This window comes from Enoplosus armatus, chromosome 9, assembly GCF_043641665.1.
Source record: "Enoplosus armatus isolate fEnoArm2 chromosome 9, fEnoArm2.hap1, whole genome shotgun sequence".
NCBI classification, from domain to species: Eukaryota; Metazoa; Chordata; class Actinopteri; order Centrarchiformes; family Enoplosidae; genus Enoplosus; species Enoplosus armatus.
The window spans coordinates 11,520,362-11,581,673 of record NC_092188.1 but is presented as its reverse complement, the minus strand read 5'-3'; the positions used below and the strand labels follow the sequence as shown (position 1 = coordinate 11,581,673).

General features: G+C 42.3%; 7 protein-coding genes across 11 annotated transcripts; 1 reads left to right on the top strand and 6 right to left on the bottom strand.

Annotated features, from left to right (window-relative positions):
- Positions 1 to 1,777: 1,777 nt before the first annotated feature.
- On the bottom strand, positions 1,778 to 3,635 carry s100t (S100 calcium binding protein T). Its single transcript, XM_070911567.1, has 3 exons — positions 3,538 to 3,635; positions 2,355 to 2,517; positions 1,778 to 2,260 (listed from the first exon to the last, which is right to left on the bottom strand). The coding sequence occupies exons 1-3, from the start codon at positions 3,633 to 3,635 to the stop codon at positions 2,096 to 2,098; spliced, it is 426 nt and encodes a 141-aa protein (XP_070767668.1). The 3' UTR covers positions 1,778 to 2,095.
- Positions 3,636 to 5,142: 1,507 nt separating this feature from the next.
- LOC139290396 (protein S100-A13) lies at positions 5,143 to 11,102 on the bottom strand. The gene is made up of 3 exons (XM_070912166.1): positions 10,947 to 11,102; positions 5,796 to 5,917; positions 5,143 to 5,633 (listed from the first exon to the last, which is right to left on the bottom strand). Exons 2-3 carry the CDS (start codon positions 5,913 to 5,915, stop codon positions 5,478 to 5,480), a joined length of 276 nt encoding a protein of 91 aa, XP_070768267.1. The 5' UTR covers positions 5,916 to 5,917; positions 10,947 to 11,102; the 3' UTR covers positions 5,143 to 5,477.
- An 880-nt stretch (positions 11,103 to 11,982) lies between these two features.
- LOC139290733 (protein S100-A11-like) lies at positions 11,983 to 14,232 on the bottom strand. The gene is made up of 3 exons (XM_070912585.1): positions 14,143 to 14,232; positions 13,800 to 13,934; positions 11,983 to 12,117 (listed from the first exon to the last, which is right to left on the bottom strand). Exons 2-3 carry the CDS (start codon positions 13,926 to 13,928, stop codon positions 11,983 to 11,985), a joined length of 264 nt encoding a protein of 87 aa, XP_070768686.1. The 5' UTR covers positions 13,929 to 13,934; positions 14,143 to 14,232.
- A 1,829-nt stretch (positions 14,233 to 16,061) lies between these two features.
- On the bottom strand, positions 16,062 to 26,041 carry pbxip1b (pre-B-cell leukemia homeobox interacting protein 1b). Of its 5 annotated transcripts, none has more exons than XM_070912377.1 (11): positions 25,972 to 26,041; positions 23,874 to 23,951; positions 23,483 to 23,558; positions 23,077 to 23,144; positions 21,669 to 22,080; positions 20,433 to 20,669; positions 20,308 to 20,331; positions 19,678 to 19,730; positions 19,228 to 19,341; positions 18,876 to 19,110; positions 16,062 to 18,689 (listed from the first exon to the last, which is right to left on the bottom strand). In XM_070912377.1, the coding sequence occupies exons 2-11, from the start codon at positions 23,922 to 23,924 to the stop codon at positions 17,131 to 17,133; spliced, it is 2,829 nt and encodes a 942-aa protein (XP_070768478.1). In that variant the 5' UTR covers positions 23,925 to 23,951; positions 25,972 to 26,041; the 3' UTR covers positions 16,062 to 17,130. The 5 variants fall into 5 exon arrangements, with proteins under 5 accessions (XP_070768478.1, XP_070768479.1, XP_070768482.1 ...); XM_070912378.1 differs by having other exon boundaries at positions 16,062 to 18,686; XM_070912381.1 differs by having other exon boundaries at positions 19,020 to 19,110.
- A 1,137-nt stretch (positions 26,042 to 27,178) lies between these two features.
- On the bottom strand, positions 27,179 to 27,373 carry lenep (lens epithelial protein). The gene has a single exon (XM_070912721.1). The coding sequence runs from the start codon at positions 27,371 to 27,373 to the stop codon at positions 27,179 to 27,181; it is 195 nt and encodes a 64-aa protein (XP_070768822.1).
- Positions 27,374 to 27,974: 601 nt separating this feature from the next.
- shc1 (SHC (Src homology 2 domain containing) transforming protein 1) lies at positions 27,975 to 38,050 on the bottom strand. The gene is made up of 12 exons (XM_070911636.1): positions 37,457 to 38,050; positions 37,182 to 37,252; positions 36,610 to 36,673; positions 35,481 to 35,600; positions 34,206 to 34,259; positions 33,795 to 33,846; positions 32,878 to 33,004; positions 32,618 to 32,765; positions 32,231 to 32,288; positions 31,894 to 32,010; positions 31,046 to 31,302; positions 27,975 to 30,889 (listed from the first exon to the last, which is right to left on the bottom strand). Exons 1-12 carry the CDS (start codon positions 38,048 to 38,050, stop codon positions 30,761 to 30,763), a joined length of 1,791 nt encoding a protein of 596 aa, XP_070767737.1. The 3' UTR covers positions 27,975 to 30,760.
- Positions 38,051 to 51,004: 12,954 nt separating this feature from the next.
- On the top strand, positions 51,005 to 57,957 carry flad1 (flavin adenine dinucleotide synthetase 1). The gene is made up of 11 exons (XM_070912162.1): positions 51,005 to 51,089; positions 52,095 to 52,188; positions 52,499 to 52,667; positions 53,309 to 53,686; positions 54,801 to 54,914; positions 55,007 to 55,274; positions 55,613 to 55,760; positions 56,123 to 56,221; positions 56,435 to 56,624; positions 57,518 to 57,591; positions 57,683 to 57,957. The coding sequence occupies exons 2-11, from the start codon at positions 52,181 to 52,183 to the stop codon at positions 57,816 to 57,818; spliced, it is 1,584 nt and encodes a 527-aa protein (XP_070768263.1). The 5' UTR covers positions 51,005 to 51,089; positions 52,095 to 52,180; the 3' UTR covers positions 57,819 to 57,957.
- The last annotated feature ends 3,355 nt before the right edge of the window (positions 57,958 to 61,312 follow it).

Below are 61,312 nucleotides of genomic sequence, written 5' to 3'. Positions count from 1 at the left end.
ATTATGTGTATTAATATGTAATTTCATATTTCAGTATGTAATGTTCAGAGCATATGTATACATGTATGCGTGTGTGTGTGTGTGTGTGTGTGTGTGTGTGTGTATGTGTGTGTGTGTGTGTGTGTGTATGTGTGTGTGCGTGCCCCATACCCCAATGCATTATCACATCTGTCAGATACAATGTTCAGAAGAGTGTACTGTATGTGTGTCTCCCCCTCCTTTCTATTAATCTGTGGCAACCTCTCTCCAACTCTCTCCCCTTTATCTGGTCTTCCATGGACAAACACATTTCTGACATTTAGTCCAATTAGAATAATGATTACCTACATTCTCTAAACATCCATTCATTTCGGCAGTTTTCCTTTTCATCACGGGCTGGCTGATCTGTACTATCTCCACAATTTTCCCTGAAGAAAAAAGGCCTCTTGTGGCACACAGGGAGTGAAGGATGAATTAGACTTTCAATAAGAAAGAGGGAAATTACAAAAAGGTATAGGGCGATACATGAGAGCTGATAGTACAGATGTTTTGAACTTTATTATTATGTTGCAGCTGAGGAACAACAGACTGAAAATAAAACAGGATCATCTGACCACAGCAAGCACAATCCAGATAGTGAGGAGGAATAAAAGCAGAGACAAAAGACTGTTAGTGTTGTTACTGCATAGGGAAGCCACTATAAAACTCTAATCCTCAGTCACTGTAACTCGCTGTGAGTTTTCCCGGCTTTTTTTTTTTTGGTCTTGTGGCCAAGTCTGCAGCTCAGTTCTGGACTGGGAGCTGCCTCTCTCTCTCTCTCTCTCTCTCTCTCTCTCTCTCTGTCTCTGGAGGATGGGATTACCCGGGGGGATCCCCAGCAGATCCCGAACAAGTGTGAAAAGCCTAACAGAGACCTGTGAAAACTGTAGGCTGCACGGCTCCACACGGAACAAAGTGCTGCTGTCCACTCTTTTTCTCCCTCTTTGACCTTTCCACTCTCCTTCCTTTCTTCTCACTTCCTCCCTTATTACCCCCCCCTTTCACCTTCGCCTTCCTGACTCTCAAATCTGCTCCTGTGCACACCTTAACCAGTCCAAATAAAGGTTGTAGGTTCAGATTAATCAAAGTATGTGTCTGCGTGGCATGTTTTTCCTCTCACACTCACACACACGTAACCTATAGTCTGTACGTAACTCTATTACCCAAACCTCCCATTAATCTTACACCACAGGATAGAATGAAAGAAAGAAATGTTTCCTGGCTTTCTAATATTGAGGCTGGTAACTTCCTTTTTATATACTCACAAGGACACACACATACCTACGCACTTTTTTTCCTCTAGGAAGCCGGGCTTTTAAACAATCATGGGTGTAGGGCCCAGCCAAAGTCATCTCAAGTTTTCATTATTCTCCTGTAAAAACAGGAATGTAGGCAGAGTCTGTACCTGATCATATACACCTTATGCATGTTTAGGTGCAGAGGAACAGTAGGATGAATTCACACCACAACAGAGGTAACTGTCACTCATATCAAAGACTACAACCTATTGTACTGTATATTTCATTAATATAGATATCTCTTTACCATCCGACCACTGCTGGAATAAAGTGGTGTACCAGCGCGTGTGAAGCAGATTAAAGGTAATGCGATAATCCTCTGTCAGAACTACTGGATTCGATCGAGGGCCACTTGCTGCCACCTAGTGCCCATCATGTGTTCTTACTCGTCTTCTCTGCTATAATAAAGTACAACCAACATTGCATTGTTTGAGTAAATGTCACATTTATTCTTTCCAGGGAGAAATTCCTTTACTTGAATGTGTTACGAAATACATGAAAAGGAAAAGGAAGGGAGATATATTCACATATTCAACGATGACAAGTGTTGACTACAGTTTGAAATGGATTGATGGGACATTTCAGAGAAATACACACCCAGCATTTACTGCTGAAGTTACAAGTAGATGTGTGTGTGTGTGTGTGTGTGTGTGTGTGTGTGTGTGTGCACGTGAAGTCCATGACAGGATGTCCTTCGCGGGTCTTCTCTCCTGTCTTGACTGCTCCCTCCCTGGAGTGTGTGGGTTTGCAGAGTGGACGTCTTTGGGCCGAGGGCGTGTTCACTTCTTCTTCTCTGGCTTGTCGTTGTACTCCAGGAAGAAGTCGTTACAGGCCACAGTAAGAGCTCCAACCAGTATGATGAACTCTGTGAAATCTACCTCCCCGTCGTTGTTGGAATCCAGGTCTCCCATCACCTTATCCACCGCCTCCCTGTCCTGGGCATTCTGCGTGTGCGAGGACATAAAACACAAATGTAGGCTGGATCTATTTTATACACTTGTGTGTGCATCTTGTACCCCTAAGAATGTATCTCCTTACCCCCAGGTAGTTGCCAAGCTCTGTGGTGAGCATCTCTTTGAGCTCAGCCCTGCTCAGTGTATATTTGTCCCCCTCATTTCCAGAGTACTTATGGAAGGTCTGGATCATGAGCTGCATGGCGTTCTCCAGGGTGGAGGCATTCTCTGAGTTGGGCAAAGACATTCTGAAGAAGGATAGAAAAAGAGGAAGGGTGGGAGGAAGAGGAGAAAGCAGGAGAAGAGCAGTCCATGTCAGTACTCCTGCCTGCTAAAATCTGCTCTCTGGTGCATGGAGGACAAGTCTGCTGCAAATCAATACAGATTAAAGCCTCTCTGTGTTGCTCTCTCACGCACTCTTTCTCACTTTTTTCTCTGCCAGACAGATAGATGCATGGACAAACACACATCGAACACTGAATCATAGGCTGCAATGCAATCACTGAGATAGATGCAAACTGATCTTCTATTAAGTGTCTAAGCATATCTATCTAGTGACAGGAGAGGTATTTGGCAGAGTCGGAAACCCTGCTCAACCCCGGAGTCAAGTTTACTCTAACTGTTTCCTCATCAGGAGTGTTTCCTCCCTGCCAGTGATCCTGATAAGATGTTGCTACAGATAAATGGATCTTCAATCTGTTTGTTGCTCTGCCCCGGCAAGAGGACCTCTGGGAGTCAGGACATAGTCAGCAGCCGGACATGTGAGCCAGCTGATAAGAGTGAAACCCAAAGCTGGTAAAATAGCCGAACCAGAGGAGGAGATGTAACCAGGACACACAGAGGCAACCTGATCTGGCTTTTACTTTCGCTCCACCGAATGGCAGAAAACACCGGAGACAGGTGTAAGTCTTTGCCTTTCTTGAACCTACATCACCTCTGAACTGTGAAGACTTTTCCTAACTTTTCTTACACCAGTCACACCAGTGTCCTCATCAACACAATGTTCCAATTTCTCAGGAATCAGTGGCATGAAAAATGATCGGAAAGACATTTTTGGCAAGCTCTGTCGGATCAGATAAATTAATGTTCCATAACTTCTCAGTGAATAAACAGAAAGCTCTTCCTGCCTTTGTTGTTGATTCGCGCTTGTGCACTAGCTGCACCCCTAAAAATGTACTGTTAAAAGTAAAAATAGTCAGAAACAACCTCTGAGAACTGCAGAGACACAGCTGTCAGTGTTGAAGCCTGTCCTCTACATCATTTCTTACCTGAGTGGAGGATGAGCGCTGGGCTGCTGGTCAGGTGCAGAGAGGAAAGGCAAAAGCGACTGATGAGGAGGATGAGGAGGACAGCGTCTTAAATACATCCCTCACTCCACCCATCCCACTTATCCCTTCCTCCCCCCCCCCCCCCCCCCCCATCCTCTCTTCCTTCTCTGTTTACGCATCAGACACCTGCTGTCTGCTGAATGGACACACCTAAGATCCACCTGCCCCCATCGTTCAGAGATGACATATCCACAAAAAACACTAATGGTACTGTAACTACAGCAAAGCATTAAGTAAATTGAAGTACCCATAATATGACCACAAGCCAAACCACAAATGCACTTGTATACTTTAAATGTGGTCTTGTGATTCTCGGATGTCAGTCTGCACGGAAGTTAAGTAACTCAGGATATACCAAGTGTAAATAGTGAGTATGAATTTGTCTGCAACATTCATACTTGAGCTCAACACATGAAAACAACAGCATTTCCTGAGCGCAATGATTTGTACTGAGGCAACGATGAGATATCACAGTTTTGCCACAGGGTAGAAGGATTATCCTACTACCCTGTTGTGCAACCATTTTGGACTTCATGTCAAAACAAAGGAGAGGATTAGAAGGAGTGCTAAAATAAATACTGTACCGAGACAAAGATGAATAACTTGATAACTCTCCAAATGTGTCTGGTTTTAAACAGCAAAGAGTGTTGAAGTACGTGTGGGGCTTGGATGTTTACCGGAGGAAAGGGGGGTCATGCCTGATACAGGATCCGAAGGATTAGTGTAGCACCGATGAATGGAGCCATCACACCTGGCAGCCATGCAGAGAAATCCCCATACAAAGACTTTGCAAAACACACACAAAGGCAAACATGCTGATGCAATGACACACACACACACACACATGCACACTTTCACAAACACATTCACACCTCAAGCTCCAAAACACCCAACATGCATGCACAAAACAGATAGATAGAAAAAGGATCAACTACAGGCGCATAGGCTAACATGCTTTAAATAGTTTGGGTTATGTATCCATCAGACTTGAAGCAGTATAATGGATACTGTGAGTGAATGAAGAGCATGAATAACTGACAGAAACACATATAATCTTGCACCCTTGAATGGATGATCTAGAAGATCACTCTTGTGAAAGCGAACAACATCAACATTAATTCACAAGCACCATCAGTGGAAGATGTCATGAAATGTATGTTTGATCTACCATCCTGGTAAGTGCATCTTCTTGTTTATGTGTTGCTGCAGTGTATTGTGTCAGTGAGTGGGGTAGCGCAGCGTGTGTGCACCATATGTGTGTATGTATAGTGTTGCAGCGTGGAGGACGGTGCACAATAGGAAGCGTATACTGTATGTCAGGATCTGGTTGCAATAGTTGATGCATATAAAGGCTGCTGAGTTTGACTAGTCAGGGACGTCACAGCTATATTTAGCAAGTGTTGCTTGTATCATTGCAGCGGTGCCTGTGGGACAATGTCAAACCATATCAGGGAAACCACTGTACACATTTTAATGTAAGTTAATGGGTAACGTCAGCAATTAGACACAAATTAATTCGTCACAAAGGAAAAAGGACACACAGTATATTATTATATAAAGCTTTTATTTTGAAAATACATTAAGTATCCTTTGTATAATGGTATAAAAAAAAGACACTCCCAGCCCAGAGTCCTTCAATGTGTCCTTGACAGTGGAGATCAATATGGAGTGAACAGAAAAATGGTTGATCTGGACAGACATTAAGCTGTAGTTCAGGGCATTATAGAACTGACTGATTAACTGTACGAAAATGACAATGGACTGTTGTGATAGAATGTATACATGATGTTTGGAACATTTCGAAATGAGAAAAGTTAAAAAGCACAAACAAAACGGCTGTTAATTTGTTGATCCACCAAACACTGTGGCTTCACAAGCATCTATGATGCATCTGCGTTGCTTCCAGTCTTGCTCTGACTGAGGGAGCAGGCCACGTAGCCAATCAGAGTGAGGTATTCCTGGAAGCTGACCTTTCCATCGTTGTTCTCATCCAGTCCTCGCTGCATCTCCTTAATGGCAGAGGAGCTGTTTGTATCCTGAACACAAAGGGTTAGAAAGAGGCAGACGGGAAATACTGTTAGTGTAAATATGGTAGCTCCTTATGAGAAATAAAGAAAAAAATGTTCCAATAAACTGATGGATTATTTGTGTACAGCGAAGGGTGATGGAGAACAGCAAAAAGTTATATAGTTCCTTACCTCCATGATGCCACCAAGCTTCTTATTTACCAGTTTCTGGAAGGCACTCCCGTTCAGGTTGTCCTTCCCCTTGGCAGAACCAATAAATGTGGTCACCACTGTTTTAATGGCTGCCTCCATATCTAGAGAGAGAGAGACAGGGACAAAAAGCAAAGCAGGAGAATTGAGTGTAGGAAGTGGCAAGAGGAGGAGAGATATGGCCATATCTTAGACACTCAGACATCATGCCGTTGGGTACAGTTCCCATGAGTTTTATTAATATGAAAATATATTGACGGTGGGTCTTGGGTGGATGAAAGGCTTTTTTCAGTTACTGAGTGCATCATTGCAGAAGAGCATCGTGACCTTGGAATACTTGTGCTCAGCTGACTGATCAAGAGTAGGGATTCATAATTAACTCTGGGCATTCATATTACATGCCATAATATATTAGTTATATTACAACATTCCACTTCACTTAGCATGTGTGATATGATTGGAAACATGCTGACATAAAATGCAATAAGTTCAGTTAAAAACTAATAACTGCAAAATAATAGTTATATTGATTAGCAAAGTCTGAATAGCCATTGAAGCCATGAATGCGCAGCACTGAAGATGAGACAAATATAATTCTCTGGTGATAACTGGATCACATCTTAAAATTGTATGTGAATTGGATATGTGTGGATATGTCCTCTGAACATAAACATGTGAGAAAGGTGAGACACACAAGTGATGTCAGCATAGAAGAAGAGGAGGAGAGGGGGGAAGAAGGGACAGAGCCTGGAGGCTTTTCCGAGGTAAACAGAGCGAGAGAGAGGGAGTGATGGAAGGTTGAAGAGGAGGGGAGTCTCTGAGGTAAACACAATGGAAGCTGTGATCTCTGACGGTGGACATCTGATCCCCAGAAGCCAGTGGGAGGCCACAGGTTCAGATTACTGCCTGCTGCCCATCTGCTGCAGCTCACATCCCCTCACACCGTTGGAATACACTGCATGCTGTGCTCAAGTATGAACAGTCAAACATCACATGGAGCCAATAGATTAAAGAAGCCTGAAACATCTAATGCTGCTGCTGCTGCTGACAGAATCTCAGAGTCACGTGAAGCTAAATCCTCAGATGAATAGTTTTAAGTTTTGGTTCATTTTACTCACCCCTATTGCTAGGTGGACCTTGCAGGAAGGACAGAAACAAGATGGAAACACATTTATGATTTCATTGGATGTCAAATCTAGTATCAAAACTATAGCTACGTCCCAATTCCATACTACATGCCAATACTACACACATTTTGATTATGTCGTACACACTGTAAAAGTGACAAACAGCCAGTTTGCATACTAACTCCACTTATTAAGTTTTTGAGCGTGCTGTTGATGAACACTATAGGTCTTTTCACTGCTACCATTTTGACATGTGACAGTAGGAAAACAAAGGTGTAAATAATAAAATGAATGATGGCTGAATTCCATTCAGTTTCATGGTCCTGGTATTGTGCATGCAGGCTCACTGTCACACTGTCATGGCTTACTGGGACACTTGAACAGAACAGTGCCATCGGTAAATGTTATTAGTAACACCTGTGCTTTTCCTACTATAACAAGTCAAGATGTCTGCTGTGAAAAAGGTCTGTTGTCTCACAACACAACACACAAATGAAAAAGAAGAGCCACTCACAGCTGCAGAAACTTAAAGTCACGATACATTATTTTTATTTAGAGAGTGCTCCAAAAAACAAACAAAAGATTTATCAAATCTTCTCCTTGTAAAGTTCATGTGACAGTGACTTCAGGCCAAAGACACAAGCTGTGTCCCAATTCCAAACTACATAATAAATCTATACAGGTTTTGAGTTTGTAGAGTTTAAGTTTGTCGTCTGTGGAAAAGTGACAAAATGAAGTTAAATAAAAACAGTTAGCATGCATACTAAAAAAAAACATGATTTTTTGGGTGTGCTGATGTACACTAGTACACTATTCTCCCCATAATGCAATTCAGGAAGTAAACGGAGGAGCTGCTAGTGCTAACAGCTGCAAAAGATTTAGAGTAATTGTGGATGGTGATAAAACAGGTCCAAGAAAACGTCAGAAAACAAATAATAACTAATAAAACCTACATGTTGAAGTTTGACTGTCATCAATGCACATATTGTATAATTTCCTGTTAGTATAAAACGATCAAGAAGGTTGCAAAAACAGTATATTGTGACAATTTGTCTGTAGTATATGTACTGTATACAATTAGTATGTCTTATGGAATTGGGACACACAGCTACGGTTTGATTGCCATCCATCATCCATTGCATCATTTCCTGTTGGTACAAAGAAATGTATGTTGATTTCTTGTGAACCAACTTCAAAAACACAACACTATGACAATTAGTAATTTGCATATATTGTACATTCTTGGTATGTGCGGAACAATAACTGCAAAAACAGTAGACTATGAAAATATTGTATGGAACTGGGTCATATAATGTTATGTGCCTGTGCAGCCTAATGTATCCAGACATATTTCAGCCAGCAGAGGGGTCTCTCAGGGTTTCTCCTCCCATTAAACTTTCTGTTGTCTCCACAAACAAGATTTCCAAGGCAACTGCTCACAGAAAATAAAAGGCCTGAATGAATGCTGCAGATACTCGAGTGGAGTTTGGTGTGAGGCCTTGCTGCAGGATTTCCAGTGTATTTTGGAAACTACCAGGAGGAAGCGGTGGCCACAGGATGGGTAATGATGATGGGTGCCTGTGGCGATGTTGTTGGAGTAACTGTAGAAGCTGGTAAATCTCCCATCTGACACAGATGTCACACCTCAATGCTTTCACTATGCACCCACACTGGCCGACACACAAAGACATACAGCTAGACAGACAGAAAGATAGAAAGACACACACACACACACACACACACACACACATACATATCTAAAGACGGACAACACAAATTAGGACTTCTGTTGCATTAACCTAATTACTGGGTGAGCGAGAGCAGGCACCCAAACCCTGGATTGTGTTTCATGTCTCCCTGCCATGCCAGCACACACACATGCACACAGAGGTGGACACACAACTCTTTCCTACATACAAGTGAGCATCTGTCATCAGCATGCTGTTCATTATTATTTAATAGGTTACTATAATTGTCCCAACACCTTCCTAACACCATCTACAAGACGAACAGCAGCACGGGAGCAGGCAGGCCAGCGTCTGTGTGTGTGTGCTTGTAGGCCATATATCAAAATGCCTGACAGGCCACCATCCATTAGAGTCTCTTCCGAGTGTAATGAGATGAACATGAAACCAAGTAGGCTTCGGTCAGAACTGGAGACATCGGGGCCACAGAATTACAAATGGATAGAAAGGAACATGTGGTAGGGTTTGTCTGATAAGAGCAAGAGGTGGCCTGACTGGGAGTGAGCGCTGAGTGCACATGAAGCTCGCCTGCAGCCTCTCAGCACATGTGCTCCATTCAGATTCAGAGCGTGGAGATAGCGATTACGATGACTCAATGCCTGTGTGAGGCCCAGTGCATAGTTTCATTTGCACTGATGGTCCTTCTTGTGGCATTTTACACCCAACCTTTTAAAATAAAGCAGTCTACTTGAGACCCATCGTCTCCAGCTGCACATATCTATGGATTATAACCAGGTTAACCAAAGAGTGCTATATTTTCCCCTTTTTTGAAGAGACCTAAAGTTGTTTACAAGTGACAAGGATTAGAGGAACATCTGATTTTATTTTATTTTTCTACTTACCTATTCTGTTTCTTACAATCCCTCAGACATATCTCGTCACCCCTGAAAGGGATCCTGATCACAGAGTGGAAAGTAAGGCACTGGCTGGTTTTGAATTTGATTAAATACATGTTTTGTGTTAACATGGTAAAAAAGTTATGTAATGTCAAATTAGGGAATCTAATATCTCTGGCAGAATTCAAGACCACTAAATGACCCCTTTGTCGTCTCTATAGCTTATTTTGGCCTACTTTATTGTTATTTATCTGTTTTCCTCAACTTTTTATGCTGCAATCTTGCAGGTCTTTTTTTCCCAAAAGAGGTTTCCAACCTCAATAAGACTTAAACAAAGAATAAATACATACAAATAGATATGTGTGTTGTACCACTTTGTACTATGTATTATGTCATTAGTGTTTAATTGTGGCATGAAGGTACTGCAGATGAAAATCAGGCTCTCAGTTAACACGTATGTATCATAGTGTATATGCATAGTACCTCCCACATAAACCAAACAAAGCATGACTTACGTGCAGACGTTGGTGAGTTTCGGGTATACTAAGTGTTGCAACTAGTTTTAAGGCTTGACAAGTACAAACCAGTTCACAGGTAAGTCAGAGAGGCCCACCCAGCCCAACCAGTCCACAACTCACCACCAAAAGGTCGGTGTATCTTTCATATCTCAATCAGTTTTGAATAGGCTGACCACAGAGCACACACATTATTCTGGCCGGGCACATGATAGTTCATGAGAAATGAATAATCCCAGTGGCCAGTCTGCTCCACCCTGGTCGAGTTGTTTGCCTTAGGTGTGACTGACTCACTTCCTCCGTGAGCATGTTACCTGTCATCGCCCAGGTAGCTGTTTCTCCTCCGCGTCATTAACAACACCAGGCCGACGCCATTCGACTCTCGCTACCGGAGTCTTATCATAACGTTAATAATTCAGCCTGATAAGAGCCAAATCTGACCGCCGTTACAACGATCACAGTATGACTGTTTAGCGGGGCGAAAACGGCCCCGGCGCATACGCCAAAACCAGTCAGCGCCGTGCGTAACGGAGATGTCAGGGGCTTGCCCGGGTCCCCACGTTTAGATTTAGCCCTAACTAATCCTGACAATTTGTAGGGCGGCCAGAGGCAGGACTGACACACAGCAAATAAATAAGTAAACGTGACTCGAGACTCCAGTTTCTCTGGAAGTGTAAAGGGATTGGAGTTAGATTACCAAGAAGGAGAACCTGAGCCTTGCGGCCACCAAGATGGGCAATGACAATAGAGACGCTCGCTAATTATGCAAAAGTCACGACACAGTAGAGGAAATAAGCTAAACTGATGATTTTTTTTGCCAAGAAAACCGTTCGGATGCATTAGCACAATAATGTCCAGTCACTAGAGAGGTTCAGCGCATAAATCCAGGATCAGAATAAAGCAGACTCACCGTTAGGACAGGAAAACAAAAGGCAAGAAACTGTTTCACTGGTAGCTGCTCTCGTTCTCTCTCACAGATCCTCCTCCTCAGACTTCAGCAAGATTAACCAGCAACACATATCTTTTCCGTGATTTAACTTCTCACTCGGGCCAACTCTTTTTTTTTTTTTTCTCATTGTCATAGGGCGTGTGCCTGGGAGAGGAGGAATGTGGAAAGAGGCGCAGCTTGAGCAACACTGCAGTTTTTCCAACATTTCCGTTGTTCAAGAAAACACTGCAAGTCTCTATAATTCAGTTTTTTTGTATGCTTGCACATTTATCTCTGCATTCTTTTTTTCTGGCACACTGTCTCTCAACATGTAGGAACAAGCGCGCGCTCAAATCGAAGCGCGCGCGTGTTGAAAAGCTTTCCAAAGACAGATGCATTCAAGCCACACCCTGAAACTTTACTCACTTGTGTAAAGAATGGAAAGATAGTGTTGACTAGAAAGGAAACTCGAGACACACTAACAAATGAAGGCCCGAGCAGCAGGAAACACACTCGTATTTACATTTTATTTAGATTTTTATTCCCAGCTTTAAACACCACTCCTGTTTGTGTCCTGGAGGGAGATGATAAACACCACAAAATGCGTTTTCCAAGAATTAGACAAGCCTAGAATACAAAGTGCTAAATCTCAGTTTTCAGAGAAAGCATTCCCATTCTGCAGCTCCCTCAGCAGACCTGTAAGCACAAGCAGCTGTGTGTGTGTGTGTGTGTGTGTGTGTGTGTGTGTGTGTGCTGGGAAACAGCTTGGAGGACTGGTTCTAATATTGCTGAAATCGTTCAATAGTATTTTGTGACAGAGTCTGTGCCAGTTTGGCAGTCGCTGGTGAGAGGTCGGGGTGAGAAGAAATGCAGACTGCAGATAAAAACACAGCCTTATGCAGTTGAAACAGACTTTAGGGTGTTTTCCATTTGGCTGTTTTCCCATTTTGTCAAACTGTATGGCACACAGACAAGTCAGTAACACACATGCAACTGTAACAGAGTATCTGAGGACACTCTATTGGCTGAACCCCCCCTGTTTGCTTGCAAGATGCCCAATCAGCTGCCAGAACTCCGGGAAGTTGACCTCTCCATCATTGTTCTTGTCCAATGAACTCATAAGATGGTCAACGGCAGCGGGGTCACCAGCATTCTGCAGGAAAACAGGAAGATACCACATCAAATGCTAAAAAAACAAAAGATGTGAGTCAGTGTGGACCAACTATGATGTTATTGGTTGTGTGTGTGGGGCGATGAGGCAGAGGCAAGCTGACACCACTGGCACGTACACCAGTTAAATAATTCATGCAACATCAGCAGAGGTGGTTTGGCACAAGGATCTATGGCTCTGTCACCATCTAGTGGCCAGGGGGATCATTTCTGTTCATGCTGGCAGAATCATATGGAATTTTCCACACTTGGAAAAGGCAGCCCTGTATTTTTGTGTTGGGCCTCAGGAACTACTACTCTCTGCCATTGTGCTCTGGTTAAACATGCAGAGTGCAGGCAACACAACCTCAACTAGAGTGAAACTTCGAAGTCTCTGAAGGGCGGCAACTTATGAGAAACTCATTGTTTTTATGGAATGCAGGGAAACATTAAATGTAGCGTTATATCCTGTGTCCCAACAGGAGATACTCCTCATTCCTGCTAAAGTTCACAGGCAGGAGTGGAAAGAGTAACATGTTCTGAAATTATCTTTTCAAATACTGTTATTTGACTTAGAAGTACAGTAAGACATGCGTTAAGAACTGCCCACGTAGAAGAACAGAAGTAGCCTTTTGAAGACAAGTATGACTAACAGCTAATTATACGGTCAGAGCTAAAAGGGCCAATGTGGCATCCAGATGATACCCATTTCAATATCAAGCCGCCCTTAGGAGAAAGCTTTTTCGACTGGCAAACAAAGAGATTCAGAACTAACTTAGAATATCTTCCTGACTGTCCTGTATCGGTTTGACTGCAGGTGACTCTTGTCTTCCAAACAGGTAGCTGAGTACAGTACTTCATCACAAATCTACAGATAAGGCTGGTGATATTCTATGTTTTCATTATTGTCAACCACTCCCATGAAAAGACAAAAACAACAAGGCGCTGTCCGTCTCTAAATACTTCCAGAAGTCCCCAGTCTGTCTGTGGCTCTCAGCCACAAATCCATTTGTTCCAACTAAAGATGAAGATCTTTAGCCCCAAATACTTTTACTCTTAAAAAAGGCGTGACAGTGAAGTGATTCACTAAAACAGCTCAGCACTGTAGCTTTTAGCAAATGTTACTCCAAAAGGAGTAAATAGTACATTTGTTGGGGACTATTAGATTAATACACATTTATTGCACTGCAAAATTTATGGCAGCAGGACGATGTAATCACCAGTGCCCACGTTCATGAAAATGAAAGACCATGTCACTCTGTGTGGCTGACTAATGTGATTTTAAAAGATTTTGGACAACAATGGAGCTCTACGGCACCGATGAATAAGCTATGTTAGGCTTTGGAAACACTTTGATCAAATCATTGTTGGTTTTGTTTTTTTCATGGGACTTGTTGACAAGAGTAAAAATATGGAATATCACATTATTCTTCTTGAGTAAAATAACTACCAGTTTAGAATAAACTCAAAAGAGAACAAGTATATTATATGCTTTTAGTTACTTATTTTCCATCTGTGCAGCACTTTGAAGCAAAAACATACAAAACTAAAAGCAACTGCTAAATATTTCAATGGGTGTCATAGATACTGTTACATTTTAGACCAATAAGTAAACTACACAAATACAAGTACACCACACTAGTGCTTCACTGCAGTGTTGCTGTTTGTTAAACCTACAATCCTTACCTTGACAAAGTTAGGGAGCTCTGATGTGACCAGTCTGTGGAACTCATCTCTGCTCAGTGTGTCACAGGAACCATCACTGCCAGCGTACGCCTTGAACTGGGACACCAGCACATCAATAGCAGACTCCATCACAAGCTGAGAGGAACATAGGGAGGATATTCGGCCAGTATTTCAGGAAAGATACAAATGCTGTTCATAATAATAAATAAATAAATAAATAATAATAATGACTTTCCAAAATACAGTTAATTTATGGTATAGATTAGGTTCAAGCTAGAATAGAAGAGCAACAACAACAGCACCTTTAACTAGAATTTGATCTGGCAACACAAATCATACTCACCTAGTCAGGTATGTGTGTGGGGCAAGTCTTCCTGGTCTTTTTCTAGGCTACCTCTCCTGGTGAAGAAGATAAATCATCCACTAATTTCTCTCTATATATTTACAGCTTGTGTTTTCTGTGTTTTCATTGCAACAAGTAAAACATTAATTAAACCATGTTTCCCAAACACCACTGACCTTTTTCCATGACGTGGTTGCATTCTCGGATGCAATTTCAGCGTGTAACTAGTCTCTGGCAGGAGTTACGGATTACTGGATGACTCACCTCCTTCAGGAAAACCCAAGGAGTTGGGACTGGTTAAATATATTACAATGTGTGTGCACAAATAATGTTTTGCTCAGTTCATGCATGGACAATAGTCTCACATTTTTCCTTTGCTTTGTATGAGTTCTAAACTGTGGGCGAAATGCTGTAGAGAGCAAAAAGAAAGCAGTAAATCAGGTATAATTATACAGTCTGTGTTGCAAAAACTTTTGAGAATGAGGCACTTGGGTTTCAGCTCAGAAAAGTTAAGCCAAAGCTCTGACAGGATGTGCACAATTGGCATATTAGGGAGGCAGTTAGCGCTAACAAGCACAATGGCTTTATCATCCAAATATCCCCACACCTAGTTTTCTCGTCTCAGCTGCATGACACACACACACAAACACACACACATCTATATCCCCATGCACCTGAAACAGCAGTCTACAGCTCTTCTCCTTCCATTCCCTCGGCCATCATTGAGGAAGGAGAGTGCAGCTACTAACACAAAATAAATGGCTTACAGAGAGGACTGAGAGATCATATACTGTGGTATTAAAGCATCAGGGTTTTCCATGGGGCGACGCTGCTAGTTGCCTTATGATTAATGTCTCGCGATTGATGCTTAGCTGTAGGTGTATCTGCGTCTAAGGATTTGTTGGTATATATTTCAAAACATAATTGATACTTCTTGAATTCCTTGATTGCCTGCTGCACCCACTCATCCAGCATTTGGCCTTGAGAGCAGTTTCATGCAAAAAGAAAGTGTGGGAAAAACTCAGAAGTCCTTAAAGTAATACACATATATAGCAGTGCTGATTTACAGTGTGTCCACAGACTTCATTAGGTAGTTTACAGTACAGATAAGTGTGTGGTAGGGAATGTTAACCTGCATGAAATGTTGCTGTTGCCACAGAGGCAGCAGTACAGATTCCACATGTTTCTGTTTGTGTGACATTACTGCTTGAGCTACACTATAGCAGTTTCATCACATTATGAGGAGGAATCAAAGGTGGAACGTCACCTCACATGCAGATCTTAGTTATGTATATGTAACATATCTATACCGATAAACAGTATTCATGTACCAGGCTGGTACTCCAGGTTCTAGTCTCGAACATGCACAATAATTGACAAAACAGACTCAGTGACTGAATGATGCGAAGTTACAAAGTCATCAACCTCACCCTCTCCCTTCTTCTTTTCCTCTGCTACCATCAGCCATGTTGTTGTTCCACCCATCCAGATACAGGGAATATAAAAAGGAAGGGACGGCAGAAAAAGTATCCCAGAGGACAGAAAGAGGATGATGTTAACATCAGTCTGGCAAAAGCAATCCACGGTCCATGGATAGGCGTAGATTCCTCTGCAATGGCACACACAGTAATACATCACTCATGCTGTATTAACCTGTCAGCAAATAAGTAACAACTGTTTACAGATTTCACTGTAAGTTTCAACAGAACTTGGTGGGAAAAATGTGCAAACAACCATAAACTTAATATTCCATAAAACCAAAGACCTCACCTTCTTTCTAAGCTTGAAAATCCAACCGGATCAAATTCAGAAAAAGCATGACGACCTGAAATCACTGGGTCTAATAAAATGAGCAGATGTTTGCAGGTGGCATTCTTTGAAGATAACATTTTAAACAAGTGAGTGAAAAGAAGACAAAATCAAGTTATTTCATCACAAGGATGCACAAAATTTATTATTCTGCTCTTATGACAGTAACAGGGGCCAATATGAACATCCTAACATACAAAGCTCTCTATGCTACTACAAAGCCCACTCAGTATGTGGTTCTGATACCCTCTGAAAAACAGTCTCTAAGTGGCTACAGGCCCTCGAATCAGCAACATTTCGCAAGTTAGCGTGTACACAGACAAAGAAAACAAGCTTTTTTTGGGAAACTATTTGATCGAACTAATCAATAAAAACAAATGCTACATTCATGATAAAACAACAATGAAAGACATTTTAGTGCACAAGTTCTGTACCTGAAAAGAAATATTCGTGCTCAACACGTTGATATCTTATGTGCCAACCAATTAATTAATTTAATCTATATTATGCCATCCTCTATAAATTAAGTTAATTATATATTTCTGCATTTCAGCATAGTTCTTTTAACACATTTAATGCAATATGTACATTCAAAAACAAAATCAATGCAGACTTCTCTAATTCCACTAAGGTTTTTTTCAGCAGTTCATGTTCACTCCACCTGTTATAAAAACTGTTAATGATTTAAAGATAATCTGACATTAAGTGTCAGGCTAAATCAATTAAAACATAAAAATGGCATACTGTAGATACAGTACATACTGTAGATCAGTGAATAGGTAGATTTCAACAGTGCATATTGCTGTTTGCAGAGGAAGAGGTGTAGTGTGTGAATAAGACTATACAGCGTCTATTCTTGGAGTCAAAGCAGAGTAACATCCCACTCAATCTAACAGGTTTAACCTCCCCTATGCAAAGGGTGTACTAATGTACTAATGTGTGTGCATGTGCATTGGTGAAATACAAAACGACCCAACACAGTGACATTAAATTAGAAGTTGAACTTCTTGCACAACAGATGGAAGGGGAAAATAGGATCCTGTGAAAAGGACGACAGGATGATAAATGTCTACTTGTAAGCATTTGTGGTCCGATATAAAATGTTCCCTTTGAATAACACCTCATCCGTCATGACTGCTCTTAGCTACTCTTAACAGATCCTTCAATTCCATCACTTCATCAGCCACGTCCTCGTCCGCTCTCCTTCCTCCATTCCCCTTTGGATCGCTCCTCTTTCTCTCCAGCTCCTGGCACTGAAAACTTTTTCATGACTTCTCTTTCAAACCCCTCCATTTCTTCCTCTATGGCGCTATCCTCCTCCTCCTCCTCTTCCCTGTTCTCATCCCCTTCCACCATGTCTTCCAAAATATCTCCCAAATCCTCGGCGAACTCCTGAAAGCTCATCTGGTCATGAACAAAGACTCCCTCCTTGAAGAATTCAGTGGCCAGCTTTTTGAGCTCTTCTCTTTTGGATTCATCCACTCCGGCCTCCTCTGCCTTGGCCAGGTATGTTTGCAGGACGGCCTCAAACTCAGGAAAGGGGACAGGGAGCAGCCCCTCGGCCTGAGCACAGGTGTCCAATGAGTTGCACTGCTGTGGTGGTTTGAGGTTGTGCTGCAGGCGGTCTCTTTGTTGGACCCAGTACTCGGGCTGTTCCAGGGAGGGTTGGCGGTGTGTGTGAGGAGGCTTCCTGTCTCCCCACGGATGCTCTTCATCGTGGCCGTGATTACGGGTAAATTTATGCTCATCTTTGTGTTTCTGGGAGCTTGATCTGTCCTTTTTCCAGTCTCCGTTGTGTTGTTTTTCTTTCTGTCCTCCTCTCTTCCACTGCTCTTCTTTCTTTTCCCACTGTTTCCTCTCATCAGTCCTCTTCCATTCCTTATCATCTTTACCATTTTTACTCTTCCACTCGTTCTCGTTCCACTGTTTCCTCTCATCCCTCCCCCTCCTGTCTTTACCTTGGTTTTTGCTCTCTTCCCACTGTTTCCTTTCACCCTTTCCTTTCCTTTCTTTACTCTTCCAGTCATTGTCTTTCTTCCACTCTTTCTTCTCCCCTTTCTCTTTCCAATCTTTTGTCTCCCATTTCTCTTTGCCACGTTCCTTGAAGCCCTCTTTTCCTTTCTTCCATTCCTTCTCTCCCTTCCATTCCTCCTTGCCCTTGCACTTCTCTCCATGGTCTTTTCCTACTTTCCAATCCTTCTTCTCCTCCTTACCCCTCCATTGTTTACCCTCATTCATTTTCTCCTGCTTTGCCTTTTTCCATTCTTTGTCCTCCTTCAATTCTTTTCTCTTACTCTTTTCTGTCCGGTCTGTCTTCCCTTCCCTATCCTTCCATGGCTTTCCTTCATCACCTCTGCTAGCCTTTTCTTTCTTCCAGTCTTTCTCTTTCCACTGTTTTGTCTCATCACTGTGCTTATTTTGCTTTCCTTTCTTATCTTTCTCCTTGTCAAACTTTCCTTGCTCATGCTTTCCCTTCTTCCATTCTGTTTTACCTCCATCTTTGCGCTCCTTTTTCTCTCCTTCCTTCCATTCAGATTTTTCTCTCTCTTTCCACTCCTTCCTCTCGCCCATGTCATTTTTATCCTTCTTCATATCTTTCTTTTTCTCTCTCTGGTCATCCAATGGCTTCCTAGGCTGTCTCTCTGTAGATCCAGCTGTTCCCCGCGTGTTGTCCTCTGGCTGGCCACTGGAGGGCGCTGCAGCGGGCTTCATAGCTGCTTGAGCTGCTTCACTGACTGCTAAAGGAAACACAAGAAGTCACTACAGCTAGAAAGATGAATGAGCATTCAAGTGAGAATAACAGAAAAGAGGAAAAAGGAAGAAACATACTGCACTTTCCCTAGCTGTGTTATAACTATCATCCTTCTACATCGTCTACCCTCCTCCACGCCCCCTCCCTACCTCCACCCTCTGGCCCTTTGTACCTGAGGAGAGTTTTAATTCAGTCACAGTGGATCTCAGAGTTTCTACTTCTTTCTGTAGGGCCGGGACAGACTCCAGCTCTCTCTTCATCCTCTCGTTCTCTTTCTGAAGGACAGGGAGAGATGCCATTTCTTTCTTCAACCTACTGTTTTCCTTCTCCACCTCATCCCACCGCAGCTGCCCCGTTGCTCCCTCTGCTGCCTGTCCCTTGGCTACTTTTAGCTCTTCTTTCTGAGCCTGTTTGGGAAAAAAGAACAGGAGAAAAGGGTCCTGTGAGAATATTACACACTCAGTGACACGTTTATGCACAGACACACAGTCATGTATATAGAGAGAGACAGAATGGAGTCACACCTGAAGTTGGGCTTGTAGCACAGAAATCTGCTGGTTCCCTTTGGCTAACTTATTTAGAAGCTCTGTACTGTCAGCATCTACTGGGGGTGGAGGAACCTCTGGATTAAGCCACTCCTGTCAACAAATTGCACACACAGTACAAAACAACGGCAAGATTTTAGATGACTTCTCAGAATTAGCATTGCCAGGCAGAGCAGTCGAGAAGTGAGAGAACAGTACGTGTTGATGAGACGGGAAAGAACAAAAGTCCAGAGTAGCACAGTTGGCAGACAATAGCAGTAATGCTGCCAGTGTTGTGGGTGGTCTCCTACTGAGCATATCACACTAAAAATCCACATGGTGGTACTTGATGTACTGTACAATGGTGTTATAAAATAAAAGTTAGAACAGAGAGAACACAGACAGAATAGAAGGAGAAAAAAAGAAGTGACAAACTGACACTGAACTGACCTGTTTTCCTGGTAACTCTGCATCTTTCAGCTCCCTTGTACCATAGTCACTCTCTGCAAATGTATGAAGCAAAGCTAAATGTTGTGTGAATAATACATGGTCAAAGAATATCAGCAAAAGCTTTATACTCCATTGCATATCATTGAAAAAAATGGCACCTACCCAAACAACAATCAGGGTTTTTATAATAAAATGTGTACTCCTCAGCTGAGTATGGACAAATATATATACTATATAATATCATTAAAAATCAAAATGAAAGGTTATGGACAATATATCTATTGCTGGTTGAAAACCATGTATCTCCTTTTATTTATCCTCTATGTTCTTGCAAAGGATTTACACGAATCATGCTCAGGAAAATTCATACAAACCTAAAGAAATGATTGGTTTACAATGTGGTGATGTGGTACAAGGTTTTCATTTAACAACAGCAAATAAGCCTTGTTGCAAAAGTGAATTAAGCAATCTGACTCTCTCTCTCTTGCATGCTTAAAAGCATGCAGTGCTTTTAAAAAGTGTCATATGCAAAACAGTTTTTTCTGCATGCACATTCACACATACAAACACATGCTGTGGGCAAGAAAGCACTCATTCACTCACTCACACACGTGTACACACACAACCTACCCTCATCCAGGTCCATGAAGACACCTGCAGGTATAATACACCTCAGTCTCAGTACCATTAACACAGTCGCAGGCAAAACAAAATGGGATATTTACCTCCTCAACAGGTCATATGGGGATTCCTACCTGAGAAAAAGATGGTGCCGAGGCCGACCAGAATGACAGCACCCAGGATGCACTTGTTCACAGAGAACCCGCTGTCTTCGTCTCGCTGTGGCAGCTGGAACTCTTCCTCTCCTTCCTCTTCCTCCTCTGTTCTTCCGATTCGCTCCAGAGCTGCTAAGAGAGACCTCCTTCTCCTCACCTCTGGCTCTCCCCCCTCTCCCGTCCTCTCCTCACCCACCTCTGAATCTACAGGGGAGTCTGGAGCAGTGGAAGGGAAGAGTATGAAGCTATTGTTAAAGTATATAAAGTATATACATATATTACTTTCCAAATTACAGGTTTAATCTATTTTATGGGCACCCCCCAAGGCGTAAATATTCAAAAAGCAGATCATTTAATGTGTAGGGATCCATTAGACTTTTTTATTTTCTGCCATCTTTATTATTGTAAACAAAGCTGTTGCACATTTACTCTTGCACTTACATAGTTGATGTTAGATAGCACAGCAGCTATGGCGCTGTAACTGGTCTGATGCTGCAGTATGAGACAAAACTCCTCGTGGGAGGTACGACTTGCTTCTTTATTCGCTCTGCTGTGCATGGCACGCTGGTTAATTAGCTCCATTGCCATTCCTTATTTTCCTTTAAACTGCTTAAATCTTGAATGTATTGGCTGGAAAGAGATTCAAATGCCTCATTTTGGAACTTCTGGCACCTTGAAACAACAGTGTTAAAAGTTTCCAAACTATTTGCATCACATTTTATTGTTAATGGAGTGATGGTACTATAAATGGGCACTGTAACAAACTCACTGACACTGAACTCTAGTTGGTAAACAAAAAGTGTATGAAAGAAATGCACAACAGAGCAAAAGAAGACTCATTTTTTAATGCTGTAGTGAGGAAAAGCGCTGCAGACCAAAAAACACCACACTGCAAAAAACTTTAGAGGTCTCAGTCCCTCTGAAGCCAATTTACTTCTGCAGGGTGTCATGCAACTAAAAGTTTCTGTCACATCATGCTCCCAGCCTCATACCAACCACAGCCTCTCCAGACAACCTCCTGGCCCAGATACTGAACAATTCCATTACCAGCTGGTCCACCAAGTACACTTCAAACACAAATAGTACATACCACTTAGTCTCCACAAAATAAAGGTAAGGATACCAGGTGATGATCTTTGCCTTGTACACATGATAAAAAGTGATGCTTATAATAATAATGTAATAATGACATGACTAAAGTCTTGTTGTTCATACCTGCCTGTTTCCCTACGTCAGTCGTCCTCAGAGACAGGTCTGACTCCTCCCCTTCCTGTTGTAGCCCTTCACCATTTAGTGGATGCAGTGTTCCTTCCTGTTCGAGCCTCTCTTCCTCCTGTGTGAACTCCACCCCTCCCAGAGTCTCTGTGCTCGGCTGTGAGGCTGGGAGCTCATCAGGGGAGGGGGTTATGTGGGTGTAGGAGTCAGAAAATGAATCGGGGTCTGGGCTGGACTGTGCCAGGCCCTCAGGTAGGCCCTCTGACTGGCTGAGTGCATCACTGCCAGGGACAAAGCTGCCGGAGACTTCCAAAGAGGTGGGAACAGGGGCATCAGTGACGGTGGTGGGTGAGGAGGTGTGTTGCTCTGTGCTTGTGTCTCCACTTAGCTCCACTGATTTTTCTTCTGATATCTGGGTATAAGAATCAGGTAAGTAAAAATCTTTAAGGTATTACATTCAGTCAAAGGTTTTAGAGCTCCCTTGTTGTATTTTTGGTTTAAGCACACCAATACGCCTAATTCAAAAGCAAAAGTTTGACATTTTGAGCAGGGAGTTAGATGAGAAGTTCCATACCACACTTGTATCTGTACAGTAAATATAAAGCTACAGCCAGTTAGCTTAGTTTAGCACAAAGACTGGTCAGGGGGAAGGGATCTAGCTCTGTCCATAAGTAACAAAATAGCTCCTAGTTTACTAATTAACATGCTACATCTCACTTTATATCTTGTTTAATCTGTACAAAAAACAATGTGCAAAAACATCTGTTTTAGGGGGCGTTACGTGCTGGACTTTCTATAGACTTCAGGAAGTTACCGGTCATGGTCAAGAAACGGTCCACAATAATCCATTGGATATTGTTACCTTTGAGCTGTGCCACGCTAGCTGTTTCCAGTCTTTATGTTAAGATAAGCTAGCAAGGTACTGGCTGTAGCCCTATAATTAATGGACATATATGAGATTGGTATTGATATTCTCATCTAACTCTGCCAGAAATGTCAAACCATCCCCTTAGTGAAATGTTTGTGACGTTCTGCATTTTGTGCATCTAACTTTAATAATGCCCTTGCTAAAAAACAAATTAAATAAACTTAGATATATATTTTAAGTTCTTTAAATAGAAACTTTCTGTTTAACATTATTTTATAACTCTTGTCACGAAGTTGTAGCCTGGTAACAGCTGAAATTAGTCATCTTCTAGGTATGAATACTTAGTTAGAAGGGTGATAATGTGGCTACACACCCATTGGCCAATCAGAATCAAGTACTCCTGATGGCTATGGTATAAGCAGTTTAAATGTATATCCTCTGGCAATCATTCATTCTTCATTGGCCAATCATGACTACATATACAGCTAAACTGTGTAACAAATATGACATGACAGGTAATGATGTGTATCGCGGTCTTACCAGGTGGCCCTCCACAGGGAGCCCCTCTGCAGTCTCTGCACTGTTTGCAGGCTGGTTCTCCCCAGAACCTGGCTCATTAAACACAGAAAAAGGAGGCACGAATGGAGACATTTAGAGCAATAGTTTAACTTTAGTTCAATTGTGACTCTTTGAAATGCAGCAATTCTACTTTGGAATACCTGTCACCAGCTCAAATGATGAGCTGTGGTAATGTGGTACATAAAATAAAAATGAAAATATGTGATATATTATTTTTCCATTTTCAGGTTGTTTTATTAATTAATTATCAGAGGAGGCAAATGGACAAAGGTAAGTAAGTAAAGATTATAAACTAGAATTTATAAAAGGTTTGTGTGCTTTATCCTGTGCCATAAATAATCTCACAATCCTTTATTGTGACAAACACCTGCTGCAGATGCAAGGCTTTCTTCATGGTGCTCTGTCCCCTCTGCCAAAGGCCTCAGGGTTTCAGCGACAGTCTCCTGAGACAAACAGACAAACAACAGAGAGTCAAAGGACAAAAACACTCATTATTAACATTATCACCATTTAGATATCAGAGCTAGAGCAATCTAGGTTAATCTGAATATACCGTCTATCTTTCTGAATAATAGTCAAAATCACAAAAAAGAAAAGAAACAAAGACGGTCTTATTACAGAAACCTACTTCATATTCAGGTGACCCAAAAGAAAATCAATTGGGACAAGGAGTTTTCTTTTTTAAAAATAATGCATTTCCAATGAGGTCATGCACAGCGACTCCACATGTTCCTATGCTCTTTGCAGAGTGGTGATACCTCAGGAGTGAGGATGGTCCAGCTGTTGTTAGCACTGCTGCCACCAGACATGGCCCCCCGAGAGGCTTTGCCTGTCTCCTGCAACACAAGAGGAACATACAGAGCGGATTGCATGATTAGTAGTAGTTCACAGAGACGAAATTAAGGTGATATTTGTGGCTTCCTTTATAAGATACTGAAGCGACAGCCAACAACCCCAAGGTGTATTGTTCAGAGGCCTGCCACTAGTCCACAATGACAGGTGACAGTGTGAGTACTGCAGCTGAATTTACATCCTCTCTTTACCCATGCACAGGATTTGAATACATGCCTTTGCTATTCAGCCTCACCCCTTCTGCCAATAAAAGGACCTACTGTAACCATTTGTTAACACATCGCTGTGTGTGTGTGTGTGTGTGTGTTTGTGCAGGAAGTCTAATTCCCTGGGACCATTCAGCTCTTCATTAGTAGTTTGTGTGCGTTGTGGGTTTTTTGGTCACCCTGGCTTTTGACTAGCTGGGAAATGTTTTGGCAGAGACACGGGTAACTAAGGCTGGCACTATTCTGGAGATACAGACAGCAGAATAGGCTGTCCATTTCAAAGCTACTGGTCTGTTAATACATGTCTACAAACCACCAAAATTCAACTGTATACTATGGGTACCTATTACTAAGGAATTACACATTTTACGGTAAGATAAACATTTGGTGCAATTGTTTTATTGTACCTGAACAACACAACTCTTTCCAGACCAAGATCACTCAAGCGAAAACACAGACTGATTAACTGACAAACCCTAACCCATTTCAATTTCACCACCTGATCAGATACAAGTGTCAGGTTTTACAGCTTTTCTTTTCAAACTGCAGGGGATTACATAACAGATGTATGCATATTTATTATGTGTAGTCTGGCTTTCTTCAGTGAATACAGAAACAACTAACCACTTAAGTTAACATCACATCATCTGGGTAATGACACACTTCACTCCCCAAATTCAATTCTCTCCCAGCTCCACAATTTAGGTCTCCTAATCGAGTGCCTCCCAAGAGAAGTCTTCTGAATCTAGCCTAGGGCCCTTGGAGCATTGAGGAGCATATAGTGGAATGGCTTAAATAGATACCAGCTAAATATAGCTACCATGAGATTGACTAGAGACAGAAAGAGGGAGCATGCAGAAGATGGCCATGGGGAACACAACTGAGGCAGAAATGCATTTTAAGGACAGTGTTTAAAGGATTATTCTAAATTCACCACAATGCCGGTGGCTTTAAACAGAGAGAAAATAATTTTCACTGCTGTAGTTTGGACTTACTCTCTGATTTTTATGAGTAATATCTAATTTAACCTGTAAAGCTCAAGCTTTTGGAGGCTAGGTTTCATCATATCTTAGGTTTATATGTTCATAGTCGTCAAATTTACAAATACTTAACACTCTGCCTGATCTCAGTTTATTAATAGCTTTTCAAACAAACAATAATCTGCCTTCAGTTTAGTTTATATGCCACCTAAAATTGCATTAGACAATAGTGGCCACACTTTTTTTCTTGAGCAAAATACCTTCAAATATATGACTACAGCTGTAGGCCTAATCTTATTATCTTCGTCTCAGCACGGAAAAATTGCCAAAAAAGGTCAAGAGAATAAACTGCAGGACAGGCCATTAGGACAGCAACGTTGGGCTGTCAGCAAACGCACCATAACTAGCTTGTTCACAGCAGCATCCTCAACAAATGTAGACAGTTCAACACATTATTATGCAGCTAGATGGACTGTTTTTACTGTCTGAAGGGGCATGAAGCCTCAGACAGGAAATGTCATATGGCGATGTGCTAAAAGAAAAACAAAGACTTAAACTCAGAAATATCACTTTTTAAACGTGTTGAAGGCCAGTGTGAGTACGGCAAATCACTAAACGGCTCAAATAACACGAAAATTGTTAGCATTAGCCAGTAAAAACAAAACTTTCCAACCGTTACAACAGTAAGTCGAGCAACCAGGAAAAGTAAGTGAAATGACGTTGGCGACGCATTAGAAGAAAAAACAACAATAGAGGAGACGTTTTAACATTGTAATAAAAACACTTGTAAGCTACTTCCAAATTCAGGTCATTCTTACCGTGGTCGGTCGCTTTACTTCAGACCCCACAGTCTGTCACAGATACGGCAGATACTTCTGAGTCTCCCCATCCAACTTGGTAACTTGAACGTGCCTCCTGAACTTGCATGATCCACGCGCCTCTCGTCCAATCACAGAAAGCTTTCGCTCTGGTCCCGCCCCTTGCCTTCTAGCTCGACCAATGGCAATGCGGCGTCACTGTACTTTCTCTGGGAAGGCTTCCAAGTTGATTGACAGACGCAGGTGATGGTGAGTATGTGAATCATACATCTTACATACGTGTGTAACATATGTTTTTTTTCAAACACCTCCAGTCCTCGGCATTTAATGCTGGTAGTCCACAGGCTTGGGTTGATTCCAGGTTGATATTTTTGGTCGCAATATCCTCCTTTCCCAGCTTGTAAAATCTTATGCTCTTGTTCAATACATAAATCATACATTGGACCTCTAAATACATGCTACTTTGCAAACATGGTCAAATTAAATAAATACAAGCCTTTAAGTCTCCTTTAAGGCATTTAAAAGCTTAGTTTGACACCTAAACCAAATGATTCTTTCTCTCTCTTTTTTTAGCTGTACAGTACAGTCTGTTAACTATAAGATTCAGCAAAACAAAATGAACAAAAATGCAGACATAAGGTAGACAAAAATATTTTTCTATTCATTAGTTCCTTTATTCATTGCACACCAGTTTGTGTTGTACAGTGAACATCAGGGGTGCCTCAAGATCTTATATTAGCAGGGTTGAATTCAGGAAACTCTGACCCAGTCTCACAATGAACATTTGTAGCATCTGGAAATGTGCAAGTGTGTTTCCTGGAACCCAAGAAGAGCATCCTATTGTCACTGAAAAACAGAGATAAAAATATTTGAACACATTAAAGAATAAAGAACACATATTAGAATTAAATATACCTCTATTGACCTATTGAAATAGCTGCTTTCTGAAAACTGAGAACCTTGCTTTAAACAGTAGACAACATCAATTGCATTATATAAATTAGAGAGATTTTAGTTCACTGTGTGCTCAAGTGGTAGTTTGTTGTCATATGAGACAAGACTCATACTTGCCAATGCTTTGCCAGCACCGCTGATCACACACTCCATTGCTGATGAAATAAAAGCTGGTTGAAATTACACTATAGGAGCCGACGGAGAAAAGGGGAAAATCAATGTTTGACCACTTGATCCACTCTCTCTCAGTCTGTCAGTCCAGGATCTCTTTGATGCACCAGCAGCAGAGGAGAAAATAGAGGCACTCCTTGACCGACTGGATGACACCGTAGGCAAAGTTTCCACCCAGGAAGTTCTTGCCTCGTCCCAGACCCATGGCCATGTCCCGCAGGTGCTGTCCCAGAGAGGAGGAGGGCATGGCCTGGGGAAGAGGACGCTGGGGATGCATGGCTCCGGCAAGGAAAACAAGGCAGAGGCAACAAGGAGGGCGGTCGATGAGAAGAAATAAGAGGTGAGGTCTGACAAATAGGATCAGACTGGGCTCGTGCAACAGCTGAGGTCTGCTCCGTATTCCTGGCACAGTTAGCCCCTCTACTTATAACCTCCTACAGGAACTGCAGGCTACCTCCATTCACATCCTGCTTTTTCTCGACTGTTCCCTTTTTCAAACATCCGCTGATTGATTAAAGGCCTTGTTTACCTTTACTGTGCACTGTTCCCCTCTGTTGTATGGCACCACACACACAGACTCTCCCCAGGCTCTAATAATCCCTGAATCAGCCCCCTACTGTCACAGGCTCATCTATTCACAAACAGGAGAGTTCCAGTTGCTCCATACACCACCCACTACATCCCACCCTTTGTTCAGGACAGTATGTGACAGGCAATCATACTTTCCAGCAGTGTGTGCTTTGTTGTTTCATTTTCTGTTTTATGGTGTACTTTGATATAAAAATGAAAGGGATCTTAAAAAGCCCATCCAACAAGGTAATAAATACTCAGGCTAAATGCACAGTTATGATATCAAAAGCCAAACTCACAAAGAGAGATGAATGATATATGTATTTATATATGCAATCTATATTTTCAGATACAGGTGTAAACCGACATGTTTCCCTAAAAAAAGTAAAGTATTAAAACAGAAACATATAAAGTAAAAATCCATATCTGTGCACGCTATTTGAAAGTAACCTTTGGCTTTCAAAAACACAAGTTAAAAAGTACAACAGCATCATCACCACTATCAACACCACCACCAACAACAACAAACAAGATTTTTTTTCTTTTGAAAGGATTTTCATGCAACAAAGGCATCTGTGATGAACGATGATAACACAGGACCAGTTCACTAATGATGCAGAGGGTCAGGTGGGTCTGTTTCAGGACACACACACACACACACACAGTAATGGTAGAACTTAAAGCTCTGGTTTTCCTATCTCTGACCTACACCTGAACAGGCAGAGTGTGAGTGTCTCACTGACCCAGCTGTCACTCTGGTATGCGTGTGTGTGCATGTTAGATTACATGTGAGCCTACTTCGGGGGTCTGAGTACTACTTGACAGTTAAGGTTTAGGTTGAAAGATCCCTTCTCATATTTCAAGAGTTCGGCCTCAATCTCTCTGACAAGTTCAACTGGCTTTAAGAGCTACCTCAGTGCTGTGGTGTCTGGCTCTGCGTTTCTGATCAAAGAAGTCATTAAACACACAACTATGAAAGCAATAATCCAATACTAAGCTGACCAGTCAAGAATCGATTATCGATTATTTACAGGTGGCCAAGAAATATCCCCCCAATGGTGACATCAAGTATCTGTGACTAGAAGCTGAATGCAAGAATGTGCATCAGAGGAGATTGCCATCACTGGATCTGTTTGTGTTTGTTTAATGGAGTGTCATTTTTGCAGAGTTCTTTGTTTAACTGAGAGGCTTGTGTTTTCTCCTGTAGTCGACTACATTTGAATTAAGTACATATGGTGACTGCATTGAAGTGACGTGACTGCATTGAAGAAACAAGGCACGATTAAAAAAGACATTTAAAACAAACACAACATCATGAACTGAGGGAGGAGGAAGAGGAAAGGAGAAACAATAGTGTGAACGTCTCCCCCCAGATCCTCAAAGGTTTGTGAAAACAGCACACTGAGGAGAAACATTTGGCTTAACATTTCATCGTTAGCAATGCTCAAAAAACATTTATGTCCTTATGTTCAGTTACCCCCAAACACTTCATTTGATACAAGGTTTTTTGTGTTTTGTTTTTTTTAAAAAGGACATTATTCCCTCAAGTGAATAAAAAATGAGAACATCACAATACGTAAATATTACATAACCAGTTACTATGACATACTTTGCATCATTTTTGCAGAGGGAAGTTCATTGCTTAAACATTTCTCATTGGCCACCATTTAAAAAAGGGTCTTCTTTAACTACTCTCCTTTGCCTTCAGTCAGAATACTCCATAAAAATAGAAACCATAGATTGTCAATGCAGACACAAGGAGTCAATAAACAACAACAGGTCAAAATGGTCTGGTCTATGCTTCTCAAAATGTACTAAGTTATTGTGTTTGTGGGTGACATCAACGCACAATTTACTTTAAAAATCTCCTTTTTGATGATGTATTGAGGCACGATCACCAAGATTCTTCTCCCCTCTAAAACAGGCCCATTTTAATATGCATTTCCATCCATTACATCTAATTTTGCTCCCAATGCTATAAGCACACAAGACAGATAACTGTTAATAATTGTCATGGCTTTTTTTGCCGTTAGCGACCAAGTTCATGTTCTTTGGCATGACAAGTGGTGCAGACCGTTTGTGGTGTAAAGGTGTGTGTGTGTATCTGTGTTTACAGAGGGATTAGGGAGATACAGCTGTTTAGATCCTCCTGAACTCCCAATACGCAAGTCTGAAGATGACAGACTGAAACAAAAAAAAGGAACATATATGATGGTCATTGGCATAGCAGTCCCCAGTTTTGCATACAGGCTTTCCTCATCACCAGGTATCACTCCAGGGGTCAAAGTTCAAAAAGTCCTTAAAAGGGGAGTGGTCAGGGGGTAGGGTGGCCATCCTGATTAGATTGGAAGCAAACTCGTTTATGCATATTCACCAGGCAGAATTATTACAAAGTCAGGTTTGCTGCTGAAGTGCTCCAGGTTTCTGTCCGAGCCTGGTTCAGTCTCTGAAACAAATAACCACCATCCAGTTTGTGTTTTGCCTAATATGCTCCAGCAACAGTCTGAGGAGGGAAATCCTTTCCCTGAATGAAAAGAACACATGCTTACAAGCACTGAAAATCTCATTCGATGTCCCGTTTATGCTCCTTTCTTCACTTTTCTGTTCCATTTTTTTTTTTTGTACACAATTCCATGTATTAGTTAAATGTTCTGTTTTTTTTGTTTTTCATAATCGCATAATAAGATTTTTTTTTCCTTAAAAAACCAAATTGCATTTGTTTTCTGCCCCCTTCTGAATTTAGGAAAGGGCTCCTCCCTGGTTCACAGTAGGCTGTTGAGAAATTGCAGCAGTGCTTCTCCGTTGTGGAGGGATGCGCCTGATAGTTGGTGGGGTCGAGGACTGCAGGTCACAGTTTGGCTTTCAGAAAGGACGGGAATATGTGGCAACAGCAGCAAGTGAGTGATTTCGCAGAGAAACTGGTGATCTTTTTTTTTTTGGCTTTCTTTGCTATGGCGTGTGCATATGTGTATGTTTATGTGTGTGTCAAGTGTAGTGTTGTGTGTATTATAGCATATGAAGGTGTGTTTGTCTTGTGTTGAGCTGCTGCAGGAGTGCGTGTATATTTGGTGGAGGATTTCATTGGTGTGTAACGTCAGGCCCTGCGCTCTACTGGCTGTTGCAGACACACTTCGCTACCAGCTGACACAATGGGGAGTCTGTTGTCCATGTGGTAACTGATCAGGTGACTCACACTTTCAAACCGATGGTCTTTTGTACGGACCTAAAAGACAAAAACAACGATAAGAAAATCAAAAATATTAATACAACCATGTATTAGAAAAACACTACTTAAAAATGTCCCTTGCCCATTCATGCTTCTCCCTCCCCTTTGTAATCTCTCTCGCCCTTATGATCTCCTCCTCCCACCCTGACTCACCACTCCTTCTGGGTCGACTAACAGCAGGTGTTTGGACTGACCCCCCTGCTGTCCCGTGAGGACATACTGTCCGGGTGTGGTCCCAGACTCTCGCACCAGGAAGTCTCCATCGCGTGTCAGCAGCCTCTCTGCTTCCCTGCGACTCAAGCTACCGTGGAACCAGGTCTCACACTGCAACTGCTGCACCAGAGGGGGCGCTGTTGTCACTGAGCTTGGGCCACCGTGCCCAGAGACCCCCAGGGCATCATCAAATGGCTCTTGAGAAATAAACACACATACATTTGTATCTCTATCTTGTATTTCTCTGCTGGATGCCTATACAGGAACAAATAATCTTGTGTCTTTCACTATTGTCTGAATTTCTATTTAGAAAAAAAAATGATTGGGCCTTGTCCAAGTGAACCACATGGTTTCTGACAGTTGTGTGCTATACACTGATAGTGGACTGTGTCTTTAATGTGAAAAGCTTTAAGCAGTCAACCAATCATGTTACATAAAATGCTCCTGTAATGGACAAAGGCACTCTAATCCCCTTATCTTCCTCAGAGACTGCCTTCTGTGGGCAGTTCCCCTCTTCAATTAGCCCATCATATGGAATGTACAGTACACACTACTCTCTCTCCTCAGTCAATAATCAACCCTTTTTCTTTCCACATGGAAAAACAATTGCACATTTGAGTAATTTTGGTCATTTTGATTAAAACCCACACATCTTGTCATTTACAAGAAACCGCCTCTTCTAGTTACTTAGTTTCCCTGCAATCTGGTTAGTTATCCATTATAACTTGATTTATCAAGCTAGTATGATATTCGTAACACAACAATGATAGATCGGGTAAGGCACTTACTCATGTCAAAAGCATCTCTGTGAGCATTTCCATTGGCTGCAACTGGGGGGCGGGGTTTATCCACATTGACGTATGAAGGGTCATCAAACAGTTCCCGTCCCCCTTCTTTAGCGCCCACTTAAAAAAGGGAAAAAAAGAACGAAGAGATGTCAGTGAACTTGGTACATCTTCCCATTTCCTCATCAGCCATGCACTTTACATGATATTTTAATTAGCCATTTTGCCAAAACAGCAAAGGAGAAAACTGAATTCTGTCCTGACTGTGCCTGGACGACAACCTTTCCCTTTCTCCTGGTTTACAGTGAATGACAGAGAGATGCAGATAGACGGAGCTCACCTGGTAGAGGCGGCAGAGGCTGCTTGTGAATGTCATTCTGACCTGGCTGTCCATAAGGCTGCAAACACAGAGGCATATAAACAAATAATCAGTCACAGCCACATGTGGGCATACTCTTGTGTACATACACAAATACGTTCCTATTAAAAGGGTTACAAAAGGTCAGTGATGATTTGTCTATCACAAACTGAGCGATGCCAGCTGGTTTACTGTTGTTTTTTCATTTTCTAGGCTGAGAACTAGGCAATTCTGATACATGTAATGTTAGTTATTAGATTTCTCACAAGTGCATCATCTCTTAACTGCAGTATAAGAAGTGTTTGGATGTGCTGAAGCATGTGTGTGAGTATCTCATCCTCCTGTTGTGTTTATGTGCATGTTTCTCACCAGCGTGGCACCTGGGCGGGTCCTCATGTCAATCAGTCCACCAGGGGGAGGCTGTTTTCCAGGGAAATTATTATAGTAAGGGACATCAGGAGGTGGAGCAGCCTCTTCGTCTTCTTCCTCCCATGCAGAGCCGTCAAACGGAGCCATCCTGGGAGAAAAAGGGGTGACACAAAAGCAGATACAGAAACATCTTATGGGTGACAAAGCACAAACACAAGCTCATGTTTTGGGATCATGTGAGTGACATTTTTCACATTTACCTGTCATGAGGTGTGACCAGTTTGGGGGGGTTCTTTAGGTACTGTTTAAAACGCAGTTCAAAGGCCTGGCCGATGGTGCTGATGACTTCCTGGGCTAAACCCTCTGAACACTCCAGGATATGACATGCTGAAGGAGAGGAGGCACAGATGACTAATAAGAAGCCTGCAGCAACATGTGCTTGAATGAAATATGCACTTAGCTAGACAAATATATTGATATACTGCAGTATGTACGCATGGGCAGTACATTCGTGTACATGTGCTGTCCTCAAGGACACACAGGCAGTAAAGAAAGAGGGCATGTCATTCACTTTAGCCACTCTAGTTTACCCTCAAATTGCATAGAAAACATGTATAATATTTAAAGTGGTGTTGAATGTTGGCAGAACCTTAATGTACATAATGTAATCCCCAAATAATTCAGTATATTATTTCAGTTGCTCCACATCTTCACATATTTAGCACATAAGCGTGAATAAAGCAGATTCTGCCAAACAATTAAAATCAGTCCTGTTGCTTGCTATGCCTATTTCGTGGTAAATGTCCTGTTTCTTCCGTTGCTCTGCAAACTAGGTCTGTTATGTCTTCAGTGGGCGCAGTGTGTCAAATTCAAAGGGCAATAAAAAAATGAATAGAGCCATTTCATTTATTTAATAGGATTCATTTATATTTTAATAAAAGAGCTTGCTCGTATTTATTTACAGTATTTGCTGAAAGTGCAATCTCAAAACCTGTTTCACCATCTAATGAGACTGAAGGTAGAGAGAACATTTGCAACTCCTGCAGCAAAGGATCATGGGCAGAGTTCTACTCAAACCAAGGGGTTAAAAATAGTTCAGCATCACTTGATTTTTTAAAAGTGTCTTTATTGTCAGATGCTGCCTGAGTGAAGGTGTCATTTTGCTGTTTCTGCTCACCTCTCTGGTTGACTGGGTCTTTGGCCACATATGCTACGTACTCAGCCGTATCCTGAGGGAGACAGGGTAAGACAGTTAGGGGAGGAGGGGAGGGGAAAAAGTGAAGGGCAGGTTTAGGATAGAAAGGTTGAAAAGAAGAAGAAGAAGAAGAAGAAAGAGATAAAGCAAAAGCTGCAGTCCTTAAGTCAGAAGTTAAAAACATACATTGGACTGAAAGAGAAAATGACAGGAAGTGATGAGATCAAGCTTGGAAGAGAAGCACTGCAAACCAGCGAGGCAGCATTGGAGCGAGTGGTATTCATAGGAGTAGACAATGACAGAAGACAGGAAGGAAGGATATGCAGGCTGAAGAAAGGTGGAAAAAGGCCAGAGAGAGATTTGAGCTGAGAGAGGGAGTGTTGGGTGACTCACTGGGTCTCCTCCAGAGGCGAAGGAGATGGACTGCATGTGATGATTGGCGATTATCTGTGGAGAAAAAGAAAGAAAGGAAGAGAGAGAGAGAGAGGGGAGAGAGAGAGAGAGAGAGAGAGAGAGAGAGAGAGAGAGAGAGACAGAAGGAGAGCACGTGGGTGACATGAAGTATGTGGGAAGTGAGATGAAAGCATGTGGATGGAGAGACAAATGTGGAATCATTACTGAGAAAAGTGCTTTTTCCCTCCATTGAGCGCCTTCAACTGCAGCGGAGATAAAAACTAAGTAGGGACAATGGATGGAACACCTTTTTAACAGTCTGCAACAGCCGCCCATGTTGGATCAATAACAACGTCAACACTTGCTAATGCTCCGTGCACAATGTGTGGTCTATATCCAAGGCTGTATTTGTGAATGGATACATGTGCATGGCACGTTTCTTTGTGCTACGTGTTAATGTGTATGCACTGCACTGCTGTATACCGTCTCCCCAAAGAAATAAACATCGTTCAGCAGCTCTTAACTCATTAGAGGTCTAGGAGGAGGATCACATCCTGCCCCGTGGCAATGCAGGAACAGAGACGATGGTTTGAGCAGCATCCAGAATAAATGAGGCAAAGTGGAGATGCTCTAAATGTATCTGGGATTCCCCTGAATGCCCCAAAAGGTCACGACACACAGTGTGCTGTTGACCATATCACGAAAACAACACCTTGAGTTAGGTTGTTAAGATACTTCCTTGAAGTCAAAATCCATTTAAAAATATATATTTTTACATCATTTCGGTCCAGCCATCTGTGAAATTCCAGCTAACTAAAATCTGCTTATATCATTAATTAGAGCGTGAAAGCAGTGGGAATCATTTTCATGTATGATCATAAAACTAACTTTGGGCAGATAATTCAGGTTAGTAGATATAATGAAAATGAACAATAACGATGCAGTTAACACTTTACACGTAATGAAAATAAAAACATTTATAAAAACCTTATAAAAATTGCCATTCTACAGTTGACATTTAAGTAAGTATAATCCTTAAAACCACATGAAATCCCTCATACAGAGAGATCCTCAGGTTCACTCTGCTTCAGTAATGCACAGCTTAAGTACCAAACATACCGCTGGCTACAACTGAACTCTAACAATCAGATGCATCCCTGACTCACAGGCTCTCAATCTCTGGCTATCAAGGACAAATCTACAAAACACAAAGTAGAGTTTTTGAGAAAAATACACACAACAGCAGCTTCAAGATAAAGCTGGTTTCAGTCTAACCTGTTTGCAGTCGGAGGCCAGCAGGTTGAGGCTGCTGGTTGAGATGGTCAAGCTGATTGTCATGTCAGCAAACTGCAGGTTACTCTTTCCCAGGATGGACGACAGACAGCGAGAGGAAGGCTGCGGAGGTGAGGGATGTGGTCAATGAGTGATAAACAAACAAGGTGCACAAACAGAAAACAGCAGCCCTATTTATTTTTTACTTCAACAAGGGACGATAGTCCACTGAGTGACATAAGCTTGTGGGCTTGTGTATGTGTGGAAATGCCTGAGTGTGAGTGTGTGTGAAGAACAGCTGCAATTGTGAAAGTGATCCTGTCTCCAAGGCCAACTGTGACCAATGGGGAGTAGACAGGACAGTTCGCATACTGTAGGCCGGGCCAACAGCATCGCGCAGACCACGCCAGCACTATTGTGCCAGCCCGTTTATCCCAATCCACCTCCTGTTCACATGGCTTTCATCCATATCTGCTCCAGAATATTTGGCGTATGCTGTGAGAAAAACAGCATCAGGACAGGATGCACATGCTCAGCCACATTAACCTCAGTCCAGCCAAATCAGAGGGACTAGACTACTTTCATCTATTCTAGTTTACATCCTATAACTGTGTTTTGTCTGGTGTGCTGCACTGCCAGACATTCCTCGGTCAAAACCTGCTAAGGCAACAGGGCGCTGGATTTAGCCACCTGTTTTATGGACTGTTTGGGAGGATGTTTTTAGTTTTACAGGAATACTGCGCACAGACACTCGTAGTCTTTAAACAGCAGACTGGCGGCTGTGTCTGCTAATCTGTAGTGCTCCTTTGGCCTGACACTGGCTCCACACAAGCTACTACTCTACCTCTCCAGCCTCCCCTGTGACAAGAGGGAGGGAAAACATAGACCAGAGAGTGATTGGTAATTACCTGCGAGTAGTCAGCTAACCACAGAAGTGTACAATCAGCCTAAATCAAGATCTGTGTGTGTGTGTTAAAGGGAGAGTGTGTGACTGAATAGCCAACTGACCACAGAGTGGACAATCAAACTAAATCTAGCTCTTATCCAGAAAACCCTTCCCACTGCTGCCCACTTAAGCCGTATAAATAAATAATGCCCTGTAAGGGTGTGTGCTAGTGTGCGTGGTGTGTACCTTTCTCCTGCGCTGGGCTCCTTTGGCTCCGGGCACTGCCTCGCACACCACAGAGATGGCCTCCCTGCAACATTAACAACATGTAAGTGTTGCAATAGCATGTCATTAACCCTCACACTTTCCCGGACTCGCAATTATGTGAATTAAATGAGATCTGGCCGTGGGTGATTGAATTTATCGTCCCTGGCAACTGTACTCGTCTTTGCCACGGAGACAAACATCACTACGGAAACCAGAAGGAAACCACCAGGATTCCTGAACATTCTAATTTAGGAGCTGGGAGAGCTGCAGGCGTACACACACACACACACACACACACACACACACACACGCACAAATGAATAGACACTAAGAAAGAAACAAGCAAGCAAGCAAAAGAGAGCGGAAGCGGGACAGAGAGCAAGCAAGCAGACAAAGACATATATGCGAGGCGTGTGGTGTGTGTGACTGTACGTGGTCGACATTTCTCTAAGTCTAACCACACTCTTACCATCTCACCCCCACAGGCACAAACGAAAAATTAAATGAGAGAAAAAGCGAGCCAGCTGCAGACGAGCAGTGTGTAATCTCACCTGGTGACCTGAGTTCTGGTGTTGAAGTCCAGCGCTCTCATAGACTGCAGCACCTCCACGCAACCCATGTACTGCCCAGGAAACAGGAAGGGAACACATTAGCATCAGACATTTCCTACATCAGTCCCATTGGACAGATGGAAATGAGGAAGAAAGCATGTCAGTTTCTAAAAATATGATAGGAGGGTGTATATATGTAAAGACACTGACTGGAGAGAGAGATGTGTAATTATATATTTTAGTCAGGGGTTATTGAGAGTGTGCCAGTCACCTACCCGTACAGTGTAGGAAACACCGCTGGTGCTGACCACACTGTCGGAGTGCAGCCAGCCGCGGGTGGGCTTGTTGACAAAGGAGCCATGGCGCGTCCACTCATCTCCTCCCAGCTGCCCTCCTTCCACCCGTGCCCTCCTGGACGCCCCTCCCAGCCGGTTCATGTCCTGCAGAGGAGGTCGAGGAGGGGGAGAAGGAGCGATTAGAGGGGGAAGTGGGTGATGAAGCGGAGGGGAGGAGCTAGAGCTGCTCCTGTCGTCCCCAGAGGACTCAACAGGCGCCTGAGGCTGCTGCGGCCTGCTCGAGGCTTTGAGTCCCGGGAGAAGAGTGGCAGAGACACCCAGACGAAGGGATCCCATCCTGGGGAAGAAGGAGCAGAGGGTAGTGGGGCTGTTCTCTGCCGGGCGGGGAGAAGAGGGGGGCAAGATGGGAGTGAGAGACGAGGAGGAGAGGGAAGATGGTAAACCAGGGGAGGGAGTGAGTGGGGTGGCAGGACTGGAAGGAGGGAACGATGATGGATTGGAGTTTGTTTCATCAGTTGAGCTCAGCGATTCACTCCGAAAGTGGGTGTACTTGGTTTTTGGGACAAGCTCCATAATGAATCTGCAGTGTCAGTTTTTATATCCGCGCAAGTCCACACAGGCTCTAGTGATTCAATCAAAGTCTTTGTCTCAGTATTCAAAGTTTCTCTCTAAAGGGACACACAGCCATCTGTCTGTCTCCCTCAGCGTAAGAGCTGCATCCATCTGTCTGGTTGTCTGTCCTCCACTCATTACCAGGCAGCCGAAACCAAACTGCTTTAAAAACGGCTTCACCCACAACGAAAGCAGGATGAGAAAAGGCGCGGAGGAAAAGTGGGGTGTCCCAGTTAATGGTAGAATGCAGATGAAAAAAGTTTGTTTTTAGTGCACCAGTGCAGATCATGTTGTCATCAGTTCACTTTTAAATCTGCATCAATGTTCATTGTGTTCCCAGGGACTGATGATGAGATGGTCTTAGCTCTCCACAAAGTGTTCATCTTGGTGTTTTTGCCATAATGTAAAACAATATCTGTGAGTATCTTGTCCCAGCTTAATAGCCTCTCAGTGAGGGCCAGTTATCCAGCTGTCGCCAGCACCATGGAGAATCAACACAAGTGATTGTCTCTCAACGCCCCCTCGCATGTGTGTCTTACTGCACTGAGGGGTGCGCACTTGTACGTGATGTGTTTACATGCGTGTGAGGCAGTATAAGCCTTCCCTGCCCACAATGCTTCTTAGATTATCTGTGTATGTGTGTGTTGGACTGGCGTGCATGTGTGAAGCAGCTCCCCTTTGGCAGTTCTATCCTGCTTGACACGGGCCCATAAAAATCCTATTAGCAGCCAACGAGGGGATCGCAAGGGGGCTGCACGCACTAACACGGCAGCAACACACACACAATACACAGCTCCAATTGGTCGATACTACAGCGAGCACCTGCAGAGCTCAATGAAGCCCAGAACTGCTAAAGAAGAGAGAGGAGGCTTACTGATGTATGGCTAGTATCCAACGCAGCACACTTTCTTTAACACCTACTTTTCAAGAGCATCGTATTCTCAAATCTCTCAACGGATCCCTCTTTTACTCCCTCTCCCTCTTCCTCCAAATGGTTTCATGTCCTCTCTGAATGGCCCTCGCTCTCTCACTCCCTGCGTCTTCTTCTTCTCTCCTCTTCCAGATTACTTCTGGCACAGCCTCGCTCCCTTTCTCTGCACTCTTTCCTCCCTTCTCTCGGTCTCCTCTCTTCTCCTGGAAACCCTCTCTCTTCCTCCACACGATGTACTCTGCCAATCTCTGTCTCTCCAACGCCTCCGCCCTCTCCCGCGCCACCACTTCCTCTCTCCTCTTCCAGATGATCTCTCGCTCCCCCTCACCCCCTCCCTCGTCTGCTCGCCCGTTCTCCAGGCTGTCCTGTTTAACAGTCCCTCTGGCTAATATATTAATGGTGAGCCCTGTCTTCCTGCCTCTCCAACTTTAAGATTGGGGATAGCTAGGGGCAAGACATGGTCACCTACTTAGACACCAGTAGAAAACAGAAAGAAAAAAAAGTTAGTACTTAAGACTGGGCCGGAAGAGTTGGGCCCGTTCCTGACTAAAGTTCCTGATATGGCTAAAACAAGTGAGGCTGCCTTTGGTTCAAGTGTGTTCCCTAAACTGGCCACCTCGGTTAAGATGTTTTTGTTTTCTGGAGCACCATTAAATATTGGTAGTAGTGATTCTGAGATGTTGTCTGTGTATGGTACAGTGACACACACTGCAGTAGCACGGTGGTGATGTAACACTGGAGAATGTAGGTCATTGGCTGATGACGACTACCGGTGGGCTTGTTGTGATGGTAATGAGACCTGAATGGTCCTGTTTGAACTCCCAACCCAGGGTTCCCTGAATGGTGCTGGAGGCTCATCAGAGATGAACGTGAACTTGCTCACCCAGCTTGAAATGCTCAATAAAAACCACCCTCTGTTGTTATGCTGATCTCTCTATGCACATTTATTCTCACCCTGTTACTCTATTACTGCCTGGTTCAAATAGCAAGCCCAGATTATAGTCAGTTACCTGAGAGAAGAGTGTTGACACAGCCCCAAGTGATATGAACAAGCCAAGTGTTATGTTCTGGAGCTGCTTCCCTCCTTATCTAAGGCAGGGCTTATCAAGCAGCAGGTTAGCTCTCAGTTCCACTACAAACTACTGAGCAGACACCATATAACCACATCTCATATTCTGCATAGACCAACCTAGAAGGCAAACAACAGTCTGCTTACATTAACAGTCTCTCGCAAAGTTCCAAAGCCCCGCAATCAAAACAGTCTGACTTCAGTAGGAGGCAAAGCTACACCTACAGTCCTGCAGCAAGCTGGCCGGCCTACACCTCAGTGCTATCCAGGCACTAATCATATTTACAATCTGTTGACCTTTAATCCCTCAAAAGAGAGCAAGGTTTACACACACCTTGCCTAGACCACTTACACAACGTTGTAAATTTGACACCAATGTTTCAGTGATGCCGAGTGAGAAGGTTGATTTTTCCACACACTAACATTTCAGAACTTAACTGTGTCTGAAGTAAAGCGGGCCAGCTTGTAGTGGGCGCTGGATGCATGGCAAAGGAACAGTCGCCTACACCAGTCTAGCACCACAGAAGGATTGTCTAGCAATTCTAGCTAGTCATCCATCTGGTCTTGGCCAAAAAGCACCATGGAGGATCCAGTCACACTCACGCACTGCCAGACTGGCTGGGATAATCTCCAGAAAGCTGTAAAGAAGTATGGCTGGAAAAGTCACAAAAGACACCCGGTTCTTGGACAATCACAGAGCATGCAGAACAAACAAAACAGTCTGTCACACCCATAATAAAACCAGAAATTAGTTTTGAGAGGGAATTAGCACTTAAAAAGAGGCAAAAGATCCAACATAAATGGACTTGTTAACACTAGAGAGGAAAATCCAGGTGTGTTCTCATACACTGGGGTGCTGAAATGCTCAATGAGCAGAGTTAACCCTCACGCTGCTGAGGATGTTTTAGTGCACAGAGCACAGTGTAGGTCAGGTGACTGCAGAGGAGATGACCCTCTACATGAGGATAAATCCTGAGTCACCTACACAGAGACTGGAAAAGGAACAGACCGTCACAAACACAACACACCTAATGATCAGTGATTAGTGGCCTCGAGGCCAAGCAGCTGCACAGAGTGATATGTGCAAGTGAAACCAGTACAATAATCTAATTTATTCAGTCATTCATTATAATGGCACATCAGCTGGACTGATGAAGATGGTAGTTGCCGTTGAAAAAGGTGAGATCAGGACAAACTAGGCTGAGCCGACGCACGCAACACAAACACACAGAGTGGGGAGGGGGAGACAGGTGACCTGAAACAACCCTGATTCTCGGAGACTGCCGAGCTCCGCATAGACAAAGACTGTCTGGTAAAGAAAAAAAAAATCCTGTTCAAGAAAGAAAGTCTAAAAACTGCACGCAACCATGGACTAATGAAGTATACTGCTTCTTACCTACTAAATATATACAGTTATCTAATGGAACAGCACCAGTTTTAAAAGGTAAGACAAGAAAAAAGAACTTTACATCTTGTTCTGTCTGCAGCTGCCGCCCGTTGCTATGGCAACAGACATTAAAAGAGATGCCTGCGGAGGATATATGCTGAGAAGTCCCGACAACCGCAGAAATCTTCAGACAAAGAGATAACTGCTTTGTCAAATCACGCGACAGCAATTAGTTGCTGCATCAAAGGCTCCACATAAGAGCTTCTTTTCATCTAACAGGAGGAAAAACTACAGACTCCTAGAGAGATCAATAGGTTTCAGGAAATGATCAAAGTTTGACCGGCGTCGTGCCAGACAGAAAACCCAATCAATGTTGACATCCCAGGTCGGCTGCATGCACTGACTCCAACTGGGGCATGTAAAACTCTATGTCTGATACTATTTCAAAAGAACAATAATTACTTTCTTAATAACAGTATAAACAACAACAACTACAATAATAATTTACTTCTAAAAGACAACACTGATGTTTAGAAAACTTGCATAAAAACAACCTGAATATTCTGTGCAGCAGCTAACAAAGATAATGATTGTATAACATCCTGCAGAGTAGACCCTATGCTCATAGAGAATAGAAAATCAGAAGTCACAAAGAGATTCTATATTTACAAAAAACAATAAAAGTAATTCAAAAATTGTTCTGTATAAAGTGAGTCTAATCAATTTCCCTAAGAGTTCTTTTCTCTTTTTAATGAATGGCAATAAATTGTTCTTTTTTTGGTTTAAAAAGCATACAGTTGATAATCCATGGTGATTAATCTAAAGCTGGGTTCCACATTCACATGAGAACCACATTAATGTTTAAACGGCCACAGACTGTCCGGTCATTCGTCCTCTCCTTCCTCTCTCTGGCTCTCCGTCCGTCCACTCCCTGAAAAACGTGCTTCTCCTCTGATCCGCTCTTCCGCTCGATTAATTCACAAAGTCACTGCCGGCAGCTCCTCTCCATCTATCCTCTCCTCCGTTTGGCTGCCTCCTCTTCTCTTCCCTCCTCTGTCTCTCTTTTCTCTCTCTCTTTCAGCAGATGGTGAAATGGCAGTGCTGCCGGGATGGACAATGACACTCCTTCATTGTGCTCCTCTTCTTCCCTCAAGTCTGTCTCTCATTCCCACTTTCCTTCCACCTCTGTCTGTTAGAGGGACGATCACGCTGTCTGTCCTCCCCTCCTCTCAGTCTGGATGGGTGATGCTGCCTCCCATTTTCTCTCTTACCGTCTCTCTCTCTCTCTCTCTCTCACACACACTCACACACTCGCGGCTGCTGACTCTGCCCTCCCCACCTCCTATCCTACCTCCTTCCTGTTTCCTCCCCTTCCCCCAACTCCTCTCTGCAGCCTCAGTCATTTAGCAGTGTACATATGTATGCACAGCAAGATGCGCTCCATCACATTAATATACACACTCCAAGGGGAGATGCACAGAGTGTAACATGAGGTCACTCGATATATAACCTTGATGAAAGTGAACATATCAAAAAAGAAAGAACAGACCGGCATTCACACAATAAATATTCCCTGTGTTACTACATGACTAGAGTTCTCTAGGGGAAAGGACAGGTTATTACCAGGCAAGCACAATAACAACTGAGTGATTCTGTAGAGGCAGACAGAAAGCAGAGATCCCACAGATTGGACCCGACATTCAAGCGTATCTGATGAGAAGGCAGTGTTGCGGAAAGCAGAGGAAACCACCCATAGAGTGACACAGGAGCCCAGCAGAGTGGATAGCCAGGAGTCCTCAAATGACACCCCAACATACAGTCCCTGCAGTACTACATCTGACCACTGCACCGTCGTCATGTAGTCGAGTAGTGCACTCAGGGACGTGAAGGATCAAAATCAGAGAACTGGAGTGTCATTCAAGATAATATCCATCACCGAACACCACACAGTGATATGATTGGAAGTGATTGGTATGTTAGTGATTGCTGAAGACAGCCCCCTTCACCCGTAGCCAGTAACCAGTGAAACACATGACACACTGTGGCTCAGGGTTGACAGAAAGAAAATTCTCTTTAAGAACTTAATATTTTTAGTAAGTGAATATTTTTTGTGCTACCCTGAATTTGTATTTAAAAAAATACTCACTCAGTTGACAGTTTATAAAGTACATCCAACTAGAAGTGATGCAGTCCAATACAACAATCCTGCAAATAATTCTACCTTCTACGTTCATGAAGGATATCATTTTCAGTTTTTGAACAATATGCAAAACAGTTAAACAAACTGCAGCCTCCAAAATGATCATACATTTCAACAATAATAAAAAAAACTTTATAACCTTCATGAAGGTAGGATTTACTGCAGGACTGCATTAGTTTTAACCAGGTGTACTTAATAAACTGGCAACTACGTGTAGTTAACACTAACTCACTCAAACTGCAATACATTTACATACACAGGGCTGCACAACTACTCATGCACGATAACAATTTAGTTTCCAGTTTCACAAGAATAGACAGACAGAATACTGGCATACTAGCTATATTATAATATTTCTTTTAGACTGCTGCAGGGGAAAACTTTTGAATCATATAAGATGCAAAATATGTAGTAAAAATAGTTTTTTTAATCAAATCATCAGTAGGGGTGCAACAATATAATATATCATACTGTATGGTTTCTTATAAGAAGTGCTTTGTTCAAAATCTGTTGAATAATACTCCTAATACTCCAATCTAAATGGGTCAAGCAAAGCTCCACTTTTTCATTTCAAAGTCTTAAACATAACAATTTAACAATGCTGAATTATAATAAATTGAAAATAGACAATTAGGGCATATCTCAAGAAGGCCTTATTTCACGATATATTAAAAATGAACCCAACTGTGAGTTTTGTGAATTATTACATCCCTGCTAAAAACTGCAGTCGTGTTCACAATATCTAGAAAACGAATTTAGAGCATTTTTGCAGTAATCACGCAGCCCTAAATTTACAACAATTCATTAACTACAAGACCAATATTTAACCCTCCTGAAGATAAGTGGGCCAAATGATTACTTCCAGGAGGGTTTACTTACTTTAATCTATCTTTAAAACTCTCATCAATCTCTAAATACCGTTATAAGAAATCATTTTCATATCAGATATGAGAGTTACATACGTTACATTGTGGTGAGAAGAAGCGACCCCTCTGCCACTGTGTCATGGTGTGTTTTTGATTAGCTGCTCGTATCATTTGAATGTCTTACCATATATTCCATTGGCCAACACAGGCTGCCTGTGAGTCTGTAACCCTAAAAACACCAAAGTGCACATCAGCACAATATACACACACACACAGACACACAAACTCAAGGAGCCAATCACAGCATGCGCCAATGCCGCCCTTGCAGCTACTTGTCTCCCAGCATGCTTTGCTCCCAGGATCAGCTGTGGAGAGGGTCATGGGACCTCGTTGATATAAACAACCCAGTTGATTAAGCACACAGAGACATAACATTGACATAAGACAGAGACAGAGCGAGATTGAGAGTGAGAGAAAAGGGTGAAAGGAGAAAAGGCAATAATCCAGTGTGCATGTTGAAACACACTCTGTGGAATGAAAGGAATTAACTGAAAGGACCGCATGTGTAGGATGTTTGTGTCTCGGCTTGCCCAGCGCGAGTTATCGAGTGTGCGTTTTGTCTGTAGCTGGAATAACTGTCTGGAAGCTGCAGTCAGTATTTATTAGATGAAACAGTCAGAGACGGACCGAGACAGAGCTCTGGATCTAATGCACACGCTGCAGGGCCACATCTGCTGTCTGCTCTTATACTACATGTCTGTGTGTGTGTGTGTGTGTGTGTGTGTGTGTGTGTGTGTGTGTGTGTGTGCGTGTGTGCGTGTGTAATCTGATTTGACCCGCCTCACTCACCCCCTACATACACTAGGACAAAAAATGAGCGTAGATGAGTAAACGGGCCTAGTCACTGACCTTTTCCCTACTGGACTATTGCTAGCCTGAGACGCTGTCTAACATCAGTTCACATTACGTAGACAAGAACGACAACGATGAAGACGATGAGTGTGGAGGGAACAGTGGGAGGGAGTGTAACTGGCAAAGGAAAGCCTCCCTGATTGGAATCGATGTGCAAACACACGCGTATGCGCACAGCAAAATGGCAATCAAATTTTCAGAAATTAGGGGTGAGAGTGAACATTAGATTAGCCAGGCATTCAGCAGGAGGCCTTTCTGCTGGTTTCATAGCTCACCACGCACACAGCAAACATGTGAGCTGGCTATTTTGGGTTGTGTCAACCCCCCCTCCACCACCCACTCAAACCACACTCCCACATCTCTATCTCCTTCCATCATTCCCTTCCTGCTGCCTCTCTCCACTTACAACTTCTCCCTTGCTGTAACAGTTATCTATGGTATTTCTTCACTTAAATTCCCACTCAAACTTTGATACTTACCGAGTACCGACTTAAATGTGTCTGTGGCCTGGAGTATTGAAACTGTCAAGTGCCAAAAGTTAGCATGGAATGCTTTGTCAGGTCTTGTTTACATATTCTCTGATCAGATATTTAATGATTTATGTCATTACTTTGCCAATTTTATACTAAGCTAAGTTTCTCTTTCTGTACGGCTGCTTGTGTTAAAACATCACAGGCTGCACGTTTGGCTTGTTTTGTGAAGAAAAAAAGGGGGTCAAAGTTTACATAAAGTGTTTACATTCCTCAACATGAGGTCTCCAAAGATATATTGCTTTGATACAGATACCAAAATGTGGGTACATTTACATTTTACATTACTTTTACATATATTCATTTGGCAGAGGCTTTTGTCCAAAGCGACCTACAAATGAGGCCACTAGATCGAGAATAAGTGCATCAATAGTCTGTGTTCCACCTGGTACTGTATTGACACTAGTATCAAATAACGTCAAAGGATATTTTCACATTAACTATTAACCAGGCTTTCCCTTCCCAGGTTGAGGTGAATAATAACACAACTCAAGACTAGTTCCTGCTCAAATAAAACTGAATGGAAGCTGTTTCCTTTAAGTACACGACACTAAAATTACAAATGTTGGCAAAAGGTCAAATTCATTCTCTAGTAGATTCAATAGTTTTGACATTAGAAAACTTACACTATATAGATTGTGTTATCTAATTCAAATACATCTTTCAGTATCACAGCCTTTACTTTTATTTTAAGTCTCTGTCTCTTCAGCTGCTCAAACAAACATTTGGTTTTAATCGCTGCTTTTTAAATTGTTTTATGTCCAACTTTATGTACAAAATCAAAATAAAGTGCTTTCTGCATCTTAAAAGTGTTATGTCACTCAGTATTTGACGAGTTAAATATTTTATAATATATTATTGATGATTTACTATTCTCTGGAATCAGTATAGGGAACAATCTACAACATAAAACAGTGATAACAGCTCTACCAGGGACGAACCAGGAAATGAGAATTTAGCCTGCACCAGACCTGATATCAACTTAACACTAAAGCAGTCGTGATTGGCAAGGGAATGACTTGACAATCTCACAGCCAAAACATTACCTAGGCCCGGACATGGGTGGAGGAGCCCTGATCTGCAGAAAAAAAGAGGTCACTTCTAAAAATGCAATCTCAGCTTTCCATGTAAAAAGAGATCAACCAAAGACACAGTGAGGTTTCTCAACTCAAAGAACATGACAAAACAGATTCATACTGATATACTGTATATGTCAAAGCCAATATAATGATCAGAGCCAGCTAATGCAGAATCCCACAATACCAGACAGTCTTTACACTGTGACTTAAGTTCTGTTTTATGTAGGTGACACTCAAGCTACATTCACTTTTCATTTTGAACACCACACAGGACAGGGTTTTTAATCAAACTGCGGCAAACTCAAGCATGTTGCACTTAACCGAGTGGTGCAGGAGGAAACACAGCTCAGGCTCCCATTGTGTAGATGTAGAGACGGACAACCACATGCTATGACCTCGAAAACAAACTCCTACAGTTTGTTTTCAGAACACACTCACACAAACACACACCAGACACACAAACAAACATAACACCACATCGGCAGACAGACAGATATAGCATACACATCAGACAAAGACGTAGACAAACACATCCTCACATGGACAGACACCCACACGTTATGTCCTGTCAACAGTCTTGACACGTTTAAAGCAGCTTACTACCTCGCCACTGTGTTTTATCAATAGCCAAGTTTCAGGTATCACAAGACTAATTCAAGGCTAATATCAGCGCTAACATTCACTGCTTACAAAAAAAATCAAAGCTTATTTCTGACTGTGTGTGTATGTCTGTGAGCGAGTGTATGACTATGTGCACAAGCGCACACACCTGTCAAAGTGAAGCTGTAACAATCACAAGTGTCACGCTGTGCCGTCAATCAGGACTTAAAGCTTTCACTGGTGATTGATACGGTTTGAGCAGAATTGGACAGATCCAATTTTAATCAAGCGGATTTTGGATTGTGCCAGCGCTGTGATAGAGTGGCCGAGATGCTCTGCTGTGACTGACAGATTGTGTATCAGTGTCCTTCTGTTTGTGTTGTTTTTGTCCTTGTATATATGTGTGTGTGTGTGTGTAGGTGCACGTGTGTTTTTGTTTGTCTGGCTCCTGACATGTGTCTGAATCTACCATTTTTCGGATCGGTTGTTGATTGGACCTTCTCTTCATCAGCGGAGATAACTTCCACCATATAATATCATGTCAGAGGCTGCTGGTCTGAGTGGTGTGGCTGACCCTGATAAGAGTCCACTGCTCTCGATCGCCTCAATCATCCCACGTACCCTTGAGTCTGTTTCCATAATTGTCTTGACTGTCCTTCACTCGTTCAGGGTGAACTCTGTCACAGTGACCGTGTTCCATCACATCTGAGGTGAGTTGAGCTAATCGGTCTCCATGGATACGCTCGACGAAGAAGAAATAGTGGCGTAAACCTGTAAGTTTACTGTGAGATTGTGTACAGATTTGTGTGTGTGTGTGTGTGTGTGTGTGCTGCTCTATGGCTTATCTCCGCTGATTTCAACGACCTGAAGAGATTCAGCTTGACCCTGACACTACCAGGACAATTTTTAAAACAGACCTTTCAGTGTAGGGCTGCAACTAATGATTATAGTTATTATCAATTAATCTACCTATTATTTTCTCAATGATTGTTTTGTCTATAAAACATCCACAGCCCACAATAATGACCAATTATAATTTCTCAAAGGTGACATATTCAAATGACTTGTCTGGCACACACTCCGAGATGCAAAGATGGCCACTTTACTGATCATTTTAGCATGAACAATGTCTCAAACACTTTATTGATTACCAAAATAGTTGCCTCGTAATAGCCTATAATCTGTCTATTGACTCATCGATCAATCGCCTATTCATCTCAGCTCTGACTCAATTTGAGAATATTGCAGTGTCTAATAGATAACCAAAAGGCATGTTAGTGGCCTATTCTCTACTCATGTGCTGAAAGAGGCATAAGTTTGGTGCCACTCCATTTACTTCTCATCACTGCCTATTTTAAACTAGCTACAGAGCTTTCACAGAGGCTTTAACTCTACAATGTTGTTCAACTGGCAGCTACTGAGACTTCAGGCTCAATTGACAAAACCTGAAAACTCGTCTGACAGCGCGAGGACGAACACAAAGTTAAACATTTAGCTAATGTGTGTGTGTGTATAACCCAGTCTGATCATGAGCTACATTTTTACAGTAGCTCGACAGGTTACACTTCATTGTGTTGTCGTAAATACAACACAAGCATACGACTTTACCATGCTTCCCACCACAAAGATAGTAAGTGAGCCATTTCCTCAAACTTTTAACATGTACAATAATTGTGGTACACTGACGCACAAGCACGCACACAGCCCCAAACCATGCCCCCCAAAAAAGTGTGGTCAACTTTTAACGAGCAACTTACCAGCTCTCTTCCTCCCTTTCCCTCGAGTTGCCCCTCCTGCCCCAACAAGCTGTTGCTGCACAAACTTCAGCTCAATTTCATCAAACAGGACAAAAGGTCGATGATTTTGTCCGCCGCGCGCCTTACAATTTTCATTAACTTCATAAGAGATGAGTCTAAACTTCTTCTTTCCTCTCCCTTTCCTTCCCTTCCTCCTCCCCCTGCCTCCCCCCTCCACGGTCACGACAGAAGCCACTTCCGCGAACAAATGGCAACGTCATCTGGCGGATCCTGTGTGCGTGCGTGTGTGTGTGTGTGTGTGTGTGTGTTTGCACCTGGCCTGTTCAGTGTGGATTGCGCAAAAGTAGAAACCCCAAGCCAAAAGCAGTACAGCGTAACTTACCTAAATATCACTTGCGTAAAGTGAAGTTCTGTTTCGTCTTTTAGTCACCACAAGACCACGACTGCCTGTATTTTTCCACAAGAAAAATCACTTCTGTATTATCATTACCTTAATATCAACTTAAATGTCTTATCTCCTGTAGCAGACCTGTAGCATGAATTTAATATTGTTATTGGCTGTATGTGATACATACTGATTTATTATGATGTTATTACCATAGACAGTACTTTTCATATAAGCTCAGTTGTAAGAACAGTTGGATGTTCTTACAATGTATATTATGTATATACATATATTGACCTATTATCTCATAATTATCACTGATATCATAATTATCATAATTGTGTCTTAATTCTGACATATTAATCATAATCATTCATTATTTTGACTTATCATGAGTATGTTTTATCATCAGATTTTTTCCTTTTCCTGGCAGAAAAGGCTTCCATATATACCTTTATTTGCAGACCCATCTGAAATAATCAAAAGTAGTAATGTTAAACACTATGGAAATATCATATCACACTTAAATGTTCTGACAGCTAAATACGATATGATTACTTGAATGGACTGTTTGAGTGAGTGGGCATGAGTGCACAAGGAGTTTCTTGGCATGATTAATACCACCCTCTTCAATTTCCTTTTTATGCTTTATATATAGCTAATGTATGATAAACCACAAATGTATTCTCAAGCCAGTAACACACGGTGGAAAATATGCTTCCACTTTGTTCCAATATAACCCAATTGCAGAGCGCCAGACCCGCTGTTTTAGACATGCCGACATGCGCCACCCATAGACAAGAAAACTAACAGCAGCAGACAGAATGGACTGTGGTGCTTTGGGGTCAATCATCGGTTTATCGACTCCTCCAGCCAGCAGAGGCAGACGACGTGCAGTGTCTTTTTTGATTGGGGCAGAAGAGAAGAAGTCTTGGCAGCTGTTAGCACCATGCTATCTGTGTGGACATGGTATAATGTGCCAACTCGAACACAAACGGGTCGTCGGTGCCACTCGTTTAGCTAATACTTATCGTATTTACTTTGGCCAAACAACATATGTTGCTCCGTATCGTCGTTGCTGAATATAGCACATTACAATCTTTCAGTTACTTCCGTGTACATGAAAAGGCTGACCGTTAAGACCCACCTCCGTAAACTTGATTGGCTCTCGCACCTGTCAAAAAACACTTTCTTATTTGTGATTGGACGGCTAACGATATGTCGTTTGAATGACATGTAACCTCAAACGGTACTATACGTAGGGAGGACATATGCGACTCAGGAGTAAGTTGCCTTGGTTTTGATGAGTTTGGTTACCAAATTATAAAAAACAATATCTAGTGTGTTTCCCCACAGTTCATGTTAGTACAGAAAGAACATAAGCCACTATGTAAGTGTACTTGAATGCTAGTCTTTGCTGCTAGTGCCCCCTACAATGGGTTAACGCTAAGTAACCTAGCAAGGAGCCTTACCACATTTAGCTAAGATTTGTCAGAGAAGTAAGGTTACTTGACGCTTTGATTGATAATAATCTGTCATTCGTGGTAACGTTTTTATGAAGGCGAACGGATGTGCACGAGGTTCATTTAACTATTTCGTCGCGTAAGTTAACTTGACGTATTACGCAATTTAGAAAGTGCAGTCAAGGGAAAATTGGAGCATGCTCATGTATCTCCTGTCAGTCCCATCGATAGAATACAATCAACGTGAAGGTTAAACGTTAACACACACCCAGATAGTTATAACTACCGGTGTGGGATGTAGGTTGAATGTCCCGTGCTGACACGTTAACGTTACCTCCTTCGACCGCTGTCTATTAATCCTTAATCCTTTACTACCTCCTCTCAGTTCCTCAGTTTTCTTCACTGCATTTAAAAGCCAGCGAATTTGTCCTCACTCCTATCAGCATGTTTTAGCATTATTTGTCAGTCCTTCTCATCTGCTTCTGACAACTTACTTGCAATGTCAGCAGCGTATAGGTTGGCTGTTCAGTATGAAGGTGTATCAATGTCATTGAAGGATATAGCTCATTAAATAAAATTAGACCTTTTTTTTCGCAGAGAAAGATTAATTGTAATCATCAAAGTGCAATATCTTAAATACAACTCACCAGTTCTTCAACCCTTTTGAACTAGCACTATTAAACTCTAAGCCCTATCAGCTGAAGAAACAACTGATAAAAAGTCATTGGTACACTGTCTGTGCTGTTGAAATGCACAAATTCACGGTTTCTTCTTCCTTCCCTTTTCTTTGTTTCTCTAATCTGCTCCTTCATGTGTGCCTTCCCAGATACTCCCTGGTAGGAGACAAGTTATGAAGGAGAAGAGGGCCTGAACTGTAATTAAACATTTTGGGATGATCCATATGGATTCTTCATGTTGATGTAAGATTGAAAATTAACTTTACTGATCCTCATAGGCATAATGGCTAATCATAAAAGCAACGGAAACTTAGTATATGGAGAACATACTAAAACAGATGTTACAAATTTAAGATGTACTGCATTTTACTGTATGTCATGATAGAGTTGTTATTGACCGGGGAGATTTGTTCCTTGTTCGCTATAGATACTTGAACAGACAGTTTGCAGTTCACAGATGTCTAAATTTACACCTGAGAAAAAAAAGCGCACATGCAGGAAGTGCAAATGCTTAATGAACAATGTCGTAAGCATTTTTCCTTTTGTCTTTTAGCCTTGCTATTACCAAGCTGAGTAGAGCAGCGGTGCGTGTGAGGAGACTAACGGCTCAACTGTGCAGAGCAACCATGTCCACAGACCACCAGGGCTCCAATCCGTCCTCTGCAGCCAACGGGGATGCTCCCACTGCAGCCATTCTCATCATTGGAGATGAGATACTCAAGGTGATTTAGTGTTGATAGATGCTTGTGGTTTGTACAATTTTTAAGTTGTAATTCTGTATCCCACATTACCCTATCCTTACTGATATACATGGACTGGGGAAAATATATTAATAATATAACTATTTTTATATACATTCTATGTTTCAAACCATGTGGTTTGCTTGTGACAGTCACTAGTCCCCTTTGTCACATCATTGCCATTAGCACAGTTTTGATGGATATAGCAGAGAGTCCTTGAAAGTTTGTAGATTTGAGAAAATCAAAATAAACCCTGACTTTTTTCTAATAACGCATTTGAAAGTATGATATTATAAATACATACATTCTAACATGGCACCCTAATTCATCAGTATGCCTCAGCTCCACACTTCATATCCCTATGATGTTTGTTTGATGTGGCAGCAGTGCTCATTGACAAGTTCACCGTTGTTTCTTGACTTGACATGATCATGATTTAAACATGAGGCCTTTGATTTTGTCCAATGTCATGTCTCACCATCAAGACCGGCTCACTGTGAGTCATTGAATTTCATCAAGCCAGACCTTGGAGTCATTGTCAAGTCCTTGAATGTAATATTTAAGTGAGGGTGGAAACCAGATTGAACCGAACTGAGTGTCTCTTCTCGTCCTTTGTCTCCCAGGGTCACACAGTGGACACCAACAGTGGCTTTCTGATACGAGCTCTAAGGAAGCTTGGCGTGTCTGTGCAGCGAATAACAGTCATCCCAGACACACAGGAGGTCATTGCCAAAGAGGTGGCCCTCCTTTCCCCTAAGTATACACACCTCATCACCTCAGGGGGCATAGGCCCCACCCATGACGATGTCACCTTTGAAAGCGTTGCCATGGCGTTCCAGGAGGAGTTACATCCCCACCCTGACCTCGCCCAGCTGGTTGAGGAATTTTTTGGGAAGGTGGATAAGAACAGTGCTGCTATGAAGATGGCCATGGTGCCTCGCTCAGCCAAACTCAACTATGGGACTGACCCTCAGACTGGGCAACCGCACCGCTACCCAGTGGTGAGTGAATGCAGAATGGAGGGGGGGGGGTTATCTTAGTTTGGATTAGCTGTGATTGTTAAATGCTGTGGATTATGTTACACTAAATTAGATCAAATTATACACAAGCTATAAAGGATCAGTACCTCCACCTACTGACTGACTGCCTGCATTCTTTGTTAAAAGTGATATCCCAAATATCTACTGTGCTGTGTATTACCTTTTCACTAAGGGGGGCAAACAAAAATTGTTGAGCTGACACAAGTTTCAGGAAGATGTTCACTCACAGTCACATAATGTTCTGTCTGTTCTGTCCTGTTCTGGGGTTATTTTAGAAGACAGATTGCAACGACAAATGCTAACCAGACACTGCAGGAGTGAAAAGCGTCTTCTCACAGTGGGCAAAATAATTACTTTGAACATTTACAGAAAACAGCAGTGTAAGGAATACACACCAGCATGTATTTGTGTTGCAGTTTGCAGAAATTCAATTCATTACATGTTGATGTTTTTCCTTAATGAAGACCATAGTGCTCTGTATGGTTAACATCTGTAGTAGTTTATGATTTATATTTACACTGAACAGTTTGAAGTAGAGATGCACAACACACAAACATGCTTATCGCCAATTAAAATGAGTCATTCGCACCAGTGATGGAATGATGTAGCTACATTAGTGTGTGCATTAACTACATTTATTCATACAGTAGGCTAAACATTACATTGATTTTACCATAATAACACACTCAGAACGTATGATTCACAAGGGGCCATCCCTTCCCTGACAATCTGAAGTAATAAGGTCAGAAAACAATTGACCACTCTGGTCAAATTGAAGGAAAAAACACATCAAGTTCAAGTGGAATAAAAAAGATATACAGCAACTCGCATACAATAAGAAATTGGCACAATATCAAATTAATATTGATTTGAGTTTTAGACTTTTTCACAGGCTTAAAAACTGTGTATTAACAAGGAGGACACTGATGCTAGTTTTGAGATGTTAGAAGTATTGGTCATTGTACATGAAACAGAAAATGCACACAGAATCATTGAACCTGTAGGTTTAGGAAAACACTGACTGACTGGCCCGTTTATTCTCTCAGTGTATGATGTGTCCACCTTCTTCTCCCAGGTCAGTGTGCATAATGTGTTTATTTTTCCTGGGATCCCGGCTCTGATGGAGAGGGCCTTCAGTGGGGTGGAGCACCTCTTTGCTGGTTCAGGGACTACGTTTCACTCTCGTGAGGTAACACCATGACCGTACCCATCACTTACAAATCCATCTGAATACTGTGTTTTGATTGTATAAGCGAGCTAACCAAAGATCTTTTGCGTTAGGTGTTTGTGGATGCAGATGAAGCAGATATTGCCCCCGTGCTGACCAAACTGCAGGCTTACTGGGGCCAGAAGGTGGCTCTGGGCTCCTACCCTGACTGGTTGAGCAACTACCACAGAGTCAGGCTGGTCCTAGACTCAGATAGCCAGGAGGAGGTGGACAAAGCCCGGGGACAGCTGGTAGACGAGCTGCCCAAGGGTAGCGTGGTGGGCTTAGTCACTGACTCGGTGTCCATCGCCACTGCTGAGGTGTACACACTGGCCAACAGCGGTGAGACAGAGATGATGTTAAACTATGTCTACTTAATGTAAAAGTGAATATTGCAGAGAACTCTTACACTTTACAGAGACGTTGGGACCAATAAAGGAAGCAAAAAGATTAAAGTAATTATCACTGTAAAATCATAGTGGATTATAAAAAAAAGAATACAACTGGCATGAGACTGACCGGAGAATAGTATCAAGCATCAATAAAATAAGACAAAGGACAAGCAGATATTTTTACTGTGAACTTGACATAAGAATGAGGGATAATTTATGTTATAACTAACACAATTTGACTGCATTCACTGTAAAACTTCCTCTCGCTGTGGATTTAATTTCCCACAGGCACACCGTTGGGTGACAAAGTTATGTCGGCGCTGAAAACGATAGAGGCTGCACTGGATCAGTATTCGACAGAGGAAGTCTGCGTTGGCTTCAACGGAGGCAAAGACTGCACGGCGCTGCTCCATCTGTACTATGCAGCACTGAAACGGTAACAAGAGGGGACAAGATGAGAAAATTAAAACATTTAAGAGGTAGGAATGATTTAATCAGGACAAAACAAATGACCTGAGAGAGAAGAGATGAAAGGGAGATTCAAATTATAAACATCATGATACCACTTCTGCACAGCGGGACATCACAGTAAGTGAAAAGGAAAATGAGTTCAGCAGCAACTAGAGAAAAATACTGGACAAGACAGACTAGTGTTTGGACTTTTCTTGACCTGTATTGGGCAGATACTGGGAGATGATGATAAGGATAAGCAGGAACTTCTAATCATTGACCCTGTTACTTACTTACTTTTTTTTTTTTTTTTTAAATAACCCTTTTCTCTCTCTGTCTCACACTCAGGCGGTATCCAGACGGTAAAGACAAAGTGAAAGCTCTGTATATCCGCATTGTCTCTCCATTCCCAGAAATGGAGAGATTCCTTCAGGACACTATAAAAAGGTGAACCACCAGTCTGTCCTGTTGCATACTGTTGATAAACACATTTCAGCTGATTGTCTTGCAGATTTATTTATTTATTTTAATATACGTTTACTTAACAGCTGTCAGCAAGTGTTACTAGTCCAAATAGCTCTGGTTCTCTTGACGAAAAAGTGTCCCAGTCCTCTATGTTACAGTACAGCAACTCATTATTTGGCGACGTGTCTCCTGTAGATATGACTTGGAGATATTCTGCGTGGAGGGCAGCATACGGCAGGCACTGAGCGAGGTGCAGGAGAGGAGGCCGGAGCTGAAAGCCGTCCTGATGGGGACCAGGAGGAGTGACCCCTACTCACACACACTAACGCCCATGTGTCCCACTGACCCTGGCTGGCCAGACTACATGAGAGTCAACCCGTTACTAGTGAGAAACACACACACACAAATGACATAGATATACCATGTCGTATCATGTAAGAGGGTACAGAGGCATCCACTTGGAGTATAAAAAACAAACAAACCTGAAAATCAACAATCAACGAATTAATCTAAGCAAAAAATACATGTGTGTGTATAGTGCTGAGGGAGAAACTGCTTTTTGAGTGGTAATACAGATCTGTTTTCACCGCTCTACCCAGGCAATTTCCTCTTGTTACACTTAATGTTATTTGTCATCTCGACTGAAGTTTCAGAGCACAGATCTGCAGGGTGTGAGCAAAATATCACAACACCTGCACAGTTTAATGTGCTTCAACAGCCCCACACTAATACTGCATTTGTGAAGCTTTTAAATTCATTTTGCACCCAATATTTCACCCCCCCCCCCCCCACACACACACACACACACACAAATAATTGGTTATGTGAGTCATCACCTCAGTGACACATTCTCAACAAATATTTAACATTAAAAGCTTCACATGATAATTAAGTTATTGGAGGTTTGTCGTGCTGGATTGAATTACATTGTGCAGGTTTTGTAGGCAGCAACGTCTGATGTTGCTGCTCTTTCATCTACTCGGGCTCACTGAAGAACGGATGTACATGAGCAGAAACACAATGTCGCCTGCTTTATTTTAGACTTGTTAATGTAGTTAGAAATGGCAAATACTTTTGGAATGGCTGTTAGCGGTCGCACTGTGGTAGCCGCGGTGGTACCTATGATAAATATAGAGGGATGCTCAGCAGTTGACCTCACTGTACGATCATTTATGTGTGTGCACCTCAAAGGAATCCACAGAGGAAGAGTTCCCATAGATTGAACTAATCATGAATCAATCACAAACCAATTAAGTGTGATGTCTTCCAACTCTACAGGACTGGACATATCATGACATCTGGTCGCTCTTGAGGACGTTATATGTGCCCTACTGTATTCTCTATGATAAGGGGTGAGAAGACATTCAGTCTTTTTCAAGTTTGCACAACATTACAGCTGAAATGCAGAATTCTTCGTCTGTTAACTTCTCTGTCTACCGGCAGGTACACTTCACTGGGCAGTATGGACAACACTTGTCGCAACCCTGCCCTCCAGGTGGTGGACGGGAGGGGGGTTACGCGATACAGGCCAGCCTACCTCCTGGAGAATGAAGAAGAGGAGCGAAACTCCCGGGCCTGATGAAGTCTCGCTTCTTCACGTGTCACCTGTTGTGAATGAGGTTGTGAAGGAAGTCTCTGCCTGTGTGTGTGCCATTTCTTTATACATGTGAGTTTCAGTCTCAAGTAATGGCTCTCTGTGCTGTTGAATAAAACATCAATCTGTGTCATCATTTTCCATTGTCATGTTACTATTTTAAGAGGAGTCTCACGTGCCGATGGTAGCGTGTGTGCAGGGCTTTCTTGATTTATCTTATTCATGAATCCATTTGTCTTATTTCTAAATCCAATAACAACAGAAAGACAGCCTCTATCAAAATATACCAGTAAATAATGTGAACAGGTTCTCTGTCGAGGTGAGAATATGAGGCTTTGGGAGCTGTGTGTGAGCAGCGTGGACAGACTACTGAAGGTCAACCAGCAGGCTCATATTGATTCATCTGTGTCTCTCAGCCTCTCTCCACCCTCACGGTGTAGTTCTCTTTGCGCACCTCACGGGCGCGTTGTTCTCACTTTTTCCCCATTTAGCACCCGTGATTACAAAAAAATTACCTCCTCTGTTTCCAGACACGATTGGATCCAGGCTCATCGATCCGCGCGCGCTCTCTCCCCGCCTGGAGATTAGTCAACGCCGCGCAGCGAGGATCGATACCGGCCGATCTAATAAAGCGGGTCGCTTACGAGGCCACCGCGGGGCTGCACACAATGTTACACCAGCAATTACCACCTCCAGCCCGCACCACCCACCACCATACCCCCCTAACTTATCTGTCCGGGCTTCACGGCTTGCTTGATTTATTAATAATAACAGTAATAAAAGAGGCAATGAACAGAGGCTTCATAATCACAGCAGAAATGTAATGGTGTGTGCTCTGGTGGTGCGATAAAAAAAACACCGGGACATTGTCTGGGATGATATTTGTGTGGGAGAAAATTATATTCCTATAGACTTACAATGTGTCTGAGCTGGGCTCCCCTAATGTGACTCTAACGTGCAGGGTGTATAATGGAATAATTTGATTTGTGAATAGTTGATAAATGAATTATGTCATGTCAATGTTCCAGTTTATTCAAGTTCAAGTTCATTTCTTAAGAGTTTATAGTAACTTTCTAGTTCCTCAATTTCTTCTAGTCTCTCTCTGTAATACTGCTGTAATGTAATTTAGCAATATAGCCACCTACAATAAGTTACTCAGATACTGTGCACAAGTACAGTTTGAGATATATGAACTTTACTTGAGTATTTCTAGTTAATATTACATTGTATTACTACTACACTTCATTTCAAAGGGAGATATTGTACTTTTTAGTCCATTACTACTATTAATCTGACAGCAGAGGTTATGGGTTACTTTTCAGTTTAAGATTTTACCTTAAAAAACATGTGATACGCTTATAAAACACAATATATCATGAATACATTGTTAAAGATTAAACCAGTGGTTCACAGCCTTTTTGGCTTGTAAAACTTTGGGCCACTGGTCACATTCAAGATGTATGAGATGTTAGCAGTTCCACTAAAGAGCGATTTCCCCACTTAACTTCTCATATGGTTTCATTTAAATAACTGCTCAAGGCCCAAAAAAAAAATTCAAGGAAATGAATCCAGATTTGTGTAGTAGAACTTAGTTTTTTCTTGTATCTTACCTCATTAATCGCATGAGGACCCCCCAGATTGATCTTGTGATACTTTGGACCTGGACCTGCTACAACAGTAAAATGCAGTAAAAGATCTGAATACTTCATTCTACCACTGCGTTTGCTATCACTTGAGGCATACCAGGGATGCTAAATTGATTTTGACATATGTATGATATCTTTCTAAAGTGTATTACCTTTGTCCTTTTGTTCCATTGTCTCCCACAGTTTCATCTTCATCCTCTTTCAGTTGTCACTCCATCACTCTCACTTGCCTGATTCATCCTTCACTACTGCATCCACCCACCATCTCCTGTAATCATCACACCACTTCCTTCCTCACTGCCTTTCCTGTGTATTACAACTCTAGATTTTCAGTCCTTCTTATGAATTTCAAAATGTTGTTTTGATTTTGACCCGGAAGACTGAGTCAGAAAAACGTCTGGGGTGACATAGTGGGAGGATATGGGTATTGACTAGGGGCCTAAAGGTATCCGGACTAAAATACTTTCTTGTGTGTGTGGTCCTCAACTGCATATTTGTAAATATCTTATTCTTTAATTTCACACCCCTGTGCTTTTGAAACAGGGTGTGTTTGAAATCTACAAAACTGCAAACAAAACATTCTTGAAATTCTGATACAGCAACTTTTGTGTCATTTGAGACAAATTGGAACAAGCAGTAATAAAAAAAAGGTGGCTATTTTTTTCCCTCCTGTGCATATTTAAACTTAATTGGTTCTCCAAAGACAGATTTTAGGTCGGCTGGTGGAAGTATGATCACAACAGCCACTTAAGGTGATGTGAGGATAAGAAGAACTGGGGTGATCAGAGTTTCCTCCTCCGCATTAGCTCCATAATTCCTTCTTACTCTGCTGAAACACTCCAGTGTTTCTCTCCAGATCTCCCAGGTGGGACTCTAAGGTATATAACAGAATCCACAGAGCTAACGGTGTGTGTGAAATGGACTCAGCGTGACTTAAGATCACTGTTACACACTTGGTGTGACTTTGTTCAAAAACATAAGACAAGCTTTGATATCGGAGTGAACTATCCATTTCAGATGCGAGCCTGCTTCGTGACTGTGATGCTTTTCTCTAAAGCAATATGTTCCTAATCCAATTCCTCAGCAGTTCCTGCAGTGTAAAACGAGACTTGAAGCAGCATGAGACAGCAATTCAGGCGGTGTCCTAGGAGGGATGCTTAACACAGAGGATGAATAGACACTCCGTTGTCAGAAAGCATCAGGAGAGAAGGGAGACCTTTGAGTCTATGCAAATTACCAACCCATCTGCATGTAAAGCCAATCGACCAGAACACGGGAAATAGGATGTATCAGTATCAAAGTGTCACACATTAAAAGTGGATGAAAGTAAGAGAGAAAGAAAGGAAGGGAGAAAGTGGGAAGAAGAATGAGGGAGGAGGCTGCTTTGCTTGCCACCATGCGAAGTGTGACTGACTTAGCTCGTTTGTGTCTGGTTTTGGTGTGTTCAAATAAAAAGCCAGTCTCATAATCCTGAGTTTGTCACAGCTCGCAGTCCGGTACACAGAACCAAGACCCCCTGCTCGTAGCCGCACACATGGGATGCATTCAGAAATGCCTTTCACACAGCGGGCGCGCTTTAATATAAAGAGGCCAGGGTGTGTGAAGCTTCAGCCAGCATACGCAAAACTGATGAGAAAAAAATCAGCTCATCTCAACTCAACTGGAGCTCATTTGCACTCAACAGCCATAACTTAAACATGGTGCAGGGTGTTAGAGAGATGAGAGATGTTTAACACTAGAAAGGCCCAGCCAATGTCAACTGGTTCCTGTTTTTAAAGATTAGGACTGGATTTTAGGCATTCACAAAGTCCTGCCATGACTTTTCTGAGGCCA

Coding starts and splice junctions, on each gene's coding strand:
- s100t (XM_070911567.1), bottom strand. CDS start 3,635: ATGTATTTAAGACGCTGTCCTCCTCATCCTCCTCATCAGTCGCTTTTG. Junction 2,518..3,537: donor AGCGCTCATCCTCCACTCAG/GTAAGAAATGAT, acceptor ATCCTTCTTCAG/AATGTCTTTGCCCAACTCAG. Junction 2,261..2,354: donor AGCTTGGCAACTACCTGGGG/GTAAGGAGATAC, acceptor TCGCACACGCAG/AATGCCCAGGACAGGGAGGC.
- LOC139290396 (XM_070912166.1), bottom strand. CDS start 5,915: ATGGAGGCAGCCATTAAAACAGTGGTGACCACATTTATTGGTTCTGCC. Junction 5,634..5,795: donor AGCTTGGTGGCATCATGGAG/GTAAGGAACTAT, acceptor CTTTGTGTTCAG/GATACAAACAGCTCCTCTGC.
- LOC139290733 (XM_070912585.1), bottom strand. CDS start 13,928: ATGGAGTCTGCTATTGATGTGCTGGTGTCCCAGTTCAAGGCGTACGCT. Junction 12,118..13,799: donor AGCTCCCTAACTTTGTCAAG/GTAAGGATTGTA, acceptor GTTTTCCTGCAG/AATGCTGGTGACCCCGCTGC.
- pbxip1b (XM_070912377.1), bottom strand. CDS start 23,924: ATGTCTGGTGGCAGCAGTGCTAACAACAGCTGGACCATCCTCACTCCT. Junction 23,145..23,482: donor AAGCCTTGCATCTGCAGCAG/GTGTTTGTCACA, acceptor TTAATGAGCCAG/GTTCTGGGGAGAACCAGCCT. Junction 20,670..21,668: donor TGACGTAGGGAAACAGGCAG/GTATGAACAACA, acceptor CCACTGCTCCAG/ACTCCCCTGTAGATTCAGAG.
- lenep (XM_070912721.1), bottom strand. CDS start 27,373: ATGCATCCCCAGCGTCCTCTTCCCCAGGCCATGCCCTCCTCCTCTCTG.
- shc1 (XM_070911636.1), bottom strand. CDS start 38,050: ATGGAGCTTGTCCCAAAAACCAAGTACACCCACTTTCGGAGTGAATCG. Junction 32,766..32,877: donor CTGGTCACACCTCATGACAG/GTAAATGTGAAA, acceptor TTTTTCTCCCAG/GATGGCTCCGTTTGACGGCT. Junction 32,289..32,617: donor CCCGCCCAGGTGCCACGCTG/GTGAGAAACATG, acceptor CTGTGTTTGCAG/CCTTATGGACAGCCAGGTCA.
- flad1 (XM_070912162.1), top strand. Junction 52,668..53,308: donor TTGGAGATGAGATACTCAAG/GTGATTTAGTGT, acceptor TTTGTCTCCCAG/GGTCACACAGTGGACACCAA. Junction 55,275..55,612: donor GTACACACTGGCCAACAGCG/GTGAGACAGAGA, acceptor AATTTCCCACAG/GCACACCGTTGGGTGACAAA.